The 72,089-nt window shown below is 43.1% G+C and overlaps 1 long non-coding RNA gene across 1 annotated transcript; it reads left to right on the forward strand.

Moving 5' to 3' along the window:
• Positions 1-21,937: 21,937 nt before the first annotated feature.
• LOC146799346 (uncharacterized) lies at positions 21,938-53,803 on the forward strand. The gene is made up of 3 exons (XR_014969259.1): positions 21,938-22,068; positions 50,178-50,277; positions 53,327-53,803. It is a non-coding gene; the product is annotated as an uncharacterized LOC146799346 (long non-coding RNA).
• The last annotated feature ends 18,286 nt before the right edge of the window (positions 53,804-72,089 follow it).

Genomic DNA, 72,089 nt, shown 5'->3' on the forward strand with positions numbered 1-72,089 from the left:
TTAATATACCAATCATAAAACCACATACCATATGTTTGTAATTAACTTGCAAACATATTGTGCCCCTGCTCGTTCCCGGAAGGGAAACAGGCACAGGCCCCCTCCTGTCTTCCCTCCCCCTGCTGCCTCCTTCTTTAGCGCGAGTCCCGCGCGCATGTTTGTTTTGGAAAAACTTTATAATTACCTCTTTGAACATATCTTGAGCCTCATTTGTGCAGGCAGAGTCTGACAAAGGAGACACTGAGACAGCAACTTCTCTTTTTGCAGACAGCAGGGGGGAGTGAATAGAGAGTAAACTTTTTAGTGGTGTTTTAACGGAAAATTGTGCCTTCTTTCAAGGGGTTTTGTATGCCAGGAGGTGCTTGGGCTGCTACTGGATGTGCTACTGGATGTGCCATGCAGTAGAACAGAGCTGCTGGGGAATATTCAGGGAACCCTCACATTAGATGGGGGAAGGTGGAGGGAGTCCTCCCCGGAGCATGTTTGTCACTGATTACGAGGAAGCAGCGCTGAGGCTGTTCAACCCTTCCCAGCCCGGCCCACACTCTCACTCCACATACAGCTTTTTTTTCTTCACAAATGTGAGCTTTATCAATTGACAGCTGAACAAGAATCACACAACACTATGCCAAGCGAATGAAGCTTTCAAACTCCACGGATTTGTTAAAGTACGGGCTTATTTTAAATTCTTGTTGATGCAGTTTACTTCCATTTTAGTTTTGTAATGTATGCATCCTTGATAGATGACACACCAATGGCAATAAAAGACTGCATCTATCAGCGCACTATGGGTCAAGAAGTCCCTGTCTATCCCTTTTTGGGTGATGTCGTCTTTCTGAGGCACCTCAGGCTTTGAAACTGACGACATAGTTGGCAGTATAAACCTTCCTCATGTTCGGTATGATGTGCGTCAGCAGTCAAAGAACTGGAGAACGAATGGCTTCGAAATTTCTTTAACTGCCAACGCATACTATCTCAAAAATTAAGAAGGATGGGAATTGTAGTTATATGCTCCCACGTCTGTAGTCAGTTTCAAAGAATCATCCAGTCACTCATTCTCCTGCCTCTTCTCTCGACATTCACCCATCGAGATGACCAGAGCCAGTGCGAAGGTCACAACCGCCGAGTGACTGGAACTCTTGCCAGCTCCATCATTGCTTCCTCACCATGGTAAGTGGGAGGTCAAATGCGTGAAGAAGTGGAAGTGCGTGTGTGTGTATTATGTGGTGTGTGTGTATGTGAAGTCTTCTGTGTGTGAGTGTCAGATTGTGGAAGTGCACCATGTTTTCAGTGAGCTTGTCGCATTTTTTTGCATGATTGTGTGTTGCATTCATGTATGCTTGTGTCGACATTTGCTATTCTGTATTTGAGAAAGAGTGAGTCGGATTGTTTATATGTGGACACTGCCAATTGTGCATGTGGTGTTGGGCACTGTACACAAGTCTAAGTCTATATTTAATTGCGTAAGTAACAGAGAGTCAGACACTATGCATATGCATATGTGTGAAGAATGTCAGATTATGTGTCGAAAAGTGTCACTGTTTTTGTGGCGATTTCAGATTGTGTATGTACTAGAAAGTGTGTCTCTCTCTTAGGTCAGATGGTGTGTGAGAGAAAATTATGCAGTGTGTGTTTACGGTGAGACTCAAATGTGAGTCAGGTGTTGCGTGTGTGGTGGGTGTGTGCATATGTGTACAGTGCGTGCATGTGTGTACGGTGTGTGTAGCACTCTTCCAGAAACATATGGAAAAGTGGCGCTGAGAGTTCTGTGCCAAGCATCAGCCCTCTGATTTATCGAAACACCAGCCGGAAAGCGCTATTTTTGTTAGGGTGCCAGTTTTATCTCAGCTGCACTTTATGGGGGCTGTGAGGACACCTTTCAATCTCTGCTTGTTGTTTTATTAGTATCTGTGACATATTAGATAGAGTTCCCTGCTACCGTTCCAGTCCCATAGGTCACAGAGTTTGGCAGGTGTGCCAGAGAAACTGGGAAGTTCATAATTTTCTAGGACTTTATGACAATTCCTTCTCTCTTGGTAATGATGGCCGAGGCATTGTTTTCATTAATTTGAGATACTTAGTGTGCCAGGTATACCCCTGGCATTCAGCAACATTTTGAATACATTTCTTCGTGCAAACATTTTTGGGACTTTATTTAAATGCCAAATGAGTGGCGTTTATTGTAAGGGCTCTGATGTTTTTTTTGACATAATGAGCTGTTCTAGTTTCTCTGACACATTTACATCCGATCTCTGATATGCATATAAACCACTCTGACGAATGCAACTTACACCTAAGACGCATATGAACAATGCCATCACAGACACTGAATGGGAAAGAGGACTCAAAACCTAACAGCCACCTGAAGCCGAGCAGTGGACAGTGGTACCTAAAAGTGGACAAAAACAAAGGACAATGTCCTGTGGCATGTTCATTTATGCATGGATGCTCTAGACAGATACATAGGAGAATAAGGGTGGCCATTATCCAATATATTCAACCACTCAACAATAGACTCTGATAGTCCTCCTTGACAGTCACTTTGCAGAATGATGCCTGTCTAAAGAAAATGAAACAAAACCAAACATAATATCAGCAGACCACTCTGACTTTGGCCAATAAGAATCCCAGAACATTAAATGTGTCCCAGGTTGCAAATGCGCTACAGGACCATACTAGTGATGAGAATGTTAAATACAAGTGCACAGAACATAACATAACTTATTTCATCTGTAGTGCACATAACATCTGTGTACTATTTTATGATTCAAAATTAGAAGCCCTATTTCACAATTTTTTTGCTTTTTATGATCTTTCAATGTCAAGTGATGAATGAGTTGTCTGAAAAAAGGCACACATTGGACTGGTAGTAGCTGAGCCAAGACAATAGTTTTTTTTGTTCGTAGGGCAACATTACAAAGAATTTTAAACCTTAGCTTTATAAAAACAAGCATTGGCATAGCCAATAGGTCTCGCCTTTGGGACCTTATAGGTGTTTAGCCCTGCAACAGTTGATGTTGTTGCACCAAGGATATGGTACTGCATAACTAAATACTTATAAGGTCCCAAAAGCGAGACCTTTTGGCTATGCCAATGCTTGTTTGTGATAGAGTTTTTTCATTTCATGAAATTGCGTTGAATTGGTGTACACAGAGAAGGCTTTTGATTACAGTTTTGCATATGGTTTTCAACGCAGTAACATGGCGTTTTGGTTGGCCACGATGTATGAGAGGTGTTTGACACAGCATTATAGGTTTAGGTTTGTGAACATTTGTCAGGCGCATACTAGCTTTGTTGTGTCATTTTTCACTGAAATTGTTTGGTACAGTGGGTTCACGCATAGATTAAATTGTTTTTATGTTTTGGGGATTTAAGTTTGAAACATCCTCTTTAGAGTTGTCACGTTTTGGATGTACCATGAGTGTATTAGCACTTGGCTACAAGGTATATATGGCTCTTTGCTGAGAATTTGGATATATGTGTATTCATCTGTTTTTTTCTGGTTTACAGTTGTGCCCCCTGATGAAGCGCAAAGTTGCCTAAAATGCATTGGGATCCTGTTCATGTGAATAAAGTGTGAAAGAGGGATGCTTTTCACATCTCTTACAAGGATATAGGAGTACACTTAGTTTTTTCAAAGAATTCCACCAAGGTTGATTGATTGTATGATTAAAAAACAAAACAACAACAAATATACACAGCGATGAATAAACAAGCATTGCCATAGCCAATAGGTCTCACCATTGGGACTTATAAGTGTTTGGCCATGCAACAGTTGTTGTTGCACCAAGGATATTGTGCTGCATAACTAAGTACTTATAAGGTCCCAAAAGCAAGACCTATTGGCTATGCCAATGCTTGTTTGGATTTAGGGTAGAGCCGACCAAAGGATAGCAACTTGGACGTGGGTGGAGACAAGTTTGGTGCCCTTGCTGATGGTAGTGAATTAAGTGAGGCAGCAGGGGGTCCCTTTTGTGTTCACTGGTCAGTACCTGGATGAGCAGGGACTGGCCCCTGAACACAAACATCCACGGACGTCCCCCAGCTCACCAATATTACCAGTAGCGTGGCTGCCTCATGCAAATGATGGTTTGTTGATGTACGCCAGCATGGGTCAGAGGGTGAAGGGAGGGCAAGGTATAGGACTAAAGAGGTGCTAAAAACATCTCCTGCTGTATAACAATGAAGGACTAAATCCACTTTACACTGGCAAATCAGACAGAAACGAAAAGGCAAGAAAAAGGACAAGGCTGAAGCAAGATGAAAATGGCACTGCTGTTAACATAACCTTGATGCACTCAGCTCCATGCGCCCCTCAGAAAATTGGTGCCCTGGGCCTGGGCCCAGCGCGCCCATGCTAAAGACCAGCCCTGGTGTAGGGAGTGCTTGCCATTCCTAAAGGCCACTCCGTCCACACTCCTTGCTGTCTAGTGGGTGGATCGATCCTTGGGGATCACGTTCCTGAGGCGATCTCCAAGCAGGGATTCAATGGGGATTGATATTGCTAGAAGGGGGGCACTGTTTCCTTTTCAGGTGTACCTCTCCCACTTAGATTGGTGCTCAGGGGGCAAAGTTATGCCCCACCCATGAACACCAATCAAAGTGAAAGAGTCAGCATCTAATGGCGCCAACACCTTTCACTTTCAATTACTGTGACATAATAATGTTGAGAACGAAAGAAGGGGCATATTATCAAGGGGCCGGGATAAAATTATCGCCGCTTTAGCGTCCATTTTCGGGCGAAAAGCAGCTATAATTTTATTACATTATCATCAAGGACACGCTAGCACGTGATTCCTTGACTTAGCACCCGTTTTTCACACGCCTCACATCGATAATGAGATGCAAAGGAGGCATGGCTGTGAAAACAACATGGGATAATATTGCGAAGGCAGCTTCGCGATATTATCAACGAGGGGTAGCGATATGTGAAAAAGCGTTAAGTATGCCTTAACGCAGAATTTAATGTCTGTTAAATTCTTGACTAAGGCATACACAACATGGGGGGTGGATTGTGTGGCTAAGACCACAGGCCCTATCATCAGGGATATCGCCGTTCTCCGCTGGAAAACCAGCGATGTTCCATGGAAAACACGATATTGCTGGAATAATTGTCGCCATTGCGCTATGCGTTGTTAATACAGCGCTAGCATGGTGATAATTTCCAGCGATAAAAAGCCTCACGCTAAGAGCGGCCAGCGATAATTATCGCTGCCACTTGATAATGTGCCCCAAAACTCTCCATTATTTTGGGTTGCTTGATTTTCTCAATCAGTGCTGTGAACAAACCGTTCACATCCACCGTTCTATAAACAGAATGCGGTGGACGTGAGCGGATGGTTCAATGCATTTTAGCAGTTAAAAAGGGGGCAATGTAAATATGAAATCCTTGAATGGAAGAAACAGGGTCTTGATTGAATTCAATCGAGTATACTGCCCTCCAGCCAGGTTGCACAGTACTGGGGTATGATAAAACTGCTTGAGATTTTTCAGTGACTGTGCGGTGCATCCAATTTTAGGACCACGCAATTGCAACTTAAACCCCATGAAATGGGGAATTACTGTGTAGGACCAATTTTTCCGGTCCTAAAACTGAACTGAATTCCCAGTTCTGTGGGGTTTAACACAAACATTTACCTCCTGCTTCTAGCAGGTGGTAAATGTTTGGGGGGCCCTGGGTGAGATTGAGAGTTAGGGAAGAGGGTGCGAGATGGAGGGGATGGAAGGGGGATGAAGGGGTGCTTTCTTGCTGGTAGTAGCATTGAATGATCCCAATCAGAAATAAATGGCGAAGGAGGTGTGGCTGCTGCTACACAAAAGGCTCATGAGATTTTACAGTGCAGAACTACCGCATGGTAAAATCGGGTCTGGTTCTCCCACACCCAGAAATAAACAGCTGTAGAAAAACTGGCCCATTAGGAATCCAGCACAGAAGAATTCCTCAAGGTAATTCCACTTCCCCTGACTCGTAATCAGGGCCACTGAGTGACACATTACTGGTTCTAGAGCAATGGAACAGCCTTGTGAAATGATAAAAAGATGTCTTGGCGAGTGAGAGGTAATGAGGCAGCTAGATACAAATTACCATGGAAACAGACAGAGCAATTGGTGGAAAATCGTAAAAGAATTGATAACTTTACTGGCATACCACAACATGTAATGAAAGAAAAGTGCTAAACGTATTTTCAAGGAGCTGCTCTGAAGTCCTTTAGTTCAAAAAGTTCTACATCCATATGCCCCACACCTCCACCACAATAGATCACTGGAGGAACCAACATGATCCTCTGCACAGTTGGCAACATGTTAGAATTACTAGAATTACTCAAACTGACATGCATTTCAAACCACCAATCTATGCCTCAACATGGAAGGCTACAAAAACACACTCGCTGGACACCATATCTAATGCAACTAACACAATACAAACCGCCTTAATGATGACAATGGTGTGTTCGCTTACAGGACTAAATACTACCAGAATGCCTCATCCATGCAATGTAAAGTACTTTTACCCATACCTCAGCAAATGTTGCAAAGATGATCATTCTCAAAGCACCAACACTACCCTTGCACTTAACGAACATAACAATAAAGGCACCACAATCACCTATAATGCAATGCTAGCTTATGCGTCAACAACCAAAAATCATAAAACAACAAAATACACCTTATGCCCCATTATAGGATCAATTACCACTCCTCACTGCATGTATGTGTTCTTTTAAGAAAATATAAGTTAGTAAATCATCCAACCATTTTACTCCCAGGAACACCCATTACCACGTAGGGACCTGACATTTTCACACAACCCGGGATCACAATTCAGTGGGTAATGATGTCTTTTCCGTCCTTCAGCGATGCAAGAAAACCTGCTTCTTTCTGGTATATGTTTGGTTGTATATGCATCACAATAGTCTGTATGGTGTAGAGTGTGTACCTGGATGTCTATACCACTTTGGGTATGGGAGGATTGGTACTTTATTGCTTGAAGTATATGCCTGAGGTAATTAAGTGTGTAGGCTCTTGTCATTGACCACATTATCCGTTAAATTAGACTAGCTGTGAGAAGTTGGGGGGGTTATGGTTACATGATTTTGGCTGATATATCACTTTATGAAGATTGTGGTGCCACTGGGAACTCAATGCAGTCCAACTATAGTGTGCCTTACATCTGTATTGGACATTAGTGGTTGCCTCCACTAATGTTCTTTTGGGTGCTATGATTGTTTATTTGTTATTTGTTGGGGCTATCGGAGGACATAGAAGCTCAGGACTTGGTGTCTTACCTCGAGAACTGGATTTTGATTTCTGTAGCCCCTCAAGAATAATCGTTCTTTTTTCCACTTGAGAGTGTGAAAAAAAGGTGCGCAGTCCCCTCTCTTCGACACCCAACTCGTCCAGTGGCGGCCAAATTACTCCTCTAGAGAGATCGTGACACAGTTCTTCAGGCTGCCAGAAAAGCAAGTAAATTCCTTGAAGAGGACCAAAAGCTCCTAATAGACTACCCCTTGGCCATACAATACCAGCTAGCATATTTCACAGGGTCAGAAAAAGGCTCAGAGAATTTGGGGGTCAATTATGCTCCCCTATTCCAGTCCATCTTAATGGCAGATCAAAAGACCTGGAGCCATATGTACCAAGGTTGGTAACTGTGTTTTCCAGATTGCGATTTTTGCCAAATTGCAATTTGGAAATCGTAATTCCTGATGTATGAAAGTGTGAATTTTAAATTAGCTATTCCTAGTGGGTCGCAAATTGACCAACCTTAATATTATTCATGAGGTAGGTCGCAATTTGCTATCCACTAGGAACGGTCACCATCACAGTGATGGTGGCCTTCTTGAGTCAGCAAACCACCATATCTGTGATCGCTTTTTAGTAAATCAATCTTTTTTTTCTTTATATGCTGCCCGTTTTCCTTAACTCCTTCCGTGCTCATGACGGAACCACGCCGTCATGAGCCACGGTTGCCGTGTGCTCATGACGGAGTGGTTCCGTCATGCTGCGGCCGTTGGCGGCCGCGCCGCCCACGCGGCGCTAATTCCCCGCCTGTGCGGGCGATTAGCGCTGTGGGCGGAGTCATGACGGAACCACTCCGTCATGACCACAGCCCAACCGTGGCTCATGACGGCGTGGATCCGTCATGAGCACCGGGCCACCGCGCTGCCCCCCCGCACCCTCCCAGCGCTGCGGCGGAATTTCCGCCGCAGGGAAGGGGTTAAAGGAAACAGGACTGCGTTTAAAAAGAAAACATTCTTTCTTTGTTTTTGTTTGTTTAAGAAGGCACATTGGTCCTATGGATCACTGGCTCCTCTTAAACAAACTTTTTTTTTGCATTCACAAAGGGAAAGATGTCCTCAGAGATACCCTTCCAATTTGCGAATGCATTACTACTACACAACTGTAGTCAGTAAATTATTCATGTTGTGCAATAGGAATTCCCAATACTAAATTGGTATTTGGTCACAAACTTATCTTACGATCAAAGTTTGTGTTTCATACATGGCAAAATGCTTTTCTGTGGTCACTAATGGGCCGATTCTGCCAATGAACCCGTTTGCTAACGCAAAAAAAAAAAAATACATCTGGACCCTGGTTCTTTACACCGCCAGAAGAAGCTTGGGATTGGGCTGATCAGTTTGGCAAATCAGCACCTGTGCCTACACCTGATGAATGGTGCCAACACAAAAGAGAGTCAGGAACCCCAGAAGGCCTCCACTCTCCAAGCCAGACACAGATAGTCCTTCTTCCTCACCCACGCAGTCCAGGGATGCCACGATAGAAGCAATGGCTGCCAAATGGGCAAAGTTTAGCATAATTGCACACATCACATGTTTTATTTTGCAATTTGAAAAGTGTGTGTGAGTAGTTCATTTTAGAGTTTTGTGCTGGAAAATAGTGCCTTCGATGGTTTGGTTACATCCTGAGCATGCACCACATTTGAGGTGTCCTATTTTTAAGAGCAAACAAAATCGCAGCCTATGAAGTCGGCTGGTGTGAGAGGCTGGCCTGGTATATGATGTCCACTAATGTTAGTGGGCACCTTGCACCAGTCCAGACAACCCTTATGGTGATTTAAGAGGTCTCAGACAACCTTAGACACCTATCCAAGTGGTAGCTGTGGAGAGCAGCCTTCAGGCTTAGTCTTGAAGGAGTGTAAAGCAGCTTGTTTTACCTGAACGCAATCTTATAGTATAGATTAAATGAAACAGAACCACACTGCGTATTAATAAAAATGTATATTTATTATATAATACTCTCTAATATGTTCTAATATCTCCAACATGGAGATAAACACAATGCACACAATACTGCAAGTAACACAGTAAATAGCACGAAATACACAGTGAACCCCAAGTGGGGACTAAACCATACACTAAGAAAGTGCTATAAGAACCACGACTCGAGTCAGGACAATGTCGAGAAGACGTAGAATTGCTGGGGACCCTCAGAACCCCAACGGTAAGTAGATAGGGACTCCACGGAGAGCAGGTGCATTGTGTTAACACGACCACGTGCTCCGTACAAGTCTATGTGCAAGTCGCGGTTGGGTTTTTAAAGATTAGGGACCCTTCCCAGTGGACTCTGAAGAAACCCTGTGGAAGACAGAAGGTTGGAGAGCCACCCCACTTGTGGATACCATGGTACCGAAGTTACCTATCCCAAGGAAGCCGGGTGCATAGGTGTGCAGTGACGTCGTAAACCGCTGTCGAACCCAATGGAGGACTTCAGGAAAGCGCTTCTGCTGAAAGAGGAGAGAATGTCCAAGGGAATCCAAATGTGGACTCTTGAAGAGGAGTACCTGAGAGCAGCGGGGACAGAGTCTATGTTACTCAGGCTTGACCAGGAGACTTGGAAGACGAATGCTCTCCGATGTCGGGTGCTTAATGGAGGATGTTGATGACCTTGACTCTGCAGCTGTGAGGACCAGGTGATGCTGAGGAAGACCAGGACCCAGTCACGAGCTGTCTCATGAAGGATGTCAAGTGCTGAGGGGTTGGTGTCCGACGGGAGCACCAACAAGCCTTGGCAAATGCAACCCACTCAGGAAGTCGAGAAGAAGCAAAGTTGGGGCCAGCAAGGTCCAAGGGACTCACCACAAGCAGGGGAGACAGGGAAGGCCCCGAGCTATCAGGGGAGCCCAAAAGAAACAAGTGTGACACTCAAGTGGACCCACAGGCCGGAGGCTCTGGAGTCACAAGAGGAGTCCTCGTGGGGGTTGCAATAACCGAACCCCTGGGTACTGCATCCGATTTGCAGTTGAAAAGGCTTGTTGTCATCTTTGCAAGAAGATCTTTGGGCTCCAAGTAGCCCCAACATTGAGAACCTCCAGTGACCAGAATCTTTGGCCACACCACATCGTGTGCATCGTGACCTGCATCCTGTGGTAATGACACCATTACATCAAGCATACAGGCTGCCATAATTGATCACAATAATGTGAGGAGCCCGCACCGGCAGGCATCCTGGTGTCTGTTCATGAATTTAAACACTCCATGTTTGGTCTAATGACTTTTTACTTTTTTCAGGAACTCTTTAGCCCGTATTACAAATTACCTCCACAAGAAACGATTCTCTTTTTTTAATCACTTGGGTGGCTATTTATCCACAAATTATGCTAAAGGTAATACCATTGCACTTCATTTTGACAACAGGCTTACAGCTTACTAGTTTCCAGTCCTGATGAGAACCCTATCTCGCCCAGGGTCGAAACGCATCAACACCGATATCCAAGGAGATTTGATTCAGAATTGTCTGGTGGATGAAACTGAAAGAGACGCACACCAACCACCTAAGACTATTGCGCAGATGCCTTGGTTTATTTTCAAGGCAGTGCAGAAGCAACATCATGAAAGGACATTGACCATGTCGCCTATGTTGAAACATTGGATCTGGAATTATATTGTATTGATGATGCTGTCCACTATTACTTACTGATTGATGATGGCACTATTGCACTTTTTGATTGTAATTTCTTGGTATATTGTTGCTTGGAATTATTGCGTATGATCGCCAATTTGGAACCTATTTGATCTCTTCCTTTTTCTTATGTGAGATAATATAATAAGAAATGTTTCATTGATCAATTGATTGATAGATTTTGATCTTTTTCAATGCAGTATATCGTGAATTTTACCGGATGTCTAATATTTTTTGTTCATAATTTATTGGTGGTCCAACCCCCCCTTGTTTATGAGACCCACCCCCTTCCCAATTAAGAGACATCAGATGTTCTTGTTTCTTATGAGATGAGGAGTTCACTTTGCAGTACTTTAGGAAACTCACTTGATTGAATCGTAATCTCTGATGCTGAAGCATAGATAATGAGGTCAGTTATTCTGTATAACATACTCGGCCTACTCCTGAAGCGTGTTGGTGTGGGTCAGACCAAGCGCACCTTTTACCCTGAGGCTAAAGACAAATGACCACAAAGACTGCTCTTTGTCTGTTTCAGCTAGGCCAGATAGTAAGGATCTACACAAACTTGCATTATATGCCCATCATCAGGGGCAGCCTGCTTTGTGGGATGCATTATTTAATAAGCTAGCTTCTGTGATCCCAGATCCCTTGCCTTGCTAATAGCCGAAGAGTTTAACAGGGTCCTGGACATAGATTCTCGACCGCTCGCTGAAGCCAATCCTGGCTCTTGAGGACAATGAGGCACTATCTGCCTGGGCCCTGTACCTGGGACTGGTGGATCTCTGGAGAGCGTTGTACCCCCACATTACAGAGTAAACCTACTACTCCCTGTATAAGGGGCGCCTGCGTGAGTACTTCCGCTGGGGCTTGTAAGGCGCTTCTTACTCAGTTAAGCTCCCTCAAAACGGAGTTGAAACTATTGGAACGCATTTTTTTTACTACTATTTTTTATTGTTTTGCATTGTTAGCAAAACATTTTAACATTTCACATGTGACATAAGATCATTGTATAAAAGCAACTGCACATCCTATGGTTGTATCTCACACTTTAAACTATGAGCGATTTACATACAAAATTGGCATATTATCTAGCTGAACATAAACCAAGCATGATCCGCAATAATGTCATTAAAAAAAAAAACTTTGAATACAAGAACGAGAATAGCAAAAAAACAAGGACGAGACAAGAAAGAGTAGTTTCAATGGTGCAATACACCTTGTTACATTAGCCAGGAACATGTAAGGCCTGACAAGTTCGAGTGTTCTGGGATCTGAAATCATTACCACAATATATTAAATACGAAGGGGCAGATTTACAAGCTCCTTGCGCCACTTTTGCGTCACTTTTCCCATGTTAAATGTGGCGCAAGGGGCTTGTAAATCTGCCCCTAAGTACCATGTCCAGTGTATGCCTGATGGTATCTAGTGGTTTATAATAAGAAAGTAATCCCATTATATCATTTCATCCGAGGTAGAGGCAATGGAGACCTCTGGGGAGCTGGGATCACACAGCTGGGATCGAGCTAGCAGGAGTGGCATGAGGCCAAGACCGATAGTAGATTGGCCCTGGTGGTGAATATATATGTCCGGAACAGTGCCCATATTTTCTCAAATTTCGGCAGTCTATCCCATAACAAAGCAATAGATTTTTTCATAGCATATATAGACCAGACTCTATTCATCAATAGGCCAATGAGAGGCGATTGAGGGGACTTCCAAAACCGAGATAGAGTCAAGCGAGCTGCAATCGGCAAGCAGATGATCAGTTTCCCAATAAAGGTGGATCAGACTCCCAGTATTATGGGGTGGTGGTGGGGGGTCCAGTGGTAAACGTAAACTAGTAATATCCTCCTTCCAAAATATCTGAATCAGGTCGCATTCCCATCACATATGAATCATTGCACCTTTTTAGGTCGAGCATGCGAGACCTCTTGTATATACTTTAGTATATACTTTAGTATATACTTATATGTGTATGTACTTTGTGGTCTCTGGAGATCAGCCCTAGGACTTGTCTGCTTCCACTTAGGGACTTTAGTTTCTGTTCAACTGCCTCTATTTAACTGTCTTGATAGAAAACGACCAACTGAGGTCAGTAAAATACCAGAATTGCTTTCTGCTGAGGGACTTTCTGTTTTTTATTTCTCTGGCAACTGCCTCTATTTAACTTTCTTGAGAGAAAACGACCAGCAGAGGTCAGTAAGATACCAGGATCACTATAGCATTCTCTAGATTCCAGTGCATAGAAATTGTCTTCCACTAGCACCCTTAGACACTAATATTTTTTTCAAATCTTGTATTTTCAGTGATATGACCACCGAAGGCCCTGCTTTTATATTAAAAACAGAGCTATGAACTAAACCTTTTCCTGCTGAAAGGCAATATTTCTCTCAATGTGTTCCCATACCTGGCGCGTCACGCAGTTTGGTGCTTACTTTCCCTTCATGTTAAAGAACAGTAGATGTTTTAGCACCCTGGCTACTGTGCTGCATAGCTAAATACATTAAAGGTCCCAAAGGCGAGACCGATTGCTTTGCAAATGCTTGTTCTATTCTGCATGTGCAGCATTCTAAGTGGGAGGGGGGCACCAAACATTGCTCCCAAACAGGTAGGAGTTAAACACCAATGCACAATAAATATATAGCTAGTCTCTTTGCATTGCATGCAGATCGACGCTGTAGCCGCCCTCTCTCCAAATATGGAGCCAGGAGGTGTCCTCTATTTCCCGACTCAATGTGGTCTCCCACTTGACAGCATATGGGGGTTTAACAATGGTAGAAGTGCTCACCAAGAGTAATCACTTTACTGGTGTCGTTCGGGAAGAAGAGATTCTATTAGTGACACAGTAATCGATCGTGCTTGGTCTGGAGTCACGACTGGAGCTTTCACCCTCCTGTCTCATAGCTGCCTGCCCAGTCTGGGATGTTCTGTTTTTCTTAGTTCAATCAAGTGTTTGATTGCCCTAAGAACTCCTAGTCTATTGCTAATGTTGCATCAATCATAGTAAGGCTCCATTGCCCCTCCTTCAGGCTCTGGTTCAATCAATTAATCAATCAATCAGTAGATTTGTTGTTGCATGAAACCACTAATATCATCCAGTGATAATCTGGCCTACTCCTCTCCTTTCCTTATCTATCGCCACAACTTTTCTTTCCGTCAGTTCTCCAATCAGAAAGTCCATAATATTGAGCAACCGGACATCACATCAAATGACCAGACGGCAAAAGATTCACAACAACCATTTGTCTAAACGAGGACTCTGGCCTCTAAGCTGCTAGGATCCGAGTGCCAGGTATGAGATGATCTCATTTGTAGTCTCCCATAATGAATAATATGACCAATGACATATGACTTCTCCACCACAAACATTTGGTGATTACTCTGCAGATGTCCCCACTCCACTTAGCTGCATGCGACTGGTGCAGAGTTGGGTATGTGGGCCATCAAGCAACTACTACCTCCGGCGCAGACAAGCAGGGAGGCTCTGTGCAGAGTTACATGCAGCTATGCATTGGAGCTTAGGGAACTTTCACCACCTGCGTTCATGGTCTTCAATTGAGGGAGGCAGAATCCTAATTGGTTTATGGGAAAAGCATTGTACGCGCCTGGGCATGGCAGTATCCCCAGCCTCTCACCAAGTTTTGCCCACAACATCAGGTAATGTTGTGTCACCCTCTCCTCCTCATGAGCCTATGACCCACCTTATCCCAGGCATCTGGTAACCTGGAACTCCACAAGGGCAATTTACATGCCGAAGGACAGGCCATGAGTAGTGACCACCCTACAAACGTCAGAAGAGCAGGATCCAGTAAGGTGAGGTGAGCGCATCAGGAACCTCTCAACTGAGCTGCAAGGGGACCAAGCACGGGGACACAAGATAAAATGGGCAGGAGAAACACCATGTTACAAGATAGGATCACAGATCCATGCACCCTCCAGTGGTTAGAGCCTTGTGAACACATCATCTTATGCATAGTAAACTCCAGTTGTGACATAATTGTAATGTAACAGACAAGACAATATAGTCTATAATCAACACAATACTCATAGATTTTTAAATAGGTATTTGCAGCTGTTCATAGATTTTTGGTACAGTATTTACAAAATTAGCTGGTGTCATGAAAATGCCTTGATTCCAGTCCTAGGCATTCATTAAACACAACAGTGCATTCTGGGACTTAGGTTTGGTTTAGCTCAATTGAATCTGTTAAGCTTCGAAAACAATAATAAACAAATGAAAGGAATGTCCAGAAGTGAAAAGCTGTGTCTTTGTGATATGGAGTGATATGGTAATCCCGGATTATTGACACCATAGCTCGATTTAACATTATGGAAGGAGGAGTTTAAATCAATCTGTCTAGCTTCAAATTAGTTTAAACACACATATTTGTTTCACAGTGCACGTCATCAGAGCTACAACCTACTAGTGCGGTTTAAATGTACTCTTTATTTTCAAACTTAACCTGATAAAAATAGAATTTCTCTTATTTCCAAAGCACATTCCAATACCTCTCTTTAGTCCTGGAATGACTTCTACATTATTCTCTGCACACAACTGATCATTGACTGTACAAGATTTCTTGGCATCACCCTTAACAAAAGACTGTGGGGGGCTAACCCCTCCCAGGTGGGCGAGACCTGTGAGCTCCCAGCCAACATTTGCACCCCTTCGCCTCTCATGATCACAAATAACGCAATTCATTTATGGTGCAAAGGCCGCAGCTTTATTGACATATAGTTAACCAACACACAATTCAATCAATCATGTTTGTCCATTGTTTTACAATCATTGCAGACCTGACCTGAACCTAGACAGCACCCCTTTCTGACAGTGTACCCAGCGAATGCCCCCTTCCTCAGCCGGTCTAGCACTTCCTGAGGCCTGTAGGCTTGTAGGCTACACCTTGCTGCCGAAAGTCCTTGACCTGGGTGGCCCTTCTGCCTGACCCGGGCTGCAAGTGCCATGTCCGCCCTCTGCTGACCCATGCTGACCTGGAGCATGCCCCCCCACCTGTGCCCCTCCGTAAGGCATTCCAAAGGCACAGGTTAAAGCTGCTCCCCTGGGCTATTGCACTCTTTCTGCTGACTTTTGTGCTGTCTCCGCCTTGCCTGAGCCCCCTCCTGCAGCTGAGATGCCCGCATCCAGGTGTGGGTGGGTGAGTCAATGGTGAGGGCAACTATTACCTGGGGGGGCTCATTCAGTCCTTAAATCCTGTTGCCCCCCCAGGTGGCCCCCATGCCATTGGGCGCTTTGAATGTCACGACTCAATAGCGCCTCCTCTTTTTTGCGGGCATGTTAACCGTCCACCTCCTGCTCAGCCCCCCGGTAGGGGTTTGTAGCAGGGCCCTCACCTCCGGCTTCGCCTCCTTGTCCCGCTTGTTTTAAGAGTTTGGCCTAACAGGAGCACCGCAGTGAACTGGTGGTCCTTTGACCCCACTAACCTTGTGATTCAGTGGGAGGGTTGAGTCTTCAAGGCCGGCATCTCAGCTGGCTCTGCCATGGGAAACCTGTGTCCTGATTGCTCGCCTGCCACAGAGTGGTCCAGTGATAGCAACAACCACCCTGCCCTACTTAGGGAGGGGCGGCTGTTATTAGATTTCCATGGTTGGTAGTGCTATGAATGACCGCTCACCCTCACCTGCAGGAAAAAAACTCTCTGAGATCAAAGTCAGTGGTTTTTTGGGGGGAGTTTGTACATAAAAAAAAAACAAAGAATAACAATTGCTGCCTGGGCACATCAGCCAGAGGAATACAGGCCACGCCCTTCGCTGACGTGGCAGCCAACTGAGCGCAAACAATCCGCCATTGTTAAATCAGGCCCTAAATGCCCAGGCAGTCTCTCATAATTAGCATAACCAAGAGTGACCAATTTCAAGCAATACTCCTGCGTGGGGTTAGACTGTTCATTCTAGAAAAAGACTTCAAAGGTGCTCAGTGCGGCAACTTCCTCTTAACAGGGCTTCCGGTGGTAAAATGTGCGCCTTTCCTGGTAGCTCCTCATGCAGGAGCGAGATTTGTCCCGTGGGGGAAAAGATATGATAACATCACTCATATACTCAACTGTAGGAAAAACCATGTGCAAATCTGCCGGCATCCCTTGTGCGATAATCCACACGGGCCACTAACCGCTTCCAGACACTCAATAAACAGTCTGGACGCTCGACTGACATCAGGGTATCTCACCCTCCCTTTCTCGGCACCACTACTTCACTTATGACTTTAAAGAAAGAACTGTGGGAGCTTCTCTAGGAAAGACAGTTCCCGCCTGAGCCCTCTAGTTCCCTTGTGATGGAATGACTAGCCTTTCACTGCCAGGATCTCTTACTCTCCACCCTTCTCTTACACTTCGGCTGCTGGTACTCCTTCCTACATACTGCTACTACTTCCAAGAGTCTTTAATGACATATTCCTACCTTCGGAGCAGGCCCGGTGCTAGAGGGTGGGCCAGGCCCACCAAAGGAATACCATGGCCCACCCAAGGTCATTCAGAACTGCAGCCCTGTGGGTTCATCCTTATCGTTTATTTTAATGATTAACAACATTGACATAGGTTACGTTCCGGCCTGGGTAGAGGTGTGAAGTCAGCAGAGTTTATTAGCTATTATGATGCACAAATGACCAGCATGGATATCCTGAAAAATGAATTATGATTTTGGTCTTATTGCATCTTATTTTTAAACTTCAATGCCTTGCAAAGTAAAAAGCTGCCAAAGTATTTTAAAAACATGAAAAGCTGTAAAGCGGCTCTGTATAGCAAATGGCCAGGAGCATGCTGCAGTCTTAAAGTTCTGCATCTTATGGATTTGACAAGTAGCATCCCTGCCCTTCCCTAAGCGGGAAATACGTCAAAGAAAGCGATGTATGGTGCTCTTTGGGTGCTGATTATTGTCACTGTGTCAAAAATGTAAAACATGGACAGATGCCAATGCCTAAAATATCAGATCGAATAAATACTTTGTTGTTGTTTGTCCAGTACCCACTAATCTTCATGGCCCACCCATGCTTCTTTACGGCCCTCCCAAAGGAAAACAAGCATTGGCATAGCCAATAGGTCTCGCCTTTCGGACCTTTTAAGTGTTTAGCCAGGACAATTGCCTTTGCCAAAGTCTTTCATCTATGTTGTAGAGCATCGTGACTGCTGTTTAGCATGTTGAAAAGTTATAATAAAAAATTGTTACCTTATAAATATATAACCAGGAAGACAATGTGTACAACTGAACGACCCTATTAAAAAATGAACATACAAAATGTCTTTTAGTTTTTTTTCTTGGTCATGCTGGCAACTTCTTCCTGCCTGTTGTAATGTTTGTTTGTTATTGGGTTTTTTTGTTATGGGGTTACATAAACAACAGAATGGTGGAAGTTGGGAAATAGTACCTGAATTATCACACAAGCAGTGGGCAGATTTTAGGGGCGAATCAACAGATTCCAGATAACAAGGGCAGACTGAGGGGGTGCTGAGGTGGTGGTGTGCTGATGCTTAGGTGATGCTGAGGTGTTGGTGTGTTGATGCAGAGGTGATGTTTAGGTGATGCTTAGGTGATGCTGAATGATACTTAGGTGGGACTGAGTGATTCTGTGGTGCTGAGTCATGTTGAGGTGGTGGTGCTGCACTAGTGCTCAGGTGGTACTGAGTAATGCTGACTTGGTGCTGTGCTGATGCTGAAGTGCTGCTGCGTTAGTGCTGATTGCTGCTGAGGTGAGGCTGCACTTGTGGTGGTGTTGCGCTGGTGCTAAGGTGGTGCTGCACTAGTGCTGAGGTGATGTGCGCTGGTGCTAGGATGGTGTGCGCGCTGAGGTGGTGGTGCGGCAGTGGTGCATTGGTGGTGCTGGGGTGGTGCTGAAAACACGACTAAATAGCATCCCAGTAATAAATTTGACCTGCATGGAATAATACTACCACAATCTAAAGTCAAATGCACAGCAGGACATAAAGGCTAAAGGAGTGCAAATTACCCTGCAACTTCTAGTAATGCCACAAACCCGGTGGATAGTCAAAAAATGCAGTAGCCCATTTTTCCATAAAGGGCAAAGGAAAATATATTTGTGAAAATGGGTATTGTTTTACAGCAATTACTGTGTCCGCTAGAAACAGATAAGTAAATGGCACACTTACTAGTGAATGGTGACCCTTCAAAAACATACGTATTTAACAGATCCTTGAATCAAGACCTCCATAATTTGCATAATCTCGGCTTGCAGCAGGAACTCTTTACTTGAAAGCAGCATAGCCTTGTATACTGTTTCAAAGTGTGTGCTACCTTAAGTAAAATAAGAAGCAGCCCAGCAGCCAAAGAAGTATTGAGCCTGGTGAAGAGGAAGGCACTTCATGTAAAGATCACGGATTGTCCGGGAACCCAGAAGAAAATTGGTGTGTGCATGAGGTGCAGGCCTGACACACATGGCACAAGTGATCAGATCGTGGGGTGCCTGGGGAAGCCACCCCCCGTAGCATCACTACAGTGTATAGTCGGTTTTTTAAAGTATCCATGCAACTGTCAAGCTGTGGCTTTCCCATGGAAAAACATGAAATTACTATAATTAAGCACCCTATCCCCAAAAGAGTTCAGTAAAAACATGAACAGTCCGGTCGAAAGTATACACCACTAAAAAAATCTGTCCATCACATTACACTACAGCAAATGGTCATAGTATTGACAGCTGTGTCAGTGAGTGCAAGGGTTATTTTGCTTTTAAAAACACACTTTCAGCTGAGTTTGTATCACAACAAGGGTAAAGAAACAAACATTTTTATTTGCAGAACGGACCCCTTGATATAGCTCTGGTGTGCAAGGAAACTATTAGCAGGGGATTTTAGATCACTGAAGCCTATGGTGAAGAAATCTGTCAGCAAGCAGCTTAACTGCAGAGAAAACAACATGGGGGAGTGTCCATGGACCCTGCGGATTTGGTTGAGCCTGGGTTTTTCCGACACCATGCCTGGGTGGCTGCTGGAGGAGCACCGGAGGAACTACTGCTGCTGCTAAATGTGTATGAGCAGCAGGCAAGGGTACTGCCCCAGGACAGGGGACGCAGGCATGGCGCTGGGAGGCTGATGGTAGCATGAGGAGAGAGACAACACGGACAACGGGAGAGGGGTGGGAAGAGAGTCAACACGGACAATGGGAGGGGGCCGAGAAGAGAGACAACACAGACAACGGGAGGGGGCAGGAACAGAGACAACACGGACAACAGGAGGGGGCGGGAAGAGAGACAACACGGACAATGGGAGGGGGGCGGGAACAGAGATAACACAGACAGCGGGAGGGGAGCTGGAACAGAGACAACACGGAAACAAAACAAGTCTAGCAATCAATAGGAAACATAACAAACTGTGGCTGCAATTATGCAAAGCTGACCTGTACAGCGACAATTAAAACAGATGCCTCACCTCTTCCCCAGGCAGTTACGGCTGTGTGGGCATGGTGAGCACGGGAGGGGGCGCTGGTGGAAATAAACAGAAAGAAACGAGCGAAGGGAAACGAGCGAAGGGGCGGGAATAAAGACGCGCACACAACGGAGAGGGGGGGCGGGAGCAAAGGGAATAGGACAAAGGGAGGGGGTGGGAGCAAAGTGAAACATGAAAGTTAGAAAACAAGTGGAGGCAAAAGAAAAAAAAGCATACGGCCGCGCGGCCGTGAAAACGAAAGTAATAGCGATCACGATCAAAGCAAAAGTGATCGCGATCGCTTGGACGGGAGCGCTGTGTGGCAAGCACGCAAGTGGTGCGCGCGCAGCAGTGATTGGCGGCTGCGCGCGTGCACGCTCACGTGCACTCAAGCTTTAGGCCACAGGCAGCACTTTAAAAATCCCAACTACAAAATGTCTCTCCGAGCCAGCGCATGCGCTGGGCTCAGCGAGACCTAAAAATCTAGAGCTGGGCCTGCTTCGGAGTAGGATTCAAGTGATGTTTACTGATGCTGTAAATGTGTGCCTTGTCCGCTATACTTGTAAAGCGTTCTAACACCCAGATCGTGCCTGCCCTTTATACGACTACAAAAATAAAAACTATAAAAACACAGGTATGGATAAATGAAGTCTAAGACTGAAAACGAAGTGGACGCGGTGTATGGCGTCCTATTGAATGGCCGTTGATTGCAATGTAAAGCCTAGATTTGCATACTTGTCAACCTTTTGAAAAAAATGTAAATGTCCTGTTTCAAGACACAGGGTCAGTGTTACATTGAACCACATTGCTTCATGGCACCACCGGAAGTGGGAGCTAGCTTGTAAAAGAGGGCCATAAAATGGCCTAGTTTCACAGGGAGTGGCAGCCCTCAAACATCAACATGTCATTCTGATTGGGGTTTGAAGCCCTTGCATCTGAGCAGAGATAGCAACTGACTCAGTAAGAATGTGTTAAGAGGACACAAAAAACACACCTGGGAAATGCTTAAGCTCTAGTGTGTTTCTGTTGAAGGAGTGTCCTTTCCATTCCAGCTATCCTGCAGTCAGCATGTTTCCTTTGCACTGACTCAAACGCTTCGAAATGAATGGCACTGCAGCGGTTCAGGAAGGACCTCAGGGCCTGGCTCTTCGAATGACCCCAACGGAGCTGCCCACACCCTCCTCTCAGCGCCTTGAGACCCTAACGGGTGAGTATGCGCTCTACAAAACCCTGATTGATTGATTGATTGAATGCTTCAGTAACATGTTGGAAAGCACCATTTCATGTGTGACACCTTCAGCCAGTCCTGACATGTACCCAACACCATGGTGTAACCCTGGCCCGTCAGGGCCATACTGAGAGGTAGCCCAAGCTCAATTTCGATATCATCAGCCACTCCAGGCTTTTTCACCAACAGATCAATGCATTCTGGGATTTGTAGTTTCTATGTTATATTGTACTTTATGGGCTCCGAAATCCCAGCATGCATGTACAGTTGGCTTAAAACCAGCACTTGCTGAAGATGATACACAAGGCTTTGGGTCACTGAGCAGCTGTTCTTAAAGCGAGAAGCATAAAACTACAAGTCCCAATATGCAAAGTGTTTTTGGCTGAAAAGTCACGGCCTGCTCCGTGTGTCACGCATGATACGCAGGCATGTAGCAGCAATTGGGCTCACTGAACAGCTATTTCATTTTGTCACACCTGTAGTCCTTGTGCCGGCGGGTCCACGGCACAAATGTCATTCTCTACATGCAAGGTAAGCAAACTGGGTGAAAACCTCGGAGGAAACAAAACTAAAGAGACCCGTAGGGCGGATCAACTCTGAACCGTCTCAGGAGAATGGTCATCAGGGCTAGGTTAGAAAAGGATGCCATTATTAGCATTAATGAATGCAAGCAAGCAAGGAAATGGATTACTGTTGGAGTTGTAAAGTACTGCAATTGTCCGGGTTTAATAGGCTCCTCAGGGTTCTGTGCCCCGGTGCCACTGTACCTGCTGCACCAATGGTAGCTACGCCCCTGATCAGCACACAGAAGGACAACATTATTTTCAATGGCCCTCATTTCTGGTAAACGGCGAAAACAAGGATTGCTAAACATGACCTGATGACAACCATAAACTCATCGTGCAAGAAACATAAGAGACAGCGTTGGCATCCTGTCCATTAACATTCCACGTTACAAAGCCGGCATCTCCGCCCCCGCAAACAGAGCCTCGCACAGAAATGTCCTTTGCAAGCAGGCATGTCAGCTGGAATCACTTGACGCGACGACGCCGCTTAAGCTAAACAGATGCCAGCTGTGTCGTTTCTACGATTGAGACGGAGATATGGGGGGGATTTCTGAGCTCTGAAAAGTCGGTATTTACATTCTGGAAATTAATGTTAGCAGACAGCCAATTAGGAATGAGTGAAGGAGGCAGGAAAATAGGGGATTTCACAGAAACTGCAAGGTAAAATATCTCGGTTTGTTCCCGCTTTGGACATTAATATTAGAAGATTCCTAATTCACATAAAGTGACAATCTGGTTTGTGTCGGCATGAATTTCATTTTGTAAGTGACAGTAAAAATGGTAATGATTTTATTGCTTACCAGTAAACTCCATTACCCCGAGTTCAGGTGCTCATGTCCCAGTCACATCTCACCCTCCCACACACATGACCCAACAACAGGTTGGTAAGAGGCAGGACGCTGTGGGGAGCCAGGGACTAATTATGGTGGTATAATGGTGTAGAAAAAAGACTAAAATCAAAAGCTCTTGCAGGGCGGCTGTCTGGGGGCGGGACCTCCTCATATTGTAATGACGTAGACGAGGAACACATTCGAGGGGGTAATGTCACACACCGTGGAGTTTATTCATTCACCTATCTAATGCTGTGAATCAATGGGATGTGTCCTTGGAATGCATCGGAATTAGAGTCACCTGGAGCGCAAAATGTGAAAGTTCAACCGCCACCAGTCACCTTCTGTCTCCCAAAATGCACCAATGCGGTTGGAAATTGCTCCTGTGGCACAGTCATGGATAGAGATGCCAAGATGCGGGAGGGTGGCGCAGTCATGTTTGCTGGCGTTTAATCCCTTGCTGCCAGTGGTTATGCCAAGGCCAGGCAAGGGAGGAAGGGGTGAGTAGGAGCTCGCAGGTTGCTCCTGCAAGCCGCTCCCAGACCTAGCTGGGTCGCTTCCGCAGGGATCCGGGTAGGCCTGGGAGGAGTTTGTGGTGTTCTACCCTGCGAAGTGCCGGAAAAACTCTGCTACGTTTCCCGGAGTTCCACCAGCGGTGGAGTCTGTTAAGTCACGCTGCTTGCACTGATTTTTAGCACCAGGAGTTTGACCTGTTCTGTAAAATTAGCACAAACGGCACTACGGGTCACGCCAGAGGGCACTGCTGCTTTCTGCTACTCAAGTGGACACTCTATTCGAGCGGCAGCTTCCTCAATGCGAGCAGCAGATTTCTCAACACGAGCAGTCTCAGCCTGCTGCGACTGCCCACGCCAGGAGGAGATCTAGCATGCAATTTGTTTCACAAGTGCTCATCAACTTAATGTTTGCGAACCGCTTTGCAGAAAAACTCCGCTCCACATCACTTTGCACATTTTTGCGCAACTCTGAGCTCTGCGAGGAGTGGCCAAGACTCCACAAACTCTGCCGGCAGAGTGGAATTCTTTGCCCACCCCTAGATCCAGGCTCACACTCCGTGGAGGCTGACTGCAGCCTCCATGCTTGCCTGTCGTCTTGACAGGAGAGCGTCAGTTGAGCTGAGGCCTCCACAGCCACTTGCTCAGAAGGAGCTCAAGGGGCCTTGGAGCAGCTGGGAAAATGCAGGGTAAAGATAAGGGATTCCCGACAAGCTCACGGCTTCAGGGCCTCAGTCCCCTCCTCTCCTTCCTGCGATTCGATGCTTTGCCATTTGACATGAGGCAGGGTGAGGTAAGGTGCAGGGAAGGAGTTCACCTCACTACTTGGGACCTGCAGATCCTCGAGGTCTTGGCGGGCCAGGTGAGGTGAGGCACGAGGCGGCTGACGCTAGGCATAAGAGTTCGTGGGACACAGGTGGTGTCTGAGGGCTCCCGGACGCCGGGAGAAAGCAAGTAGGAGCCGGCAGCACTCTCAGTCCCCCACTGTTGCCGCGGCACTCTCGGTCCCCCACTGTGGCCGCGGTACTCTTGGTCCCCCACTGTGGCCGCGGCACTCTCGGTCCCCCACTGTGGCCGCAGCACTCTCGGTCCCCCACTGTCGCTGCTGGCAGCTCCCGAACTCAGGCTCTGGCCCACCTCTGAAGCAGATTGTGACATTCCCACAAGCAGGAACATGGAGCAATTGCTGTCAACGCTCAATGTGAGGATGTCCGTGTCATATATCATCTTCCGCAATACACCTTACCAGCACAAATCCACCTCAATTTCGGATTACAAGATCAAGGGATAGTACAGCAAGGCACAATTATAAAATATGTCATTGATAAAAGAGGCCTGGACTCATTAAGATCCCTTATTTGGAAAGAATCTCAACTAGGTGGCAAAACAAATCACTCGGCCCACGCCAGTAGCGAGGTCCTAGAAGCACTGGACGCACAGCATCTCTGGGATGCAAATCTACCCCCCGTGCCTTTAAGCCTGCTATGAATAAACAAATAACATTGCTAGCACCCATCAAAGACATGGAATCCTTCAAAAAAACGCAGGCATTCATGGACATTCATAAACGCACATTAATCATCACAAGTCTACTTATTTGAAACAATCAAGTGGTTCCATAAGCTCAGATTTCTAGCCTTGAGGGTTGGCCAATTCCCTACTAGTGACACACTACCATCATGTGTTTCAACACCTACTTCATCATCATGCAGACTGTGCCATGGGCAAGAAGAAACTCTTTCAAATATTGTGTATCTCTCCAAACTTACCATCTGAACATAGGAAACTGTTACGCAACATCCTCAATACCTACAGAATCAGGTTGTGCCCTTCTTTTCTGCTTACAAGGCCTGAGCAAAGTTCATCACCCACGTAGAGACATTGCTCGAATTGGGTTCTAAAATACCTTGGCCCATAGGCGGATGCATACAAAGCATATGCACTCGGACGTCCATCTTCGGGTTAATCACCGCAACAGCCTAATGGTAGCAATACCAGGGCCGTTTCTAGGTGTTTTGCCGCCCTAGGCGAGAATTGAAACAGGCCGCCCCCTCCCTTTACTACCATCACTCTCTCCCCCTGTCTTCCAGGCTAGAGAGGCACACCTCTACTGCCGAACCCTTCTATGTTACTCTCATTTACTATCAGGAAACACGATCACAATAGTCAGTCCTGCAAACGACCTCAACGAAAGGCCCAGGCCAGACCATTACGGTAGCCATACACTCACAGAACTATGTACACGGATGCCCAATAGAGCCTGGTGTTTAAATACCACCAAGTGCACCTCGTTTTCAAAACCATAAACAAAACAAATTGTAACTTGCATTGCTCACTCACCCAGTACCTGTCCTCAGTACCCATCAGTGAACACAGTCTTCCATGCTCACTCGGCCAGTACCTGTCCTCAGTACCCCTCGATGAACACAGTTTTCAAAGTCACTGTCAGTACCTGTCCTCAATACCTCTCAGTGAACAGTTTTCAATGCTCACTCGGCCAGTACCTGTCCTCAATACCCTTCAGTGAACACAGTTTTCAATGCTCACTCTGTCAGTGCCTGTCTTCAGTACCCCTCAGTGAACACAGTCGTCAATGCTCCCTCTGTAGGCACGTGTCTTTAGTACCCCTCAGTGAACACAGTCTTCAGTGCTCACTCTGTCAGTACCTGCTCTCAGTACCCCACAGTGAACATAGTCGTCAATGCTCCCTCGGTAGGTACCTGTTTTCAGTACCCATAAGTGAACACAGTCTTCAGGGCTCACTTGGTCAGTACCTGTCCTCTGTATCCCTCACTCAACACAGTCTTCAATGCTCAATTGGTCTGTATCAGTCCTGAGAGACCCTCGGTGAGTAACAATTCTCAGTGCCAGTCCTTCATACCCCTCCCTATTGGGCCAGTCCTCAGTGCTCCTCGCTCAATGCCAGTCTCAGTTCCCCTCAGTGTCAGTCCTCAATGACCTTCACAAATACTAGTCCTCGGACCTCCTACCCCCTCCCCTCGTTAATAGTAGTCTTCAGTGCTTCTTGTCCAGGGTCAGTCCTCTTTAAGCGCCAGTCCTCAGTACCGCTCGCTCAGTGACAGTCCTCAGTGGCCCGGATTGAGTACCAATCCTCAGTGCCCTTCGCTCTGTGCCAGTCCGCATAATCCCTCTCCAGTGACAGTCCTCAGTGCCCCTCTGTTAGTAGCAGTCCTCAGCGCCAGTCTTCGGTACACCTTGCTCAGTACCAGTCTTCAGTGCCCCTCTGTGAGTACAATCCTCAAGACAGTCAGTGAGTACCAATCCTTGGTGCCAGTCCCCAGTGCCCTTCACTATCATTCAATCAGTGCCTCTCCGTGGGTAGCACCCCTCAGCACCTCTTGCTCAGTGACAGTACTCAGTAGTGTCTTTGCTCTCGCATCACCGGTGCCCCTTCCCTCTTGCATGGATCATTGAACTCTCTGTCCTCGTGCCCTTCTCATCCCACATTCCGATGCCGGCACTCCCACCTTCACCCGGCAGCTCTCACTTCTCCCACAGCACCTTCCGCTTACTCTGGAGTGCTCCCTGCTTCCTCTTTCTACCGTTCACTTCTTCCCCTGAGTTCCCTTCTTATCCCCGCAACCTCGCTGTTCAATGCCTCTCTTCCAGGAGGCCTCCTTCTGGATCCCCTCTCTCCTCTGGAAGGCTCTCCGCACCAGTCACTGCCACTCGTGCATGGCTCCCTCTGACCCTCACATGTCACCCTGGGCGCCTCTCCTCCCACGGGTCTTTCTCTGACGGGACGAGCAGTCTGGTGGAGATCAACAACATGCAGCACTGATCTGCAGGGTAGAAAAATCATTCAGAGCACACAGGGGACGGCGTAGGAAGCCGTCGTGCAGAAAAAGCCACAGGCCAGGCAAAAACGCATAACGAGGAATGACGGCACCATAGCCTGTCCCTGGGGATATGAACGGTGAAAACGAGAGCTGTTCAATGCAGGTCACCCAATTCTTCAAAATTACAGACAAGACACTTCCAGGAAATCTATCCACACATTGACCGCACCTGGTGGCTGGTCTCTTGACCCCTTATTTGTGTTCCTTCTTACAGAGCGTTAATCCTTTCGGTGCAGTGAAAGGACGCTTCTCTAGGTCAGGCGTGGAATCAACCGTGCTGGTGAGTCCGTCGTGGTGCGCATACGCACATTAAGCCCTTAAGACTGGATGGAAATTCATAGTTTTCCATAGTTTTGAGGGTTCTGGCGATGCAACATGTTCTTTTTTTTAATTTAGGAATAGAAGGGGTTATTTTTGTTCAGAAGTCGGCGTATTTGAGTACGTATCCACTTTGCGGTTGGATTACCAAAATACATTTTGTTTAGATGCGAAATGTGCGTGTTTGTGAGATGTCTTGTATCACCAGTACTTTTTTTGAGTTTATCAATTGAGCATGCTAAAGCACACTTCCTCTTCTGACGCATAAGGTAGTGGTAGTCAGCAACGTGCATGCAGGGCCGTTTCTACCATTAGGCAGTAGTCAGCAGCGTGCATGCAGGGCCGTTTCTACCATTAGGCAAGACGAGGCTGCTGCCTAGCTTTACTTTCTTAGGTTCAAATAAAAAAAAAATCCCCCTTTTGCCGCCCTAGCCATTTTGCCGCCCTAGGCGGCCGCCTAGTCTTGCCTAATGGTAGAAACGGCCCTGAGCAATACCGTCTACTCGCACGAACAATCAGATGCCAGAGTAGTCACTGAACATCCCCATGAACATTCTGATTCCACTTGAGTGCACTTTAAATATTCAGTCCGCAATTGGCACTTTAACTGGCTGATATCACATCATCAGTGATGTTCCGCTGCAACTGTTCAATGGCAGCGGCATCCACTTAGCTGATGTTCAATCACTTACGAGAGCAGTGACCACATACCCAGAATTTCATTTTGCACATCCTAGGAGAGGCATAATCAAACGTGCTTTTAAAAATTCACCTTGACTTGGCACATGGCCTATTACTTATTGTTTTTATCACCTTCTTTGCTTTTGTTTTTGTGTTTAAGGTTTTTATCATGTAATGTTTTAATTAACTGCATCATGATTAATAAATTAATTCAGTCAGTCACCTTACCATGCTCTTAACCGTGGACCACATATTACAGTCCTAGGCTTTAATTTTAAGAATTATTGTTTTCAGGTGCGATCCATGTGAAGGGTATCAAGACTACAAATCCCAAAATACTTTTAAAAAAAAACAACTTTTTATTAACCTTTTCACTTACAACCTTTACTGCATTACCATATCGTGTTTCACAACGTACATTACAGCTTTTGCAAATACAATCGTAATCAACAGGAGAGACCCCTATCGGGTTCTTCATTATCCTGACACCTGTCTCCTTCCACCCTCCCTCATCTCCTTCCCCGGTTCTCTCCGCGTGCTCCCCTACTAGTCGGAAGTGTCTGATTGTGAGTCGTCCTGTGGGGGATCGCAGATGTTGCCCCGATATACATTCCACTTCCCCCATATCTTGTTCCATTTTTTGGGGCAGCCTCTATGCACGTAGACTGCTCTCTCGGTTACCATCAGTTCGTCCATACCACTGCACCATTTTCTGAGTGTCGGGGCTTGCCTGGCTCCCCACTGCTGCGCTATATCCCTTTTTGCTAAGGCCACCCCTAGAGCCACCCATGTTTGTACTGCCTGAGTAATGTCCGCTGCCTCCCAGACATTCAGGATGCAACCCCGTGGATCGGGAATCGGGGTCACTCCCATCACCTGCGCCATTGTGCGTACTGTTGCTTTCCAATAGTTCTGGATGGCGACACATTCCCATAGTATGTGCCAGAACGTGCCCTGTTCCCCGCACTGTCTAACGCAAAGCGGCGTATCGGCTCTGTGTAATTTGTGTAGTAGCGTCCTTGTGTAATAGGTACGATGCAGTATCTTTAGTTGTACCAGTTTAAATCGGGCCGAAATCGCCACCTTCCTGGGGGACGCTAACGCTTCCTGCCAATCCGCCTCATCCAACTCCCCCACGTCCGTCTCCCATCTAGCTTTTAGAGTTTGCGTAGGGTCTGGCTGGTTATTTATGATTTTTTTGTAAGTGAGTGATATGGCTTTCTTAGCCATATGATCAGTAAGGAGCCTATCCTCGAGGGGAGAGGATTCAGGCAATTTTGTGCCTTGGGGTATGAGTGCCGTCAATGCGTGCCTTATCTGTAAATATCTGTATTGCTCCGAGTCCGCCAGGCCATAGCTCTCTTGCAGCTGCGTGAATGTGATGATCTCCCCCTTTTTCCACAGGTCTCCCACCCTCGAAATATCGATCAGGTCCCATTGTCGGAAGCCCTTCGTGTTCTTGAGCCTCCCTAGTTTGTTAGTATCCCAGAGCGGCGTCGCCCGCGTGATGACTCCCTCCCACCCCAAAGCCCTCTGAACTTCATGCCAGATCCTGACTGTGTGAGCTGTTGGTCCTATGAGATGTTTGTGTTGATTGGTGTTGTAGAGTATCCCCATGAGATTGTCCGCCCCCAGCAAATGTCTATCCATCCAATAGGCCGGGTCTGCCTGGTCCACGTGAAGCCATTGGTTAATTACCGCCAGGTGTGCGGCCCAGTAATAGACCCTAATGTTGGGGAGCCCTATTCCTCCATCATACCAACCCTTCACTAGTTTGTGCATCGCTATGCGCGTTGCCTTGCCATCCCAGAGCAGCTTGTTGAGCTCATTATTGACCTCTCTGAAGTACGATGGGAGTATCGGAAAGGGTGTGTTTTGCAGGGCGTACAGGAACCTCGGGAGTGCCATCATTTTAAAGAGGGCCGCCCTGCCCAAGAGAGTAAGCGGTAGTGCGCGCCAGCCCTGCACATCTTTGCGGAACCGCTCCAGAGGTTTCTGAAGATTTTCAGCTATGAAGTGGGAGTCGTGCGCCGTGACATATATGCCCAAATACTTAAACCCATCCGACACTATCTTGGCCGCACAGTTTCGCGGGAGTCGAGGCTGATCCCCTGAGAGTACGTAAATGAGCGATTTCGTCCAGTTTATTGTGTATCCTGACACCCGGCCGAACACCTCGCAGATATCCATAAGACAGTTGAGCGAACGGGCCGGTGAGGCCAGATAGAGGAGCATGTCGTCTGCATAGAGCGATACTCTGTCCTCCCAGCCCGGCGCCCACTTGAGCCCACGGATCACTTGATCTTGGCGTATCCACGCCGCCAAGGGTTCCAGCACAAGTGCGAAGAGAAGCGGCGACAGCGGACATCCCTGCCGCGTCCCCCTAGCCAGGGGAAAAGTGCCTGAGATTCTCCCATTGACCACCACCTGTGCCATAGGCTTCGTATATAGTAGTTCCACCCATTTTATGAAGTTTGGTCCAAACCCCAAGTGGTGAAGGACTGCGAATAAAAATGGCCATTCCACCATGTCGAACGCCATTTGTGCGTCCAGGGACAGGATTATAGTATCTTCTTGAATTAATGATTTACGTGCCATGACACTATGCACTCGCCGCAGGTTCAGCGCCGTATTCCGGTGCGGCATGAACCCTGATTGATCCGGGTGGACCACCGCCCCCAAGTGAGGCTGGAGTCGCATTGCCAGCACCTTGGCTAGGATCTTTGCTTCCGCATTGATGAGAGATATGGGCATATATGACATGCAACTGTTTTTCGGTTTACCCGGTTTGTGTATTGCTACTATCGTCGCCAGGCGCTGGTCCCCGGGAAGTTCCCCCTTCTGTAAGCTATCTTTATACGTGTTCACTAAGTGGGGCGTGAGGACTGTAGCCAGGTGTCTGAAGAGTTCCACCGGGATACCGTTAGGCCCTAAGGCTTTCCCTGTGTGGAGTGCGAGTATCGCCAGGGTCGTTTCTGCCTGCGTAATATCTGCCTCAAGCGCTTGTACTGCTGTTGGAGCCAGTTTTGGCATTTGGATGTCGTGAAGGAAGGCTCTGTTATCAGCAATTGTGGCCGTGGCTGTCGGTGTGTATATACGTTCATAATGTGCCGCCAGTTCCTCCACTATGGCCTGGGGGTCCGTAATTACCTCACCATTTGTCTTGGCCAGCTCCGCTATCCACCTGTTTTCTTTGTCTTTTTTGTCTAACCAGGCCAGCAGTTTGCACGCCTTGTCCCCTTGCTCGTAGACTGTGTTCTTTGTACTCTGAAGTCTAGATTTTGCCTCCTCCCATACAAATGCCCTATACTCTTGTCGCGCCAGCTGCAGGCCGTGTGTGGTGGCAACCGTCACGTCTGCGGTATGCTCTGTCTCCGCCCTTTGCAGATTCTCTTCCAACTGATGGAGTTGTTGGCGTTGGCGCTGCTTGTAGTGGGCCACGGATGAAATGGCCTGGCCCCGCAGGACCGCTTTATAGTCTTCCCAGAGCACCGCTGGTGACTTCACCGTATGTTCATTCTCATTGAAATAACGCTTGGTGGTGGTGACCAATGTTTTTTTGATCTCTTTGACCGTTAGATAATATGGGTAAATCGGGAATAGCCTACGCCTGTCGGGGATGCCTGATGAGCAGGTGAGCAGTATCGGGGAGCGGTCCGATATGCCCCTGGGCAAGTGCACCACCTCAGCTAGCTGATCCAGCCCTAGCATCTGGGTAAAAATGTGGTCTATCCGCGACTCGCTGTTATGGACTCCTGAGTGGAAGGTGTACTGCCTATCACGTGGGAACTTCGCCCTCCAGGCGTCCGTAAGGCCCATCGTATCTATGAAATCTCTAAGTTTGGAACTGGGGCTACTGGGCCCTCTAGGGGGACGCCTATCTATGGTCGCGTCAATTACTGCGTTAAAATCCCCTCCTATTATTGTCGCCCCTTGCGGAAGCGAAAGCAGGAATGCTCCGAGGTCTGGGAGCGCTGTATTATGTAAAGCCGGCGGGATATATACAGAAACGAAGTTGTATAGTTTCCCTTCCCACTGTCCCGCCAGCGCCGCGAACCTGCCCTGCGCGTCGGCCCACGTCTGTTGTACTATGAGTGGACATCGCTTGTTAATCAATATTCCCACACCCCTGGAGCCGGAGGTGAACTCCGAGTGGACTCCCATGGTATACCCCCATCTATCTAGGGCTTTACACGTGGAACCTACCAAGTGCGATTCTTGTAGTAGAGCCACCGCCGGCCCTTTCCGTTTAATGTATTGGAGTACCAGCCCCCGTTTTATCTTGTCCCCCAACCCATTGACATTCCACGATAGAACTGTGAGGTGTTTGCCGTGGCTAGTATGGGTGGTGACGTTCTGGGTGTCAGCCTCCCCTAAGGACTGTTTCCTGTCTGGTCCCATAGATTATGGTGTCGTGTGTGTGCCCTGTGCAATGGACGTCGTGAGTAGTGGCTGTATTGACATGTCCTGTATTCTCGGTATGCAGATGAACTGTGTGTAACAAAAACCCCCTGATAACCACCCATTCCCCCCATCCCCCTCCCTGCTTCCCTGCCCGGCGGATTCCAAACTACCCACCACCCCAACTGAGCAGAGTGCATTACACCCCTAACTTTGTACTTGCGTGCCAGGGGGGAGACGCAAGTTGCCCCCAGTCTCATTCTCCCCCAAAATACTTTTTGATGGTAACCACAAGGCCTGGGTTTGAAACGGTTGTCAGTGATAACACAGTAAACTGTGTAACACAAACCTCTGTGATGTGAAAGACAACGCAATCATGACCAGCACTAAACACTTCACTGGTGGGAAGTGAAGGTTACCACATGGAGCAGGGGAGGGAGTGGAAGTGGGAGAGACAATAAAGTGAGAAAAAGCATGGTTGCAGTGAGTAGTATAGAAGATGTACGATTACAATTGAAGCAGATGGTGCTGTTGGAGGGGAGTGAAAGGCTGTCTCTTTTAGTTAAGGTGACCAGGGCCGGACTGGGAACAGCAACCATCCCTGGGAGCGGAGAGGGGGGTGGTTGGAGGAGGGCACCTGCTTTTGTTACAGGAGACCAATATTGCAGCACTGCTGTAAAATCTGCTCCGTCACAAAACCAGCACCTACAGGCACAAAACTGGCCCCCACCCCTCTGGCCCACCAGGGAAATGCCCGGTGCCCGCTACAGCCAGTCCGGCCCTGAATGTGACCACTGCTTTCAGGTCATTATAAGCAGTCCGGTACTTTAATGTGATCACTTAATGCATTCTGGTTGATGATGTCTTGAGTTGCTTCCATTGAACTAATTGAAGTAACACACTTGAAAACAATGATTATTGTTTTTTAGGTAAAATGTTCAGGAATGGATATAGGATCTATAATGGCCTGGAGTGAGGTGGTCATCCTATTTCTGGGTGGTTTGGCAGACAGGTAGTTTTACTCCAACAGGTGAGCAAGCAGACCCTACCTACCACTCATGGTGCAAATGAAAAATTCACTTCCAATGCCCAGACAATTCACTATTACCTAGTAGGAACAGAATTCCAAATTGTTACTTCAGTGGTTCTAGTTGTGTTCATCAACTCGTCTATCTCAGAAAGAATTATTCAAGACAAGCATCACTTTATTCAGTCTACAAGAGATCATAAAAGTGCATGAAAAAATTAAACTTACATTACATAAGTTACCTTGACAATATTCAGGTTACAATTAAGATAATAAAAAACATAAAAAGAGATACTGATTAAAAGGCACACTGACCTAAGACAACCCCCCTATTGTCAATCATTCAATAAGTCAAATTACTTGAGCTTTACCTGTTTCTCCCTCATTTGGATACTACACTGAACATAGGTGTGGGTTTCATTTTACTTTTGGTTTGGAAATGTTTTTAGGATTGTAACAATTTTTTATTATTTTTCAAACAACGAAATAGAAAGTATACAAATTATCCGCCTTCAACCAACACAATGGCCGGCAGAGAATAGGAACAATACACAAAAGGAAAAGAGGATAAGAGAAAAGGGGAAAAAATACAAAGTAGCAATAATCAACTGATACATCAATACCAAAAAAGATCACCCAATCCAACCAGGCCCGCCTGCACTTCATTAGTATCAATTGAATCCTACTTCCATCCCTGTCTTGTTTTAGGAGTCAGTGTGCAAGCCTGCTTTTAAACACAAAAAAACGCAGATATATCTGGCATGTGAGTTTGTGAAATGTGTCGGACAGGTATTTAAGGCAAGGGCTCCATGTTTTCTTACATTTAGGGAGTGTGTGTTCTATAACAGCAGAACATTTCTCCATACTCAATAGGTCCCAGAGTTTGTGCAACCAGTCTAAATGTGTCAGTACAACATCAGTCCCCCAGCGTGAGAGTAATGCTTGCTTCGCCGCACATAATGTTAGGGTTATAGCCCTCCCCCTGAGTGAGCAGAGAGGGTAAGTCAGAGCTTTTGGGAGACCCTAAAGAACATAGCTAGGGAAACGGGGCAGTTCTGTCTGAAACATCTGGTCAATTGCAGCCAGTATCTCCTCCCAATATCGATGCAGTTTGGGGCAGTGCCATAAAAGGTGAGTTAGTGTACCTGTGTTAATACAGCCCGCCAACATTGATCACTACAACTGTGCAAGTCGGGGTCATAACGGTCCGTATCCTATACTCGGAGCCTACTGGAACCCCGGGAATCCGCCGCTTAGCTATACGGCGTGGCAGAGCTCCGGAAAAACACTCCTACCCGGGCTTAGACATGCCCCCTGGAAATGTTTTTAAAGATTACATTGCCTTCTTGTGAGTATCGGGGCTTGTCTCTGTGCATCATGGTTCAAGGTTTTTCTAGAATCAATATGATTGACTCCACCTTTGTTTCCCCAGGATGTTCTTTTTTAAGAAACAAATAGTATTGTAAAGGTTCCATATATCGCTATCCTATACATAAAACATGCATTTGGATTAATGACAGAAAAAGAACTATCACAGTCTAGTTTACCCTCATGAATGCTAAGGCTTTTCCACCCCAGTGCTGAGCCCTTTCTTTGTTCTTTGGGGTAGTTCGCGTTAGACCTCCATAACTTTTTTCTAAATAAAGTATTCCCGCCAAATGTGCATCCTTTTTTCCCAACATCATGTGGATTCTAAAGGTACTCAGGGTTTTATGGGTCTCCTGGAGGGGACAGAAAAAATTGGCAGCATATTGCTAAATTTGTTTTTTTTTTTTTTTAAATAAAAATGGGAAAAAAGTGCACGGAAAATGTTTTTCCTAAAAATGGCACCAATCAAAGGTTTGCCGTTCTAAAATCACAATTTTCCCAGCTTTTATGGAACATGCAGAGCTGTATAAAAAAAGAAAATCCAAATTGTTGGTATATTTTGAAGAGGCAGCTAATTTTTTTGAAATTTTTGTACTTTCAACCTACTTCCAGTTTGTGTTAGAAACAGGTGTGAAACCCATGGGTGGTGTGGGCAAGCCTTATATTTATGAACAGTTGCGCAAGGCATAATTTGTGTAGACCCCTCAAGGTTTTTCCAAAGGAAGTAACTATTGAAGGTTAAAAAAATATGAAAAATGTGTAGGAATAAACAGCAATTTGTGACAATGTTTTCATCTATAACTTCTTGTCAAAATGGCTGATTTGCTAAAGCAGTACAACAGTATGTCAGCTAGACTCTTCAGGTCATGGGGATATAAAGGGTTTGTAGATTCTCCAAGAGCCCAAGGTACCCAGAGCCAAAACTGAGCTGCACCTTATAGTGGTTTTAATTGTGTACCGAATATAGACCAATTCATTTGGTAAAATATAAAGAATGAAAAATGATTATGAAAGAAACCCATGTATTTCTGAAATGTACACCAGATACTGAAAGTTGATGTGTCCATGTTGCGTTTTGGGCCCTTTGCTGTCGTGGGGGCTAGGTCCACCCACACAAATGAGATACCATTTTTATCGGGCAGACTTGGGGTAACACTGGGTGGTAGGAAATGTATGGCTCTCTGCAGATTCCAGAATGTTCGATCACACAAATGTGATATGTGCTTTTAGGCAAAGTTTGAGGTTTGTAAGGGCTTCTGAGTAAAATAACTTGGTGAGAGCCATGCAAGTTATGCTATTCTGGACTCTCTCTGGCTAAAGAACAGACCCAACTTCTGGCCAGGGCTCTGGCGTTCCAGGGCATCAGGCTGGATTTAATTCCAGTAGAATGCAGGTTGCCAGCTGATGAACCTGGCAGGTTTAAAGTGTTGGTGCAGGAGTTTAAAGATAGAAGTGCACCTTGCATGTCTTACAGCTGGTATTGGGGCACCTGAACTTCGCATGTAAGGTAATTGTGCCTGATAGACCTTTCAGCAAGAGGTTGTACCTATTGACCTGTTGTGCCAAAGGCCACAGCATCAGGTACCAACGACTGAAGTGGTGAGAGGTGACCGGGTTATGAGAGGGGTTTCTGTTCAATTTAAATTGACATTGTAAGTGGGAGGATAATTAGTTACATTTCTGACAATGCAAGGTGAGTTCTGATGCCACAGTTCTGGCTAGTTTGGTGTGTGGTGGGCCGGTGAGTGATGTGGAGGGAAGCTAGAAGAAAGAAAGTCAACAGTCACAGTTTATAAGGTTTTTTGGACTGGCCCTGGAGGTCAGCAAGACCCTCACCACGATGCTCAGGAAACTTTGGCGACTGGGCTTGCAAGTACGGTGAGTCTCGTGAAGTCATTGCTGGTGCCATTAACTTAACTACCTACTGAATGGCATGGAATGAATTTATGTCTGTGTTTGTGCATTTCAGGGATCAATACTGAGGAGGTAGGATTTTGCAGAAGGGGGACATAGATTGGTGTAGGCGAAGTCAAGTGAACATAAATGTAGCCGCTGCTGAAACAACTGACAGGGTGACTTTTTGGGGGGAGAAGATGTTCTTGGGTTACAGGCACATGGGCGGTGAGGTGTGTAAGAGGAAGCTTGACGGTTGGAAAAGGTGGTGGGCACAAATATGGATGGTAGGAAACCAGTGACTTTGATGCTTGTGTTGACCATGTCAAGGTTGGTGGAGTGATAGAAGGTGGATTGTTATACAGAGTGTGAGAGCCACCTCTTTAGGGTGCTACATGCAACCATGTTTTTTGGGGCGTTTCATGTATTGTAAATGGTTGATGTTATGAGCAGACATGAGCTGATGTGCGACTAAATAGAGTTTGACAGGGAGTGGGTGAGATTGTGGGTGGGGTGAAGTTAGATGGGCCTGTGAGGGGTAGTGGTAGAAGTTTGGCTGTTTCGGTTGGCCTCAGGTGCTGTATACCCCAGGGAAACTTTGAAAAAGTTTAGCACCCAGAGGAGTGATGGAATAGATTATTTCTTATTGCATGGTGATGGAGCAAAGTGAATGGCCATCAGGTTTTAGATGTGTTATGGATTTGTGACAGTGCTTCGTCACCTACTCCTTTCTTATTGCCACAATGCGGCTAGTGCGGGTAGTGATGAATAAGAGGTAAGTGATGAGACTAAAAAGGTGGCGATCTGAACCTTAGCGGACATATGTGCATGGGGAGTTGGAATTTTGCTATGAATGAGGCCTTGTTTCAGGACAGGGCATCTTTCAGAGAGGGCCACTGAATATCTTGATCTGTGGACTCTCCATAGTCGGGTGGTCCGGGAAACATACGTAAGGTAGGTGGTACTCCAGGCAGCTGAGAGTCTGTGAAGGTGAAATAATTGAAATCGTCTGGTAGATGTGGCCTCCATTGTTGCCAGTAGCTTCACTAGATGGAGACCAAACAGGGCCCGTTCCCCAGCAACATTTTTCCTGACCCTTGCATGTGCACCCCCATCAAAGCTGTTTAATGATCCAAGAGGCAAAACAGAACAAAGCCAATAGGTCTCGGCTTTGGCTGGGACAAAGTGACAGTTTTGGAGGTGGCAGAAGAGTAGAGTGGCTACAATAAGGGGACTACTTTAAATGACACCTAACCTTCCACAAAATGCTATAACTTTAACAACATAATACAAGCAAAAGGAAAGCCAAAAACTCTGTGAGAGGTTGGGTAAATGCATAAAGTACAAACAGTAGCTGCCAAAGTAATTACTTATTGTCTTATTTAGAGTAGTTGATTAAATTAATTGGGAAGGTGAATGTAAAAAGTACCAGACCAAACACCGCACTTGATGTAGCCAACTAATAGCAGTATGCATGAATAACAAAGTATTCACATACATTAAAGAAAGTAGTGTTGTAAAATTATTTATGCACAATGTTATTTGAAAACTAAAAGTGGTTCACTTGAAGCATACAGACATATGTCCATCAATAAATACAGTAATGCGAATAAAACGATTCAGGCACAGATATGTGTTATTCCACTCAAAGGCAAATGGTGTTTATGGGTTTCTTTAGTTGTTATCAAGGTGGCACTTGGTTTAGTTCAGACAAGCATGGAAATTTTGGTCACCGAGTGTATAGAAATGGCAAAATGTCCACCCGTTTTCCAAATGTACACAGTAAAGGGAAAAATGGGCAGGCAGGCCCAAAGTAACACGAGTGGAAAACATCAAAAAGGCAAGAACGAGAATGAATCTCGAACAACGGAAACTGGCCAAAGCCAAACCAAAAGAAATGAAAAGAATGAGATAAAGGGAAGAAAGATGGCGAGAGGAGAGCAACTGCTTTAATTTACTTGTAGGAAAGATTCCGTGTTTTTTTTTTCTTTTTCAAATTATTTTTATTGGATTTTCAAGGAAAGGAACATTATAAATGATAATAACAATAATAATAATTATACTGACAATTATAACAAAAAGAAAGCAGGGACGTTCCACATAGGAGTTGCCTCGCGCTGCCCCTTTATGTTTTTATAGTACTCAGTCGCATTTGATTCGGGCAGACATGTATGAGTTTCTTGTTAATTGATGTTTTGACATTAGTTTTGCACTTAGGATATGGGAATCTGTTTACTATACTACTGTAATTGATGTTCTCACATGATATCCTTGTAATGCATGTATACAAAGTTTGATGTCCTCAGTTGTACGCCTGCAACGTAACCTTACCATAGACCGACTGAAGAATGTGATTTACAGAGATCACCTGTATCTCTAACATAGGAAAGATTCCTTGTTAATAAACCCTGATGTGCTTTCTGTTTCATGCACAGATCAATCAATCAATCAATCAATACATTTATAAGCGTGCTACTCACCCGCGAGGGTCTCAAGGCGCTGAAGGGAGGGGGGGCCGCTACTGCTCGAATAGCCAGGTCTTGAGGTGTTTCCTGAAGGTGAGATGGTCCTGGGTCAGTCGTAGGTGTGCGGGGAGGGAGTTCCATGTCTTGGCGGCCAGGTAGGAGAATGATCTTCCTCCCGTGGTGGTTCTGCGGATCCGTGGGACGGTGGCGAGGGCGAGGCTGGCGGAGCGGAGCTGGCGGGTAGGAGTGTAGAACGAGAGGCGGTTGTTGAGGTATTCGGGGCCCATGTCGTGGAGCGCTTTGTGTGCGTGGGTGAGCAGCCTGAACGTGATCCTCTTGCTGACGGGGAGCCAGTGCAGGTTTCTCAGGTGGGCAGATCACATTGAAACGCAAGGGCCTTTAATTGAGCACTGTTGTAATAACAGGCTTCAGTTGCTTAAAGATCACATTCACGCATTTGAAATGGGTGATATATACATTAATGAGCAATAACAGACCAACAGATGAACAGGGCTGGATGAAGGTCCCTATCCTTAAGTCTATTATAAATGCAATTGTAGCAAAAATCAAAAGGGCTTGGCTATCGCCTATCTAATAAATGTGTATAAAGTACACAGATTGGGAAGTGTGATTGAGGTGGTTACGCCTACCTATATTAATATAATGCACAGCTGAAGGATACAGAAGAAAACACCCGCCAGTGCTTCCGGGTCACGAACTCCATTTCAACTAGTAGGTCATGCCAAAAAGGCATTTTAATCATCTTTTTAGAACTACAAAGGGCTACAATGGACCCCACATTCAAACTGTAAAACGTGCAGCGCCTCAAATAACACATTTATCCCTTGCATAACTTCTAGAGCATCCGAGGAACTTGACGCCTATCCTGTGCGCAAAACATGAGTTACTAAAGAAAAGGTTTCCTAAAGCAGGCCCCTGTAGCTGGATTTTGATGAGACTGTTGAGCTCCCGCCACCCGAGATAAATAAACTCTTGTTTTTAAAACATGTTCTATATCTGTCGCCAAGGAGGTCTACTGTTTTGGTGCATTCAGCTACGATTACTGGCTCCGCTGTGAATCCCAAAAATAGATGATTTAAATGCACAGTCTATAGGCATGGCTATCTTTAACACTGCAATTGGGACGCAATGCTGTGGTGCGTCTGGCAGGAGGCCTGGGGGGGAGGAAGCATGTTACCAAAGCTGGGATAGGCTCCCGCCTGCTCCCAGTGGCGGCACGAGCTAAACTCAAGTGCACGCGCCTCATTTTCAAACCACACAAAGGCCTACTCCGGAGTATTTACAAACTGAGTCCGAAAAGCTCAAAACGCTCCACGTTGTATTCGACTAGCGACCTTTGGGACCAAACTCCAGATGTACATTATCCATCATATACGTCCAGAAGAGGAGCAGCCGGCCACACCTTACTTGCTCTTCGGTACTACTCGCTACTCCTTTTCGCAGGATTCCTCGCTGAGGAAACATAAAATAAGCAGGGATTCAAAAGAGTTGTTGGTAGATTCCCTTCTTGTCCTGTCCATGCAGCTTCAGCAACTAATAGGAAGCTGATGGGAGCAAACGCTGGAAAAGGGTCAACCCAAAGAAGTCTAGAAGAGCTGCAGGATGGCTCAGTGAGTTAATCACACTCGCTGCAAAAAAATAAATAAATGCATACAAAGAATTACGATGAATCAGGTCTGTACTGATCATTATCCAACTGCTGGAGAGAGGATGTGGCGTATCTCACAGAGCTGCCGACTTCGGAGCTGGGGAACCAGGTTTGAATCTCAGCATCGGCTGAACATCCTGTGATTCTGGGCAAATCCCTTAATCACTCCGGGGCTACCAAGAAATTAATGTATCCTTCTGTAATGTAACTAGCGCTATAAAAAAAACAGCAGAAAAAAAACTAGTTGGAGAAAATGCAACCACAGACAGTAAAAGAACCGGGAGTAAGAGAGCATTATGGAGGGATTGCAAGAGGCAGAGAGAAATAAAGAAATAACAAGGGGGCACGAGCAGGAAACAAAGAATGGTGCGAGTAAAAACAGTAGCACTCACGAAAAGCCCTCTTAAAGTAATAAAAAAGCGGTCCTGAAGCAATGCCTAAAAATGGCCCCTGTGTATGTTTAGCAGTAATTGGTCACTTCTCTCAGGGAGGGCTAAAGACGGGAAGAGACACGACGCATGCATGCCATGGGCAAATGGGGAGAACAAATAATGGAGCGAAGAGAGAGCCAGCAAATGTTAAGCCTGTGGGTAGGCTGAAGCCCACAAAGTATATATAAAAGGTCTCCTTTTGAGACCGCTCATGCACACTGTCTAGAGCCGAAAACATGAAACCAGACACTACACCATACCACGCACATTTAGTTAACAGTCTACCTTTCACTGCAAACTAGTGTTAGTTTGTAGCACATACACGAACCTACATGTTTGCTTAAAATGTGTAAATATGACTTTCTATGTGTGTTTGGGTATATATTTATCTATATATAGCTATATATATAAAGATAAATACACACATCAATATAAAGCCAGATTTAATAATTTTAAGCAAATTTGTGTACATATATATGTGTGTATATATATATATAGATATGTATATAAATATATACATGTGTATGTGTGTATGTATACATATTCACTGAAGAAAACAAAGGTTATAGGGACCATATAGATAGGTGAAAATCTAACTAAAACTAAAAAGTAAACTAAAAAAACACTCATATTCACTAGTTATAGTTATCTCAAGGAACTAGAACGCAAACTCTCGCCATGCACAATGTTTTTATCAATGATGTCATTACAGATAAGATTACGGATGTTATCAGTGCAGACATTGAACATGTCATAAGGGATGTAATATGCAAGGTTACAGTGCATCGCAGTCACTCGGGTTTTCAGTGAATTTCCAAGTTTTGTTTAAAATGTAAAGTAGGATGTTATTGCCATACCTAACTATAGCGTCACTTTTTAACCTTTGTTGTTTTCAGTGAATTTCTGAGGTCTATTTAATGTAAAGTTTCAATCTGAAAGGCTGTTATTTTAAGTCAGGCAGACCTACTGACTTCTCAATGAGTTTAAGCAACAAAAATAATTTAGGCCATTTACCTTCATCAGGGGGTCAGCACTTCAACATATATAAAACTGACCTTTTGGGTTTGTCACTAAATCACCACAATAATTTATCAATAGCGATAATCTAATGTATTCCCATGTACATGGCTATGGTTGATAATAAATACTGTGACAAAAATATTTTAAATAACGCATTTTTATTCAAAGCAACCATACACATGTTGAATCTTTTGTCACACTCTTTAGGCCTCAAGAATTGACCACATGGGGTCTCCGCACTCCAGCTGAACAACATACTGCTTCACTTCAAAGTGCTTTAAAAAATGGAAGGTTCTCCTGGTATCATGTATTCAATGATCCTGGATACTTACTGCTAGTTTTTTAAATGTTCTTAGTGGGGCTGCTGCCCTAACTGCAGCCTTACCAAGCATTACAAAAATTGATTGGTGGTGCCCCTACCCTTTCTATGGGCACCACAAGGATCTAAAATATAAGCAAAAAGCCCTTGCATTGGGATCTTTCTTTCACTTTATTACGATTTGAGTGCCAAGCTACCACAGGGTAAACCCCAGGTTTATTTAGTGACTTTTGTGGTTTTCTGTTTGACCTGGCCCATTATGCAGGGTAATCCATACACGTTTTGCCTTCCACCTGTATTTTTATGACCTCTGGGCACTTTACCACTCCTGACCAGTGCTAAAGTGCAAGTGCTCCCTGTGTAAATTGCATTGGTGATTGGTTTATCCATGATTGGCATATTTGATTTACTAGTAAGTCTCTAGTAATGTGCACCAGGTGTGCCCAGGGTCTGTAAATCAAATGCTACTAGTGGGCCTGCAGCACTGATTGTGTCGCCCACATTAGTAGCCCTGCAAACATGTCTCAGGCTTGCCACTGCAGTGTCTGTGTTAGCAGTTTTAAAATGCCATTTTGACGTGGCATGTGCACCTACTTGCCAGGCCCAAACCTTCCCTTATACTACATGTAAGTCATCCCTAATGTAGGCCCAAGGAAGCCCCTTGGGCAGGGTGCCGTGTATTTGAAAGGTAGGGCATGTACTGGTGTGTTTTACATGCCCGAATAGTGAAGTACTGCTAATTTCATTTTTCACTTTTTGCAAGGACTAGCTCTCCGATAGGGTAACATGAGGATTGCCCTGAAATATCTTTTTAAGTGTAATTTGCCATTGGAAGCAGATAGAAATTTGGAGTTTGGGGTCTCTGAACTCATAATTTTAAAATACATCTTTTGGTGAAGTTGGTTTTGAAATTGCGTGTTTGAAAATGCCACTTTAAGAAAGTGGGCATTTTCTTGCTTAACCATTTTGTGCATCTGCCTGCCTATAGAATACACATCTGGGTTGGCTGACAGTTGTGATCTTGTGTATTCACTCTAGAGAGTCACACAAAGGGAGCTTAGATGTGTCTTGCATATCCTGTTGGGCTTTCCTGAACGAAAGTGATGGGAGGAGTTGTCACTGACACTTGACTAGGGCTGCGCCTGTCCTCACACAAAGCTGTCTCCACACAACGGCAGTGTGTCTGGAGCCGGGTCAGGGAAAGGCAGGGCCTTGTGCACTACAAAGACTTTCTTTTGAAGTTTGCCTACCTAAAAGGCAGAAAGGGCATAAGTACTGAACCTCTGACACTCCAAAATCAGAACACTTCTGGACTGAGGACATTCTGCCAGGAAGAAGAGCTGAATGCTGTAGGAGGGACTGCCAGTCTGCTTATTGCTTTGTTGTGCTGGCCTGCTGCTTAATACTGCTGTCCAGGGACTGAAAGGACTGGACTTTGCTTTCTACATCCTGCTTCCAACGTTCTCCAAGGGCTTTTGTGTGCTTGCCTCCTGTTAAGAATTTTCAGGGCCATAAAAGACTTCACCTGCCAGTGCCTGGGGTCTTCTGCTGAGAGTCCTGACTTGCCTAGTGGTGCCAAATCCAGTTCCTAGGCCCTTGGAAGTGTAACCTATTGATATTAAGGAGAAAATCCATACGTTGACTCGCAGCGCCTGTTTTCTCGACGCAGGCCACAGCGTGCCTTCGCAATGTGTCAAAAAAAATCGCCGCAGACCGAGTCCCGAGCGCTGTGTCACCAACGCCCGTGGCACCCGCTCTGACTCTGGCACAGCAGCTGCTTCACAGCTGAGGAGTTGACACAGCGCCTGCTTCGCAGCTGTGAAATAGACACAGCGCCAGCATCGCCACTGTCGCATCGACGTATAGTTTCTGGATTTTCGACACATTGTCCCTGGGCGCCGATTCTTCATCAATACCACACCGCAGTAAGGAACCGAGGCTGCAAGTCTGGAAACGAATGCATCACCTCCCCTGCCAGTAAGATACAGATGCATCACCTACCCTGCCTAGCAGTAAGATAAGAAACCAACACATCACCTCATCTGCGTAGTAATGAACTGATGCACGCTTTGCTATTCCGGAGCCTCTCCTCCCCTGTTCTTGCCTCGTCTTTGATTTTTGATGTGTCTAAGGCACTTTGTGCTAAAACTAATGCATCCATTGATTTATATGGACTAATCTTGCTTAAGCTTCTAAAAGTGATATCTTGACTTGTATATGTTGGATTTTTGTCCTTTTGGTCTTGTTTTATTCAGATAAATAGTCGCTATTTTCTAAACTGGTGTGGACTCCTTTTGTAATGTTTTCACTGTGTTTCTGTGTGTGTACAAATACTTTACACATTGCCTTGAGATAAGCCTGACTGCTCGTTCAAAGCTACCAAGGGGGTGAGAAGGGGTTATCTTAGCTGCGTGACTCTCTTACCCTGACTAGAGTGAGGGTCCCTACTTGGTGACAACCATTGCCAACTAGAGACCCATTTCTAACATTTACCCTGGCAAGGATTGTGTTTATTATTTAAATGGGGTTCTCACCACTTTCAACTAATAACCACATTTCTTACATCTCTCTTATCATCTCTGCTTTCTCTTGTTGACTTTATGAAAATGAAATGAAATACCAGCATTTGAAAAGCAAACAGCTACCTTCGGAGAGGGGTCATGGCACTGGGGCCGTTGACTTTATGCTTGTTTTGTTGACCAAATACAGTGCTGCTCTGTCTTCTGACTGTGCTTGTTCTATAAAAATACCACATACATACTTTATCAAGATGCAATAACTCCACTCCCAAAACCCAGCTACCTCTACAGTCACTGGTTAATTATGTCTTGGGCTCTGGCACTGTGATGCTTCTCCGTTCCCTTTTGGTATAGTTTCACATTATGCAAATAGCACAAATAAAGATGCACATATGCAAATGAGGTGCTCTTACATATTGAGCTTACCCCTCTATGGGTACGTTGCACAAGCTTGGGACATCAAGACTGTGGGCCTGATTCAGTATTCACAAAACTGCATTTTAATAGTAAGTTTACAAGTGCGGAGACTTTGCAGTCGGGGCTGAGAACTCTGCACATAAAAAGATAAGGCAGGCCTATTTTTTTATGTGCAGACTTCTCCATTCCAACTGCGGAGTATCTGCTCACGTAAACTCACTATTAAAATGCAGTTTTGTGAATACTAAAAAAGTGTAAACTTACACAAACCTGTAAGTTTACCTTTGTGAATCAGGCCCTAAATGTTCTGATGTCAATCAGCACATAGTAATTTGTTGTTGGTAAACAGATACTGCTGCATGTTCTGTATGTTAAATCTCATAGAAATATTCACCACATAAAAGAAAAGGAAGAGTGTTGCTATTCTTCTTTTAACAGTGGCTATTCTTTTTATTTATTTTTTTCAATTTGTTTTATATGAGGAAGACATTTTACAAAGGGCCAACAAACATTTCTTAATGTTATTAATGTAACATAGATTTCGTAATGTTGGTCATGTCCTTAGAACATAGAAGCAGTTAGGAATATTGGAGGAAGAGAAAGAGAGGTGGAAAGAGGTAGGAGACAAACACACGTATTTGAGCTCCACAACACTTTCCAGGTATTTCAGTCATATATAAAAAAAAAGCTTGCCCTTTTTTAAACAAAACGAGATAACAGTTTTTAGTTCTTCAACTAAGTCTTTTCAAATACAGCAAAATCAATCATGACTGTCAACCAGCCTTTGAGTTTTGGAGGTCTTGTACTTTTTAATATTCGGAGAATAACATTTTTTACAATTAGATGAAATCTTAGAAAATATTTATGCTGATGCTTGAAGAGATGAGTACTAGTAATAAAGACACACAGGTCCAGTCTTCCTTCAACCATAAGACAACAAAGCAGTCCTTCTTCTGTATCTCCACAGGCGCAGGAGTGGGCTGATGAGAAGATCTGAAGGTCCCACTTTTATACTTAGTGCCAGCCTGTGAGGGGGGTGGGGAAACAACCTCCTCGTCTAACCCTAAACAGGTTTTGGTCAGTTCTTCCCTCTTCCCTGGGTCTGGTAAATCTGTCTAGTGGAACAGAAAGCAAGCAGACAGGCCCAGGCTTCATTTGCCAGTGACAAGTCAGAAAGGGGCTGGTTACCATTTGAGGCTCAGGAAGGGCTTAGAACAACCCAGCAGAACAAACCTGCTCATGAGAGGAACACCTTCCCTACACTCAAAGTCCTTTTTGTCCCCTGTTTGGAAGGAATTCACAACACACCACAGTTGAGCCATTAACCGTCATGTGACCATGGGCACTGTCAGAAAGGCCCATTTGGTTTAGGCAGAAAAATGCCAACTTCTAATAGTCCGCCAAAGCTGACTATGAAGCTACAAATTTTCATTTTTGTTTATGGTCATTACATTTTATAACAGTGAACACCTTTTAATTTCTTCTACTTTTTTTCTTTATAAAAAGTTTAGCAATGCACTCATTTGTACCTAATACATTGAAATAAACATAACATACAATGTAAACATCTCATCACTATTCCATACAATATATTTTTACACACACCACACAAAACAAAATGCAAATCAATACATACCGAGAGGAAATTTTCTTTTTCTTCCACTACTACTACCAAATAAATTCCTCATGAATTGGTTTGCTCAACCCTGCAGTGCTAAGCTGATACAAAACAAATGAGTGGCCATATCACTATTCAATACCATCCACCGATGTTCCAGCACTCATTAATATTGTGCACTTTCGGCGGAGAATATGTCCATGCATTTCAAACCTGTCACACTTAAAGGTTCTCATCAGGACTCCGAACTGTCATGAACTCATGTCTATTTTATCTGTACATGATGAACACGTATTTAATGCGCCCCTGGGTAGACCATTTAAACTCAAAACAACTATAGTTCTTCTTTAAACTTCAATGAATCCTATCCCAGGGTTGCATTGGATGGACAGGGTGGTCTCTGTTCACCGGGGGCAGGCACTTCTACAATCGAATTGCAGGACCGGAATTCTCCTGTCTGCGATTTGTGGGCACAGCGAAATGCTAGCCAAAGTCAGAGCACTGTCCAAAGATGAACTATAGTTGTTTGAGTTCCAGGTCCTATGGTGATGTTTTTTGCCAATGTACTCATAATTTTGCAAACTGCTGTAATAGCATTATATTTAGTTATATTTTGTCAATAAGGTAACACAAAATTACCAAACTTACTCCAATTACTCCAGTGTAATAGAAGTTTCATCCAGGCCTAGAAAATATGACAACTTGAACTTTATAAATGAAGTTGCTTTCTGGAAGAATAAATCTGATACTAGCCAGTCTTTGAGTTTTATTAATTTTTTTATTTTAGCAATGTGTTCCTTGAGGGTGAGGTTGGGGTAAATCCAAGTGACTTAGCATTTGCTGAAAGCTGGAGCTCAAAGCAATCATGGTTCAAGTAATTGTGCCAGGTTTGTACTGTAACTGTTTTTTATGTTCTTGTCAAATACCAGGAATTCTGCCTTGGTTGCGGTAATTTTCATGTAGGTGCTCCACATCCAGATCTAGATGATGTGGAGAGTTTGTTTGAGGTTCTGGATGTATGAATTGGAGGAGAGTTTTAAGTTGAGTTTTTTATCATTGGCACATTGGTGAATCTTGATGCTGTTATCTGTAAATAGAGCACCGAGCAGGTCCACGTAGAGATTGAAGATGGCAGGGAACAGTATGGAACCCTTGGGGACTCCGTAGGTGATAGGGATCTTTTAACACCTGAAGGTTCCAAAGTGAACAACCAAGTCACTTGCAGTTTAGACAACTGCAAGGGACTTCTATGGGCACCTGCTTTGCTTACAGTTACGCCAACCTGGTGGTGGGCTGGTGGGGGAAGCAGGTGCTCTGGAATGAGAATCCCGAACATTGGATCTAAAATGTGAATATGTGGCCAAGGTATGTAGACAACATTTTCTTTGTGTGGGAAGGCACAGAGTTTGATCTAAAATTGTTTGTAAAAGCACTAAATGACAATACCGTGAATCTGAAATTTACTATGCATCATAGCAAAAAAAAGTGTTGATTTTTTTGGGCCTGAAACTTTTGGTTGAGAATGGCACTATCCAGAATTACCTATACAGAAAGGAAACTGTTGGTAACTCGATCCTGCATGCTTTGAGTTACCACCCGCCTACCTTAAGATGGGATATACCATACAGTGAGTTCCTGAGGGCAAAACGCAACTGTAGTTCTGTGGATAGCGATCAACGTACCAAACGAGAGATGTTGGAACGGTCCAGGGTGAGGGGTACTCAGGTAAAGCTTTAAAACAAGCAGAGACTCAAGTAGAAACCTTAAGCAGAGACGAGGTTGTGTATCAATTACCCAACCCGAGTATCCTCAAAGAAGGAACACAGGAACCTATATGGTTCACCACTAAAGTTAGCATTCAGGCTGAACAATTGCGTAGGATATTGAAAAATAGATGGGGTATACTGAGACAAGATCCCATTTTAAGAAAAAAGTAGGCCCAAATCCATCTTTAACTTATCAAAGGAACTCCTCATTGGGGACCTCCTTGTCCATAGCCAACTCTCAGGTAAAGAAACTAATTGGCTGAAACAAGCCAAAGGATTCTGTAAATGCGGGAACTGTAAAGCCTGCAGGCACAGTGAAAACATCATCGAAGTTACCCTTGAAAGAATAGGAACCAGATGAAAAATCCCCAAATGTATCACCTGCGGTACTGACTATGTAGTATATGCCATAACCTGTCCATGCAATTTGTGGTACATTAGTTCGACCACCTTTCCAGTAAAAAAACGAATATTAGAACACTGGAGAGCCATCACAACCAGAGATTTTAGCTAAAGTACAGCTAAGCATTTTGCCGAAAAACATGCAGAAGATTGGACCCAGGCCAAGTATTTTGTTCTCGATACAATCATCCTCCACCAGAGAGGTGGCAACCGGCTATCTTCACTACGTAGGCTGGAATCCCGCTTCATCTTGCAAGCTGGCACGAAATTCCCTGATGGTTTGAATTACGATGAAGCGATACATTCTCATTTAATAAGTAGTTGTACCCTGTGTTCATAAGATTCCAACAAGTTACCTTTCTCCTCCCTCCTCTTCCCCAGTATAACATAATTTCCTATTGATGTTGATGATTCTTTTATTGTGGTATTATATGTAATTGATTGTTCCTTATGAATCACCATACCAGCATCCAACATATTTAGCGTTGATGAGTGCTTTTGTGAATAACTTGTTACCGGTGCAGCTCCAATAATGACTTTTTTCATTATCTTTTATAGGAATGGATTGACATGGGATCAAGGATCGGACAGACTCACCAATGTTATGGTTATGTGCACCGAAGTGGACAGATGTTCCAGGGAACAACCACCGCTCCTAGTAATTATAGTCAAACTATGGCTAGCTCTTACTCTGTTTACTGTCTCTTTTTTAGTTAATTTCCTTAATATGAAATTTATGGTTTAGGCTGAGACCTGTACGCCACTAGGGCAAGGACTGAAAATGAACTGTGTTTTGAATATATTACCATGGGAAATATAAGGTACTATACCGTGATCCTAGATGCATCAGTCCTGGGTGACATAAAAGAGTAGGTAGTAGAAAAAACTGTGGGTACTATACCTTAATTGTACCGTGTTTACCATCCTAGAACTTTGTGATGGTATCTGATGAATTAACACACATGTAAAATATGGAATTACCAATATAGTTGCACATTCATGGACATGAGGCATTACATCAAATTGAATGTACTGATATCGATGCAACTAACCGCAATGTTATTGGGTCCGTGGATTAATCAACATGTAAAGTTTTCTTCATTTGAATGTAACTTTATTGGAAACACTGCATTGGACACAACACTAAAATTGTACATGATCATCATATTGAATGTAAGCGTGGCAACTAGAACGCTGGATGCTTGTAAAATCAAAATTGTCAGCTTTTGCTATTATACAGTGCCACAATGTGTTGATGTTCGCTAATTGTTGCATTGTATCTGACGCTGACTGCTATACCTTTAAGAACTCCATGACCCCTGTCTGGAGCCATGTGATCAAGACCACAGCTGTGGTTGAAATGCATCTTCTTTCTGCTGAATAGATACTCGTACCGATGATCAGTGTGGCTCGAGAATCATTCTTATTTGTAATTCTACATTGTACATGAATATATATATATGCTAGCCAAAGTCAGAGCACTGTCCAAAGATGAACTATAGTTGTTTGAGTTCCAGGTCCTATGGTGAGGTTTTTTACCAATGTACTCATAATTTTGCAAACTGCTGTAATAGCATTATATTTAGTTATATTTTGTCAATAAGGTAACACAAAATTACCAAACTTACTCCAATTACTCCAGTGTAATAGAAGTTTCATCCAGGCCTAGAAAATATGACAACTTGAACTTTATAAATGAAGTTGCTTTCTGGAAGAATAAATCTGATACTAGCCAGTCTTTGAGTTTTATTAATTTTTTTATTTTAGCAATGTGTTCCTTGAGGGTGAGGTTGGGGTAAATCCAAGTGACTTAGTATTTGCTGAAAGCTGGCGCTCAAAGCAATCATGGTTCAAGTAATTGTGCCAGGTTTGTACTGTATCTGTTTTTTATGTTCTTGTCAAATACCAGGAATTCTGCCTTGGTTGCGGTAATTTTCATGTAGGTGCTCCACATCCAGATCTAGATGATGTGGAGAGTTTGTTTGAGGTTCTGGATGTATGAATTGGAGGAGAGTTTTAAGTTGAGTTTTTTATCATTGGCACATTGGTGAATCTTGATGCTGTTATCTGTAAATAGAGCACCGAGCAGGTCCACGTAGAGATTGAAGATGGCAGGGAACAGTATGGAACCCTTGGGGACTCCGTAGGTGATAGGGATCTTTTAACACCTGAAGGTTCCAAAGTGAACAACCAAGTCACTTGCAGTTTAGACAACTGCAAGGGACTTCTATGGGCACCTGCTTTGCTCCCAGTTACACCAACCTGGTGGTGGGCTGGTGGGGGAAGCAGGTGCTCTGGAATGAGAATCCCGAACATTGGATCTAAAATGTGAATATGTGGCCAAGGTATGTAGACAACATTTTCTTTGTGTGGGAAGGCACAGAGTTTGATCTAAAATTGTTTGTAAAAGTACTAAATGACAATACCGTGAATCTGAAATTTACTATGCATCATAGCAAAAAAAAGTGTTGATTTTTTTGGGCCTGAAACTTTTGGTTGAAAATGGCACTATCCAGAATTACCTATACAGAAAGGAAACTGTTGGTAACTCGATCCTGCATGCTTTGAGTTACCACCCGCCTACCTTAAGATGGGATATACCATACAGTGAGTTCCTGAGGGCAAAACGCAACTGTAGTTCTGTGGATAGCGATCAACGTACCAAACGAGAGATGTTGGAACGGTCCAGGGTGAGGGGTTACTCAGGTAAAGCTTTAAAACAAGCAGAGACTCAAGTAGAAACCTTAAGCAGAGACGAGGTTGTGTATCAATTACCCAACCCGAGTATCCTCAAAGAAGGAACACAGGAACCTATATGGTTCACCACTAAAGTTAGCAGTCAGGCTGAACAATTGCGTAGGATATTGAAAAATAGATGGGGTATACTGAGACAAGATCCCATTTTAAGAAAAAAGTAGGCCCAAATCCATCTTTAACTTATCAAAGGAACTCCTCATTGGGGACCTCCTTGTCCATAGCCAACTCTCAGGTAAAGAAACTAATTGGCTGAAACAAGCCAAAGGATTCTGTAAATGCGGGAACTGTAAAGCCTGCAGGCACAGTGAAAACATCATCGAAGTTACCCTTGAAAGAATAGGAACCAGATGAAAAATCCCCAAATGTATCACCTGCGGTACTGACTATGTAGTATATGCCATAACCTGTCCATGCAATTTGTGGTACATTAGCTCGACCACCTTTCCAGTAAAAAAACGAATATTAGAACACTGGAGAGCCATCACAACCAGAGATTTTAGCTAAAGTACAGCTAAGCATTTTGCCGAAAAACATGCAGAAGATTGGACCCAGGCCAAGTATTTTGTTCTCGATACAATCATCCTCCACCAGAGAGGTGGCAACCGGCTATCTTCACTACGTAGGCTGGAATCCCGCTTCATCTTGCAAGCTGGCACGAAATTCCCTGATGGTTTGAATTACGATGAAGCGATACATTCTCATTTAATAAGTAGTTGTACCCTGTGTTCATAAGATTCCAACAAGTTACCTTTCTCCTCCCTCCTCTTCCCCAGTATAACATAATTTCCTATTGATGTTGATGATTCTTTTATTGTGGTATTATATGTAATTGATTGTTCCTTATGAATCACCATACCAGCATCCAACATATTTAGCGTTGATGAGTGCTTTTGTGAATAACTTGTTACCGGTGCAGCTCCAATAATGACTTTTTTCATTATCTTTTATAGGAATGGATTGACATGGGATCAAGGATCGGACAGACTCACCAATGTTATGGTTATGTGCACCGAAGTGGACAGATGTTCCAGGGAACAACCACCGCTCCTAGTAATTATAGTCAAACTATGGCTAGCTCTTACTCTGTTTACTGTCTCTTTTTTAGTTAATTTCCTTAATATGAAATTTATGGTTTAGGCTGAGACCTGTACGCCACTAGGGCAAGGACTGAAAATGAACTGTGTTTTGAATATATTACCATGGGAAATATAAGGTACTATACCGTGATCCTTAATGCATCAGTCCTGGGTGACATAAAAGAGTAGGTAGTAGAAAAAACTGTGGGTACTATACCTTAATTGTACCGTGTTTACCATCCTAGAACTTTGTGATGGTATCTGATGAATTAACACACATGTAAAATATGGAATTACCAATATAGTTGCACATTCATGGACATGAGGCATTACATCAAATTGAATGTACTGATATCGATGCAACTAACCGCAATGTTATTGGGTCCGTGGATTAATCAACATGTAAAGTTTTCTTCATTTGAATGTAACTTTATTGGAAACACTGCATTGGACACAACACTAAAATTGTACATGATCATCATATTGAATGTTAGCGTGGCAACTAGAACGCTGGATGCTTGTAAAATCAAAATTGTCAGCTTTTGCTATTATACAGTGCCACAATGTGTTGATGTTCGCTAATTGTTGCATTGTATCTGACGCTGACTGCTATACCTTTAAGAACTCCATGACCCCTGTCTGGAGCCATGTGATCAAGACCACAGCTGTGGTTGAAATGCATCTTCTTTCTGCTGAATAGATACTCGTACCGATGATCAGTGTGGCTCGAGAATCATTCTTATTTGTAATTCTACATTGTACATGAATATATATATATGCTAGCCAAAGTCAGAGCACTGTCCAAAGATGAACTATAGTTGTTTGAGTTCCAGGTCCTATGGTGAGGTTTTTTACCAATGTACTCATAATTTTGCAAACTGCTGTAATAGCATTATATTTAGTTATATTTTGTCAATAAGGTAACACAAAATTACCAAACTTACTCCAATTACTCCAGTGTAATAGAAGTTTCATCCAGGCCTAGAAAATATGACAACTTGAACTTTATAAATGAAGTTGCTTTCTGGAAGAATAAATCTGATACTAGCCAGTCTTTGAGTTTTATTAATTTTTTTATTTTAGCAATGTGTTCCTTGAGGGTGAGGTTGGGGTAAATCCAAGTGACTTAGCATTTGCTGAAAGCTGGCGCTCAAAGCAATCATGGTTCAAGTAATTGTGCCAGGTTTGTACTGTATCTGTTTTTTATGTTCTTGTCAAATACCAGGAATTCTGCCTTGGTTGCGGTAATTTTCATGTAGGTGCTCCACATCCAGATCTAGATGATGTGGAGAGTTTGTTTGAGGTTCTGGATGTATGAATTGGAGAGTTTTAAGTTGAGTTTTTTATCATTGGCACATTGGTGAATCTTGATGCTGTTATCTGTAAATAGAGCACCGAGCAGGTCCACGTAGAGATTGAAGATGGCAGGGAACAGTATGGAACCCTTGGGGACTCCGTAGGTGATAGGGATCTTTTAACACCTGAAGGTTCCAAAGTGAACAACCAAGTCACTTGCAGTTTAGACAACTGCAAGGGACTTCTATGGGCACCTGCTTTGCTCCCAGTTACACCAACCTGGTGGTGGGCTGGTGGGGGAAGCAGGTGCTCTGGAATGAGAATCCCGAACATTGGATCTAAAATGTGAATATGTGGCCAAGGTATGTAGACAACATTTTCTTTGTGTGGGAAGGCACAGAGTTTGATCTAAAATTGTTTGTAAAAGTACTAAATGACAATACCGTGAATCTGAAATTTACTATGCATCATAGCAAAAAAAAGTGTTGATTTTTTTGGGCCTGAAACTTTTGGTTGAAAATGGCACTATCCAGAATTACCTATACAGAAAGGAAACTGTTGGTAACTCGATCCTGCATGCTTTGAGTTACCACCCGCCTACCTTAAGATGGGATATACCATACAGTGAGTTCCTGAGGGCAAAACGCAACTGTAGTTCTGTGGATAGCGATCAACGTACCAAACGAGAGATGTTGGAACGGTCCAGGGTGAGGGGTTACTCAGGTAAAGCTTTAAAACAAGCAGAGACTCAAGTAGAAACCTTAAGCAGAGACGAGGTTGTGTATCAATTACCCAACCCGAGTATCCTCAAAGAAGGAACGCAGGAACCTATATGGTTCACCACTAAAGTTAGCAGTCAGGCTGAACAATTGCGTAGGATATTGAAAAATAGATGGGGTATACTGAGACAAGATCCCATTTTAAGAAAAAAGTAGGCCCAAATCCATCTTTAACTTATCAAAGGAACTCCTCATTGGGGACCTCCTTGTCCATAGCCAACTCTCAGGTAAAGAAACTAATTGGCTGAAACAAGCCAAAGGATTCTGTAAATGCGGGAACTGTAAAGCCTGCAGGCACAGTGAAAACATCATCGAAGTTACCCTTGAAAGAATAGGAACCAGATGAAAAATCCCCAAATGTATCACCTGCGGTACTGACTATGTAGTATATGCCATAACCTGTCCATGCAATTTGTGGTACATTAGCTCGACCACCTTTCCAGTAAAAAAACGAATATTAGAACACTGGAGAGCCATCACAACCAGAGATTTTAGCTAAAGTACAGCTAAGCATTTTGCCGAAAAACATGCAGAAGATTGGACCCAGGCCAAGTATTTTGTTCTCGATACAGTCATCCTCCACCAGAGAGGTGGCAACCGGCTATCTTCACTACGTAGGCTGGAATCCCGCTTCATCTTGCAAGCTGGCACGAAATTCCCTGATGGTTTGAATTACGATGAAGCGATACATTCTCATTTATTAAGTAGTTGTACCCTGTGTTCATAAGATTCCAACAAGTTACCTTTCTCCTCCCTCCTCTTCCCCAGTATAACATAATTTCCTATTGATGTTGATGATTCTTTTATTGTGGTATTATATGTAATTGATTGTTCCTTATGAATCACCATACCAGCATCCAACATATTTAGCGTTGATGAGTGTTTTTGTGAATAACTTGTTACCGGTGCAGCTCCAATAATGACTTTTTTCATTATCTTTTATAGGAATGGATTGACATGGGATCAAGGATCGGACAGACTCACCAATGTTATGGTTATGTGCACCGAAGTGGACAGATGTTCCAGGGAACAACCACCGCTCCTAGTAATTATAGTCAAACTATGGCTAGCTCTTACTCTGTTTACTGTCTCTTTTTTAGTTAATTTCCTTAATATGATATTTATGGTTTAGGCTGAGACCTGTACGCCACTAGGGCAAGGACTGAAAATGAACTGTGTTTTGAATATATTACCATGGGAAATATAAGGTACTATACCGTGATCCTAGATGCATCAGTCCTGGGTGACATAAAAGAGTAGGTAGTAGAAAAAACTGTGGGTACTATACCTTAATTGTACCGTGTTTACCATCCTAGAACTTTGTGATGGTATCTAATGAATTAACACACATGTAAAATATGGAATTACCAATATAGTTGCACATTCATGGACATGAGGCATTACATCAAATTGAATGTACTGATATCGATGCAACTAACCGCAATGTTATTGGGTCTGTGGATTAATTAACATGTAAAGTTTTCTTCATTTGAATGTAACTTTATTGGAAACACTGCATTGGACACAACACTAAAATTGTACATGATCATCATATTGAATGTTAGCGTGGCAACTAGAACGCTGGATGCTTGTAAAATCAAAATTGTCAGCTTTTGCTATTATACAGTGCCACAATGTGTTGATGTTCGCTAATTGTTGCATTGTATCTGACGCTGACTGCTATACCTTTAAGAACTCCATGACCCCTGTCTGGAGCCATGTGATCAAGACCACAGCTGTGGTTGAAATGCATCTTCTTTCTGCTGAATAGATACTCGTACCGATGATCAGTGTGGCTCGAGAATCATTCTTATTTGTAATTCTACATTGTACATGAATATATATATATGCTAGCCAAAGTCAGAGCACTGTCCAAAGATGAACTATAGTTGTTTGAGTTCCAGGTCCTATGGTGAGGTTTTTTACCAATGTACTCATAATTTTGCAAACTGCTGTAATAGCATTATATTTAGTTATATTTTGTCAATAAGGTAACACAAAATTACCAAACTTACTCCAATTACTCCAGTGTAATAGAAGTTTCATCCAGGCCTAGAAAATATGACAACTTGAACTTTATAAATGAAGTTGCTTTCTGGAAGAATAAATCTGATACTAGCCAGTCTTTGAGTTTTATTAATTTTTTTATTTTAGCAATGTGTTCCTTGAGGGTGAGGTTGGGGTAAATCCAAGTGACTTAGCATTTGCTGAAAGCTGGAGCTCAAAGCAATCATGGTTCAAGTAATTGTGCCAGGTTTGTACTGTATCTTTTTTTTATGTTCTTGTCAAATACCAGGAATTCTGCCTTGGTTGCGGTAATTTTCATGTAGGTGCTCCACATCCAGATCTAGATGATGTGGAGAGTTTGTTTGAGGTTCTGGATGTATGAATTGGAGGAGAGTTTTAAGTTGAGTTTTTTATCATTGGCACATTGGTGAATCTTGATGCTGTTATCTGTAAATAGAGCACCAAGCAGGTCCACGTAGAGATTGAAGATGGCAGGGAACAGTATGGAACCCTTGGGGACTCCGTAGGTGATAGGGATCTTTTAACACCTGAAGGTTCCAAAGTGAACAACCAAGTCACTTGCAGTTTAGACAACTGCAAGGGACTTCTATGGGTACCTGCTTTGCTCCCAGTTACGCCAACCTGGTGGTGGGCTGGTGGGGGAAGCAGGTGCTCTGGAATGAGAATCCCGAACATTGGATCTACAATGTGAATATGTGGCCAAGGTATGTAGACAACATTTTCTTTGTGTGGGAAGGCACAGAGTTTGATCTAAAATTGTTTGTAAAAGTACTAAATGACAATACTGTGAATCTGAAATTTACTATGCATCATAGCAAAAAAAAGTGTTGATTTTTTTGGGCCTGAAACTTTTGGTTGAGAATGGCACTATCCAGAATTACCTATACAGAAAGGAAACTGTTGGTAACTCGATCCTGCATGCTTTGAGTTACCACCCGGCTACCTTAAGATGGGATATACCATACAGTGAGTTTCTGAGGGCAAAACGCAACTGTAGTTCTGTGGATAGAGATCAACGTACCAAACGAGAGATGATGGAATGGTCCAGGGTGATGGGTTACTCAGGTAAAGCTTTAAAACAAGCAGAGGCTCAAGTAGAAACCTTAAGCAGAGACGAGGTTGTGTATCAATTACCCAACCCGAGTATCCTCAAAGAAGGAACACAGGAACCTATATGGTTCACCACTAAAGTTAGCAGTCAGGCTGAACAATTGCGTAGGATATTGAAAAATAGATGGGGTATACTGAGACAAGATCCCATTTTAAGAAAAAAGTAGGCCCAAATCCATCTTCGACTTATTAAAGGAACTCCTCATTGGGGACCTCCTTGTCCATAGCCAACTCTCAGGTAAAGAAACTAATTGGCTAAAACAAGCCAAAGGATTCTGTAAATGCGGGAACTGTAAAGCCTGCAGGCACAGTGAAAACATCATCGAAGTTACCCTTGAAAGAATAGGAACCAGATGAAAAATCCCCAAATGTATCACCTGCGGTACTGACTATGTAGTATATGCCATAACCTGTCCATGCAATTTGTGGTACATTAGCTCGACCACCTTTCCAGTAAAAAAACTAATATTAGAACACTGGAGAGCCATCACAACCAGAGATTTTAGCTAAAGTACAGCTAAGCATTTTGCCGAAAAACATGCAGAAGATTGGACCCAGGCCAAGTATTTTGTTCTCGATACAGTCATCCTCCACCAGAGAGGTGGCAACCGGCTATCTTCACTACGTAGGCTGGAATCCCGCTTCATCTTGCAAGCTGGCACGAAATTCCCTGATGGTTTGAATTACGATGAAGCGATACATTCTCATTTATTAAGTAGTTGTACCCTGTGTTCATAAGATTCCAACAAGTTACCTTTCTCCTCCCTCCTCTTCCCCAATATAACATAATTTCCTATTGATGTTGATGATTCTTTTATTGTGGTATTATATGTAATTGATTGTTCCTTATGAATCACCATACCAGCATCCAACATATTTAGCGTTGATGAGTGTTTTTGTGAATAACTTGTTACCGGTGCAGCTCCAATAATGACTTTTTTCATTATCTTTTATAGGAATGGATTGACATGGGATCAAGGATCGGACAGACTCACCAATGTTATGGTTATGTGCACCGAAGTGGACAGATGTTCCAGGGAACAACCACCGCTCCTAGTAATTATAGTCAAACTATGGCTAGCTCTTACTCTGTTTACTGTCTCTTTTTTAGTTAATTTCCTTAATATGATATTTATGGTTTAGGCTGAGACCTGTACGCCACTAGGGCAAGGACTGAAAATGAACTGTGTTTTGAATATATTACCATGGGAAATATAAGGTACTATACCGTGATCCTAGATGCATCAGTCCTGGGTGACATAAAAGAGTAGGTAGTAGAAAAAACTGTGGGTACTATACCTTAATTGTACCGTGTTTACCATCCTAGAACTTTGTGATGGTATCTGATGAATTAACACACATGTAAAATATGGAATTACCAATATAGTTGCACATTCATGGACATGAGGCATTCCATCAAATTGAATGTACTGATATATAGTTAGGAATTAGCATTTAAAAAACCTTGCAAATTCACTGAAAAAACCATAGGTTTCACACATGTTATAGTTAGCTGTACATTTCACTCGTAAAAAACCAATGAAATTCCCCCGTTATAGTTAGTGCAGGCAACTATAACTCACGCGACCGCAATCCTGATGCTAATACTGTATTTAGACACTTATTTGCCCATGTCTTCTTCCATTAAATTTTAGCTATACATATATTACAAATATTTTTTTTTCATAAAGACACATATGTCATCAGCAGAGGATTGCGGTCGCGTGAGTTATAGGTGCCTGCACTAACTATAACGGGGGAATTTCATTGGTTTTTTACGAGTGAAATGTACAGCTAACTATAACATGTGTGAAACCTATGGTTTTTTCAGTGATATATATATATATATATATATATATATATATATATATATATATATATATCCTACTGGCGGTCGCCAGTAGGTAGTTATAGTTAGGACCCCTTTTCCATAGGAAATCCGCAACATTCTATTTTGAATAACTTTGGCGCCGGTCGACGAATCCTCGCGAATTTCTCAAAATAGGTGGGGCGCTACGCTCCGCTCCTACCCTGAAAGTCTCGGGGGGATTCGTCAAGCGGGGGCTGAGAAAAAAGGGGGGTCCCAAAACGCGTTTTTCCCATGCATTTTTCCATAGGACCTTTAGACAGGGCTACAGCCCGAACGGCTGAATAGAATTACTAGAAATTTGGCAGAGAGGTAGTCCCTAGGTCAAGGAAGTGCCTTTTGTAGGTTTGGTGTAAATCTGTTCAGTAGGTCCTGAGAAAATAGCATTTAAATCAATATATATATCTGAGCCAGCTTACGGTACGCTTACCGTAAGCTTACCGTACGCGTACGGTGGCGTGCGCGAGCGCGATTCTGATTGGCTGTTAGATCTTAGTAAACATTCGAATCGGCCGAAACCAGGAAGCGGCGGCCGCCATTTTGTGTGTTTCACTCAGAAAAAAAAGAGTGAAAACAAGAAAAGGGGGCAAGGAGGAGAGTTACAGACCCCCTTACATTTGTGAGAGGGTCAAAGAAGGACAGAAAAGTACAAAGAAAACATTTATTGATTTTAAAAAAAATCGCGGGGTACGCGTACGGTAAGCTCAACGTACGCGTACGGTAGAAAAAAAATAAAATAAAAGAAATGAAATGCAGATTTAAGAGTTTAGATATTAGGGGGCTCTAAAAAGAGCCGTTGTGTTTATGAAGTGATTTTTTAAGTGGTACCTACAAGTAAGTACCGATGCAGAGTCTAAGGTTCAAGAGGAAGACTCTGTTCCCTTCATCATTGAAGTGCACACCATCTCCTCTATAAATGTCTTGCATGTCATAACGCAAGTTGTTGTGGTAAATGGCACCCATACCATAGTCACGGAGGAAAGCAGAAACAGATTTGTTGACGTGCTTTCTTGCTTTGTCAATTTGCGGACAGAAATGATTGGACCAGTTCCATTTTTGCCTTTGGCATATGTTGGAAAACACAAAGGCAGTTTTAGGGAAAAGTGAAAACAGTTGTGCAAAGGTGTCCTTCATAAGCATTTCCAGACCTACCCCAGTCAAAGTGCCTAGGTCATTGCCACCACAGTGCACTATTATGAGGTCAGGGTGTTGGATTTGCATGAAGGATTTCACCAATGGCATCAATTGGTGCCACTTTAACCCTCTCTGACCAATCCATTTAATGTCTACATTTGGCAAAGCAAGGTCTCTCACCATACCTGTTTTCTCTGCAAACTTTTCACTCCAGAAGACATAGCTGTGCCCTACAATCCACACTGTGAACATCTTCAAAGGAGAACTGGATGCACTCAGGAGGTGTCTTTCAGTAGAATGGCAATAAGAAAAGAAAGACAGTTTGGAAATGGAGGCATACATATTTTTTTCAAAACAAAAAGAACTGATTGGCTGTTTCATACCATTCTAGAATAAAAACTAGGCTGTATGTGTAAATTAATAGAAGCATGTTTTGTATTGGTACAAAAAAATGTGTTACCAAAGAACAGTACTATGGATTTGCTGTTAGGTTTGAAAAGTCAAGCACTCTTGCTCTGTGGAATTGAAACATTGTGTGGCGAACTTCTGACCTAACTCCACACAGCAGTGTTCCATGAGCTGTTGCTATGGTAGCAGGCAGAAGTCAAGTTGGGGGAAGGGTACTAGGCAGAAGTCAAGTTGGGGGCAGGGTACTTTTGGAAAAGGGTTGGTTTTCAACCAATAGAAATGTGTGATTACATTTGAAAAAAAGGGGGAAGCACTGAGATTTGAAACTTACATGTATATGTGTGGAAAAATAGAGGGAAAGTTTGCCATTATCTGGTTCTGCTGAGAGGAGAGAGGTGTAGAGAACAGAGATCCTGGCTCTGATAATCTGCTGTTTGAGTGCCACATTTCTTTCACAACTAACTAATTTTAAAGGTGAGTTTAGAGTTTGAGAGGGGATGTATATGGTAAATTAAGAAATGAATAATAGAATTGGAATTCCTTTTGTAGAAGTTGTGTTTATTATTTTCTGTTTTGGGAGAAATTTAAATGTGAGGAACATGTAAAATAATATGGACAATTTTTTCATGATAAATTAAGGTGTACTGGTAAAAATAAGGAATACTTTAAGGGTTTGAGGTTGCAGTCAGTAATGCAAATACATTCAGCATCACTAAGGCTGGTTGCCCTTGCTGGAGTGTAGGCAGTCACCGAGGATACACATGGTGGTGGTCTGAAAAAGCAGTTTGGACATGGGCTTTTTAAGAAAATCTAAAAAGTGGATTCATAATGTGTCAGTCTGTAAAAGTGATTTTCACTTGCCAAAAAAAAAGAGCAGTAAGTGTGCATTTAAATTGGCAAAGAAATTTCGTTTTGTGACTAATGTGAAAACATGACTCTGTGTGCAAATAGGAATTACAGGCAGAGATTTATTGCGTATTGCTCTGGTGATTTCACAGTTGCATTAGATGGAAAGGGGGAGCGATTTTTTGGTGCAGAAGCAGACTCTTAGCACACACCCAGCTCCTGTCCATGTATAATCATGCACAGTATTTACAAGCGAGTGGGGTTTTCAGGTTTCAGTCTGTAATGCAAATACATTCAGCATCACTAAGGCTGGTTGCCCTTGCTGGAGTGTAGGCAGTCACCGAGGATACACATGGTGGTGGTCTGAAAAATCAGTCTGGACATGTGCAATTTAAAAAAATCTGAAAAGTGGTTTCATAATGTGTCAGTCTGTAAAAGTGATTTTCACTTGCCAAAAAAAAAGAGCAGTAAGTGTGCTTTCGAATTGGCAAAGAAATTTCGTTTTGGGACTAATGTGAAAACATGACTCTGTGTGGAAATAGGAATTACAGGCAGAGATTTATTGCGTTTTGCTCTGGTGATTTCACAGTTGCATTAGTAGGAAAAAGGGGGAGCGATTTTTTGGGGGAAGAAGCAGACTCTTAGCACACACCCAGCTCCTTTCCATGTATAATCATGCACAGTATTTAGAAGCGAGTGGGGTTTTCAGGTTTCAGTCTGTAATGCAAATACATTCAGCATCACTAAGGCTGGTTGCCCTTGCTGGAGTGTAGGCAGTCACCGAGGATACACATGGTGGTGGTCTGAAAAAGCAGTCTGGACATGTGCAATTTAAAAAAATCTGAAAAGTGGTTTCATAATGTGTCAGTCTGTAAAAGTGATTTTCACTTGCCAAAAAAAAGAGCAGTAAGTGTGCATTCAAATTGGCAAAGAAATTTCGTTTTGGGACTAATGTGAAAACATGACTCTGTGTGCAAATAGGAATTACAGGCAGAGATTTATTGCGTTTTGTTCTGGTGATTTCACAGTTGCATTAGTAGGAAAAAGGGGGAGCGATTTTTTGGGGGAAGAAGCAGACTCTTAGCACACACCCAGCTCCTGTCCATGTATAATCATGCACAGTATTTACAAGCGAGTGGGGTTTTCAGGTTTCAGTCTGTAATGCAAATACATTCAGCATCACTAAGGCTGGTTGCCCTTGCTGGAGTGTAGGCAGTCACCGAGGATACACATGGTGGTGGTCTGAAAAAGCAGTCTGGACATGTGCAATTTAAAAAAATCTGAAAAGTGGTTTCATAATGTGTCAGTCTGTAAAAGTGATTTTCACTTGCCAAAAAAAAAGAGCAGTAAGTGTGCTTTCAAATTGGCAAAGAAATTTCGTTTTGGGACTAATGTGAAAACATGACTCTGTGTGGAAATAGGAATTACAGGCAGAGATTTATTGCGTTTTGCTCTGGTGATTTCACAGTTGCATTAGTAGGAAAAAGGGGGAGCGATTTTTTGGGGGAAGAAGCAGACTCTTAGCACACACCCAGCTCCTTTCCATGTATAATCATGCACAGTATTTAGAAGCGAGTGGGGTTTTCAGGTTTCAGTCTGTAATGCAAATACATTCAGCATCACTAAGGCTGGTTGCCCTTGCTGGAGTGTAGGCAGTCACCGAGGATACACATGGTGGTGGTCTGAAAAAGCAGTCTGGACATGTGCAATTTAAAAAAATCTGAAAAGTGGTTTCATAATGTGTCAGTCTGTAAAAGTGATTTTCACTTGCCAAAAAAAAAGAGCAGTAAGTGTGCATTCAAATTGGCAAAGAAATTTCGTTTTGGGACTAATGTGAAAACATGACTCTGTGTGCAAATAGGAATTACAGGCAGAGATTTATTGCGTTTTGTTCTGGTGATTTCACAGTTGCATTAGTAGGAAAAAGGGGGAGCGATTTTTTGGGGGAAGAAGCAGACTCTTAGCACACACCCAGCTCCTGTCCATGTATAATCATGTACAGTATTTAGAAGCGAGTGGGGTTTTGAGGTTTCAGTCTGTAATGCAAATACAATCAGGATCACTAAGGCTGGTTGCCCTTGCTGGAGTGTAGGCAGTCACCGAGGATACACATGGTGGTGGTCTGAAAAAGCAGTCTGGACATGGGCTTTTTAAAAAAAATCTGAAAAGTGGTTTCATAATGTGTCAGTCTGTAAAAGTGATTTTCACTTGCCAAAAAAAAAGAGCAGTAAGTGTGCATTCAAATTGGCAAAGAAATTTCGTTTTGGGACTAATGTGAAAACATGACTCTGTGTGCAAATAGGAATTACAGGCAGAGATTTATTGCGTTTTGCTCTGGTGATTTCACAGTTGCATTAGTAGGAAAAAGGGGGAGCGATTTTTTGGGGGAAGAAGCAGACTCTTAGCACACACCCAGCTCCTGTCCATGTATAATCATGCACAGTATTTACAAGCGAGTGGGGTTTTCAGGTTTCAGTCTGTAATGCAAATACATTCAGCATCACTAAGGCTGGTTGCCCTTGCTGGAGTGTAGGCAGTCACCGAGGATACACATGGTGGTGGTCTGAAAAAGCAGTCTGGACATGTGCAATTTAAAAAATCTAAAAAGTGATTTCATAATGTGTCAGTCTGTAAAAGTGATTTTCACTTGCCAAAAAAAAAGAGCAGTAAGTTTGCTTTCAAATTGGCAAAGAAATTTCGTTTTGGGACTAATGTGAAAACATGACTCTGTGTGGAAATAGGAATTACAGGCAGAGATTTATTGCGTTTTGCTCTGGTGATTTCACAGTTGCATTAGTAGGAAAAAGGGGGAGCGATTTTTTGGGGGAAGAAGCAGACTCTTAGCACACACCCAGCTCCTTTCCATGTATAATCATGCACAGTATTTAGAAGCGAGTGGGGTTTTCAGGTTTCAGTCTGTAATGCAAATACATTCAGCATCACTAAGGCTGGTTGCCCTTGCTGGAGTGTAGGTAGTCACCGAGGATACACATGGTGGTGGTCTGAAAAAGCAGTCTGGACATGGGCTTTTTTAAAAAACTGAAAAGTGGTTTCATAATGTGTCAGTCTGTAAAAGTGATTTTAACTTGCCAAAAAAAAAGAGCAGTAAGTGTGCATTCAAATTGGCAAAGAAATTACGTTTTGTGACTATTGTGAAAAGAAATGTAGTAATATATTTAAATAAAATAAAGGATTTTTTTTTTGTTTTTTTCAGGTATTGCTGAAGAGCAGTGGACAAAATTTAAGATGCCTACAAAATCCAGAGTTCAAAAAACGCACAAAAAAAACCTATATTTGAAGACAACTAGAGGACCAAAGTTAGTAGAAGATGCTCATGTTGGGAAAAAGAAAAAATCTTCTGGTAAGCAGAAAAAAGAATTTCTAAAAAAAATATTCAAAAGAATGAAAAATGTACAAAATGTCTGTACTCGAAAGGATGTTTTGAACAAAAAAGGAGAGGAAAAAATTGAAAATTTAGTTAATGCAAATATACCTTCAGCAACTGAAAAGATTTATATAAATAGAAAAACAGCGTTTAAAGAGATACGTAGAAAAATGTTTCAGAGAAGAGTTATGTCCAATTTGATGAAGGATGTGAAGAAATATAAGAAAAAGACAAAGTTTTATAAAAGAAAAAAAGAAATGGAAGCCATTGCAGCAAAGGCATTAGAATTAAAAAGGAAACTATTCATTTTAATTTTGAATAGGATGCGTACATTAGACAAAATGGTTAATGTACTGAAATCACATAGCAAAAGAAAAAGAGTAGTGAACAGAACAAACTTTTGTAAAGTGTTTTTAGGAAAGTGGATGCATAGTTCAAGTAGTGAACCTTTTTTTTAATGAAGAGAGCTATTTTCAAAGTAATAGTTTGCTGCATGCAGTTGACACCAGAGGTCGTTCTTACGAAGTAAAAAATGGTTGCATAATGGAGAAGGAGATAATGGTTCCAAGAGATGAGGTACAAGTGATGGCAGATGAGGCTATGGGGAGACGTCCTAAAGCCCCAGTGTACACTTGGAATTGTAGTAGTATTTGCACTGTGCGTCAGGAATCTATTGACAAATTTCGAGAGTTTCTAAGAGAATATAGTAAAAAAAGTATAAAACAGAAGATTAAGGTGCTTCAAAGTCTGGATCCATGCAGAGTGAGAGAGAATACTGGTTTGCAGGGTCATTCTCTGGCTTGTCTATCTAGAAAAGTGTGCAATAGTGTTTTCCATCATTTTAGGATGCTGGCTGTTCATCATACTGAAATGAGAAAGTTTGTGAGACGGTTGTATTTTGCCAAAAGTCCAGCAATAAAGTTAAATGAATTGAATAGGGCTCTGTTCCGAGGAACGGTATCAGATGTAGAGAAGGTTGTGGATGAAATTCAGTTTTGTTACTTTGGTCCTGAACAAAACAGTGCAGAGAAGGACACAGTAAATGAGGAAGAAGTGGAAGAGAATGTAGAACCCTCTGTAAGTAACACATTTAATGATCATATAACAAAATTTGCAATAGTCTCTAATGAAAGACCAAATTTTACTTGTATTTGTTGCCGCAGAACTCATTATAGAAAACAAACTAGGAATGTTGATCTCTACAGAAAGAGTGAAAATGAAGATAATTATAAGTGGAAGGATTTTGCCACATATATATTTCTAGAAAATTGTTTTGATTTGGGTGAAGATCAGCGTATTTGTAAATACTGTTACAACAAGTTAGAGGAAAATAGAATGCCGACCAGAGCTGTACATAATAATTTAGAATTGGATGCTATTCCTGCTGAACTTTCTGAATTAAATACATATGAGTCTATACTCATTCAATGTGTTCATCCGTTCCAGACCATAGTACGTATGGAGCCCAAAACTAGTAAATTGCCTCCTTCTGATTTACTGAGAGGTTTAAAAGGAAGAGTGGTGTATTTGCCCTTGGATTTGAAAAAAAATATGGAAACTATTGATGCGGATACTTTGGAAACTGAACCATTAATTATTCTGGTTAATGGTGTACCTACAAAGAATAAGAAGATTTGGCAGGAGCTGGTAGATGTGCGGAAAGTACAAAGAGCAAATTTGTATTTGAAAAGGAATAACAAATGGTATGAATCAATTTATATAGAAGAAGAAGAAGAAGAAGATTTACAAGAAGACACAGAAACACCAACTGGACAAATTGAAAAAGTGGACAAGTCAAAGGAAGAAGAAATTTATGAACATTTTAGCATACATCCTCTTCATTCAAAAGAAGTTATGGGAGATAATATTGATCTCTTTCAGATGAAGAAAGCAAAAGGAGCTCCCGTGAGTGTATGGGAGGAGAGCTTGGAAGCTCGATGTTTTCCCCAGCTGTTTCCTAAAGGAAAAGGAGGACGATACGATGAACGTCCAGAACAGATTCCAGCTTCTGAGTATCGGACTACAAGACTATATGCTGAAGATCCCAGATTTCGACAAAGTATTCCTTATTTGTTCCATCTTTTATTTGAAAGCGACTTGTCTGCACTGTCTTATGCAGTAAATCACATTTTAAAAAGTGGAGTACATTTACAAAATGTGTCTGCTAAGGATTTTATGGAGAAAGTGCAGCACCGAGATGATCATTTGGAAACACAAGTGATCAATCTGATGGCTTGTCAGCGTGGGACAAATGAATATTGGTACCGACGCCATGGTGAACTAAAATGCATGTTACGGAATTTAGGAACACCAACATGGTTCGTTACCCTAAGCTGTGCGGAGTACGCTTGGGATGATTTACTGGATTTTCTACGAGAGGCAAATTCAAACATTAAAAACATTGAATACAAGACAGCAGGAGAACTGTGCTCATTGGATCCGGTTAATGTTTGCAGATATTTCAATCATAGATTTGAGGCTATGATGTCCTTCATCTGCAATAAAAAAAATCCACCTCTTGGAGAAGTAGTAGATTTCTTTTGGAGAAAAGAGTACCAGGCAAGAGGTGCTCCTCATATTCATATGCTGTTGTGGATCAAGGATGCCCCAAAGTTTGGAACAGATACTGATGAAGCAGTGTTATCTTTCATTGAAGAATATGCAACATGTGCTATACCAAAAAGCACAGAAGAGAAAAAGTTAAAGGAGCAAGTTTTACGTTTCCAAAGTCATCGGTGTGGAAAATACTGTCGACGGAAATACAAGAGCAAAGATAAATACTACACTAAATGTCGATTTGGATTTCCTAGACCTGTTCTTTCAAATGGAAGAGTCAACAGTTTTATGTCAGCTGTGAGACATACTATCACAAGGAAATCACCTAAGAATACCTACAACCTAAAAAGAAAAGAAGAATCAAAAAATATAAATGACTACAACCCAGTCATTTTATCCATGTGGAACGCTAACATGGATATACAGTATGTAGCTGACAATTCCATTGCTGTTGCTCGATATGTAACGTCTTACATTACGAAATCAGAAAAAACAGAATTGAAGGAAATGTGGGAAGAGATTTCTCACGAGAAGACTGTCAGTAAGAAGCTGTACAGTTTCAGTTTGAAGATGTTATCGCATCGAGAAATTGGATCCTACGAATGTTCAGATAGGTTATCTTCTGCAAGTCTCTACTCGAAGTCAAGAAGAATAATTTGGGCAAGTTTAGGCCTTGCAGCAATGAGAAATCGGGTACTGAAATCTGTTGGAGAAATTGAATATTTGGCCGAGAATGACCCAGAAAGTACAGATATTTTGAAATCAAACATGTTGGACACATATTATCCCAAGAGAAGTCAACATCTGGAGAACATGTGTCTCTATGAAGTGCTGCAGAACTACATTTATTCACGGAAAGCCGCAGAAGACATCAACAATGGAAAATATAAAGTTGTTGGTGAGGAAGGATGTTTGGTGAAGCAAACAAAAGGAAGTTTGATAAATCACAGGAAGCTGAGTTGCGACACTACTGACAAGAAGGAATTTTACTACTTGGCTCTTTTACAGTTGTTTAAACCATGGCGTACAGAGGATGAACTACTGGGAGAATTTCAAAGCTATGAAGATTCTTTTAATGCTTGCAAAGACAGCATACAATGCAGTACATTCTCAAGTTATCTGCAAATGTTAAATGAAGAAATTGAACAGGAAACTACAATTGCAGCAGAAATAGCTAGAGACAGTTCTCAGGACAGCCAAAGTTCAGGAACACTCAGTCAACATCCCCTAGGACAACCAATCGTTGAAAATGAAGCATCAATAGCCATGAATGAAGTGGAAACGGCTATGAATCAAGCTCAAGAAGAATTTATAGACTTAGAAAATTTGGAAAGACAACTGAATCAAGAGCAGCAACAAATTTATGAAGAGATCAGAAGCAAAATTGAACACGGATTTCTACATGAAAAAAAAGAGTGCTCATGCACATCATTTCATCCAATCAGGATGTATGTAAGCGGACAAGCTGGAACTGGAAAAAGTTTCCTTATAAAAGTCATCAGAAGCTACCTACAGCAAAAAACAGATTCTACTTTGTCTTGTGTGGTTACTGCTCCAACTGGGTTAGCAGCATATAACATAAAAGGAATCACTTTACATCGTTTGCTAATGTTACCAGTGGAGCATGAGAACAAAATACAATACAACAAGCTAACTGGAGAAGCATCCTTGGAAGTTTCAAGAGTATTGAAGAAGATGCAAGTTCTCATTATTGATGAGGTGAGCATGGTATCAAACTTAATGCTTGCCTTTGTGCATTTAAGAATGCAGCAAATTTTGAAGACAGACTATGACATGTTATTTGGTGGAAAACACGTCATAGTTTTTGGAGATCTTTTGCAACTTACTCCAGTTAAAGGACAACCAGTGTTTAGTACTGTCACACATGAAGACACGAAGAAGTCATTGGGAAGCATCGGAAATACAAATATTTGGTCCTTCTTTGAGTACAAGGAACTTACTACTAATATGAGGCAAGCAAGCAATGAAGAATATGGAAGTATTCTGAAAGATATCAGAATTGGACTACTCACAGAAGTTGGCAAAAAAGCATTACAGAGTCGGCTGCTACATAATTTATTTCCAAAGGAAGAAATAGTTGCAGAGAAGATATACAAGAACATTGCAGAAAACAAAAGTATCATCTGCTTAATGCCAACTCTACGTGAATGCTCAATATTTAATGAGGAGCTTTTGAAATTGGAAAAGGAAGAGATCAGGAAATTGGAAGCAGTGGACAAAATTGAGGATGGAAGAATTACTGTCACAGTAACAGGCAAACTGAAAAATAAATTGGACTCACTAGAGAAGAACATCTCAAAAACAGCTGGATTAGAAAAAAATCTATATGTTTGCATGAACTGTAGAGTATTTTTAAGAAGAAATTTGGATGTTGAAAAAGGTTTAGTTAATGGAGCTATGGGAAGAGTTGTGGGTTTTATTAATTATCAGAAAAAAGATGGAATTGAATGTTTAAAAATAAAATTTGATCAGATAGAAGAAGTTAAAGATATTTGTCGTTGTACAGTTCGTTTCATGCTTGTGAAAGACTTATATGTACGTAGGAAGCAGTTTCCGTTTTCTCTAGCATATGCTGTAACTATTCACAAGTCTCAAGGATTGACTGTAGATTGTGCATTTGTGAACATTGGTTCAACTGTATTCAAAGAAGGTATGGCATATGTTGCTTTGTCACGAGTGAAAACATTATCAGGTTTATTCATGATAGACTTTGATGATTCAAAAGTTAGTGCTGATACAAACTGTGTAAAGGAGTATAATAGATTAAGAAGAAGCTATGCTCCTCATTTAGGTCAGTATCCTGTGTTGGAGAAACGTGTAGTTTCTCGTAAAAGAAAAAATGAGAATATCTGTAATGAAGATGTAGAGAAGAGGAAAAAAAAGAGGAGTGATGTAATTGCAAGCAAAAAGAAAAAGGAAAATGAAGAACAGGTTGTAGGATGTCATTTTGAAAATAGCTCTGGTGTCAACTGCTACGCAAATGTAGTGCTGAATGTTGCATTTTATCTGGAAAGTTTGCAAGAGCAGATAATAGTAAATCAGGGAAAAAGATTCTGTTCTGAGCTGAGTCTCCTTTTTCAAAAGCTGAGTAAAGATAAAACTCAAATAGAAACTGCTACTGAAATTAGAAAACTTTTAGATATATGTTCAGGACGAACACAGTTTTCTCAAAATGTACAGCAAGATGCACAGGAATTCTTGATGTAT

The sequence above is a fragment of the Triturus cristatus genome, chromosome 9 (assembly GCF_964204655.1).
Source record: "Triturus cristatus chromosome 9, aTriCri1.1, whole genome shotgun sequence".
Taxonomy (NCBI): Eukaryota; Metazoa; Chordata; class Amphibia; order Caudata; family Salamandridae; genus Triturus; species Triturus cristatus.